This window comes from Apus apus, chromosome Z, assembly GCF_020740795.1.
Source record: "Apus apus isolate bApuApu2 chromosome Z, bApuApu2.pri.cur, whole genome shotgun sequence".
NCBI lineage: Eukaryota > Metazoa > Chordata > Aves > Apodiformes > Apodidae > Apus > Apus apus.
Genome location: NC_067312.1, coordinates 48,562,681 through 48,634,769, shown reverse-complemented (window position 1 = coordinate 48,634,769; position 72,089 = coordinate 48,562,681). Strand labels below are relative to the sequence as shown.

Genomic DNA, 72,089 nt, shown 5'->3' with positions numbered 1-72,089 from the left:
ATTTTGACGTTTCCATTATTTCAAAAGGATATCATTTTTAGTTGATACCTTGTGAGAAGAGCTCATCAGATTTATGTCTCTGAATATGAACCCTAGCATGATCTGGTCTTGTGCCCAGACACTAAGCTTCATCTTAAAATGTGATTCAGATCTGACTCTGAACACCTTGTCAGCTCCTAGTGGATAATCCAATATAGAAAGTGAATTATTTTGTAGCCTGGACAGGTGGTTCATCAATACAAAAATGATATTTGTTGTGGAGTATTATGGGAATGTGTGATATAGAAAAGAGAGTAATTGGTCCTTGGGATTTCCATACATCTGTCACTGCCACTACATTTCTTCTAGCATTTTGTATTTCTGTTTTAAGGGTCAGCATTGTCATTGTGACATGTGCCCCAAAAGATTTAAAACTATCAGTAAAATTCTGATTCTAGTATCTACTTGTAGCTGAAGTTTCTAGTGAGCTATTCAGGTTAGTGCTAATATATACAACTTCTTAAAGGCTGCAACAGCATTTGCATTTTGCTTTCAAATACATTTCTTCAAGCCATTTTTTCCAGGTTACTTAGGCATGCACATGTGTACAACACAGCAGACAGAAAAGCAATGGCAAAGTAAGCTACAACCACATCTGCTCCTTGACACAGAGAGGCAGTGGATTGTACACAATAGATCTTCAAGTTCTCTGCTGTAGTGACTTAGCATGATGAATCTCACTGGCATAACTAATTTGGAAATTTTAATTAGTTCATATACAGGCGTTGCGTTCCAGAGGAGAGTATTTGTGCTAATATACCAGAAAAGGAGGTACTTAATATAGCCAAAAGAGTCTTCTGGTACAGGGAGCATCACAAGCACATTGAACATAAATCAAGGCTTCTGCTACTTGAGCTAATATGAGATAGCACCATAGAAGACTTAAGGTCCTTTTCGTAGAAAGGTCAGGTTCTGTGTTTTAAAGACAGAGTCAATATTTTTGTTCGTGAACTATAAAATACTATATACAAGTTTTGAACGTGCGACTGTGAGTGAATTAAAGACCCATGTGTCTTACTTTAGAAGCAGAACAGAGATTAGCTGGGTTCCATAATTGCTGTCAAATCTTTAAGAATGTGTTGAGTACCAATTTAATAATCTGGCCTTTTTTGGAATTTTACTTGTGTCACAGTTTGATGCAATTAAATGAATGCTCTCTATGCTATCCCCCTCCCACCAAGATAGAGAAAGGAGAGAGAAAAGAAGGGAGAAAGTAAGTAAAACTGAGCAAAGTATTCCATTTCATATATCTACATAAGCTCAGTATAAGGTCAGGGATCATGAAAGTCAAGCCCCTTTCTGCTGCCTCTTCTTCCCTTCTCTTCCGTCCATGGCTGGCATCCAGGCAGGACTCCATCCATCCGTCACCACTTATGCCCAGGCTCGTGCATCCCTGACCCTCATCACTCTCCCCTCAGCTCCTGTCTGCTCTGCCGCTCTCTCCAGCAGCTCCAGGATTTCTTGGGACTGTTTGCAGCTCAGGAGATGCCAGGGGAATTGCTGGGGGTGGGGGGAGGCAAGAGGCTTTTGCACATTCCTGAACACATTTGTATATAATTGTACATATTTTCTTATTATTAGTATTTAATTAAATTAAAGCTGTCTAGTTTAGTTTTCAAACTGGAAAGTCTCTCCTTATCTGTCTCCTTTCCCTACCTGGGTGGGAGGTGGAGGGGATCGAGAGCATTATGGTCACTGGTTTAATTGCTGATCGTGAGTCAAGCCATGGCAATGAAATTTCAGGCATGACCCATATGAAAACAAGACTTTGTATTCATTAGCTGTTACACCTTTGATGAGTAGTCTAGAAAAGGAGCAGCAGGACTGATTTTTTGCTGAGGACACTATAAATTGTTCTGAATGACACAAATATTCTTCACCAAAAAAAGAATAAATGGTATTTAAATAAAAGTAGAAAATTGATGTAAAATTCATGGAATAAACTTGCTTTTTCTTGGCAAGAGCAGTGATGCCTAGGAATTGTACATTTTGCTCAGGAATGGCAGTATATGCTGGTCACTATACTAGCCATGGCCTTGAGGGCCCTGACTGTCCTGACCCCCCTACTCAGGGCTCTCCTCACTTGCTCATGGCCCAGAATCCCATCACAGCCCCCTAAGGCAGTCAGCCCATTACCCAGCAATGCCACATCAGGGACTACCTTAGTTGCAACAGTGTGGTGGTTAAGACACAGACTCCAGGGTGAGAAGCAATGGAATGGTATATTATGAGAAAATGCTCCCTTATATACTTTTACAGTGGGAACTGAGAATAAGCAGCTGGGGTACAGAGATTGCAAACAGCACTCACACCTGTTCCTTGGCAAATACACAGACCTTGTGTTCCTAGGATGTAGCCAACCACACACCGAGCACACGATAAACAGTGTTGTGATTTTTGGCAAAATACACAGTGCTGCTCACAGCAAGCCCTGGCCCTTAGCTGGTTTTGTATTGTTTTGTCTGCTTCTTTACAGATAGAGGAGGCCCCTTTTCTTTTTCCATGGCTATTCCCCACACAGCAGCCCTTCCCTAATGGTCCATGAGACACACCAAGCTGGGCCCACCCATGGGCCCACATCCTGGCTCAGCCTCAGCCTGTCCCTAGAGAGGTGCCTGATGGCCAGGGCTGGGTGGGCCCCATGTGCCCACATCTGCCCTGCTCCTGGCTAGGGTGGTGGGACAGGTCTGGCTCCCAGGGGAGCTCCTGGACCCCAGGAAGCCACCTGTCCATGCAGTGCTTTGACAAGTCAAAACAAATAAATTGGCAGGTTTTATACTTTAATGTATCTTCTATTTTAGTAAAATTGAGGAGGTAATTTGATAAGATTAAGTTGGAGTATTTTGTGTGGTCAATTTTGTCTATACAACAGGTTCGAGATTGTGGATAAAATGGGTCCTTATTTTCTATAGGATCTGCTTCTCAACAGTAAAAGAAGACAGCATTTCTGTCCTAGAGATGGGGCAGAGGGAATAGAACTTGTCTGCAGTTTCTGTGGAAGGAAGACAGTAGTCAAAAGAGGACAAACTGAACTGTTGTTCTCAGTGGAAAATGGGGCTTATTTTCATTGCTGTTCCTGGAGTAGTTTCTAGACCACAATCAGAGCAGCTCTTTCTTAGAAGGGATGATCTGCTTCTCATGTCCCCAGTGGTATGCTAAAAATCTTGACCTCACCTTCAGCAGGAATACTACATGACACCAGATATTTTCCTGCTATAGGCAATCTGCTGCCTTACTTTGTCCAGAGCTGGACTGTTTTGCTGGTGAAATGTTTCTGTTTTGTCATACTTTCAATGAATTCCCCAAATTTCACCACAAACACATAATGTTCCTCTGTGTGGGCAGATTTCTTCAAGTTCTGTTTGGTAAAATCCGAAAAGAGGTAGTCAGCTATTGGCTCATCCTTGCTGCATAGCTAGGGATGAATTATTAAAAAAACCCCAACCATATTGTACCAGCAGTAGCATGTCAAAATAACATATGGCTTTTCCTTGAAAACCTTGCTCACACTGTCCAGCAAAGATGTCCGTATGGTAAACAAAAGTTTGATTGACTTGTGAAAAAAGCCAGGAACCCCAAATCTACATAGCAAAGCACATTATTCTGGATTTGTCATTGCAGAGATGTGGTCTTACTGTGTTATTACTAGGCACAACACCTGGAGTACTTCATGGACATTGGGAAGACACCTCTGCTAAGCATATGCTGGCATGTACATGATTCAGCTGGTTAACCAAATCCAGTAACTGTGCAATATTTTCATTCATGCTTCATTTCTTCTTTGTGCTTCAACCAAATCCTAACTAAATAGTAGTGTTTTCTTCTTTAAGAAATGTAAGAAACTACTGCAGTAAATGCTCATATGAGCAGTTCAGTAAGAAGGGTATGAGGAAGAAATCGGGGTGGGGGGGTTGCTGTGAAGCTCTGGGGAGCCAGACACTGAGGGTGGGACTGACTGAGGTGGGCAGAGAAACAAGGCATGGCCCCAGAGTATGGGGAGAGCAGGAAGCAGTGACAGTAGCTGGGTACAACCAGCAGGACAGACATGCAGCTGGTGACAAGGCAGGTCCTAGGCAAAGCTGGGAAGTCAAGCCACTGGGTCAGGGTTGGGTGCAGGCATGTGCCTGGCCAGGCACAGGAGTGCAGGGATATCTGCAGTGTAGCACTAGCCAGGGCCAGGGGCTTGAGCCAGAGCTTGATGCAGGTCCCATGGGAAGCAGGGGCAGTCCTCCACGAGGTTTATCCCAGCCTGATTTTTCTGTTACAAACACAAATACAGCTGTGGTTTTTTTGTTGGTTTTGTTTGTTTGTTTGTTTGTTTGTTTGTTTGTTTGTTTTTTTTTTTTTTTTATTGTAAAGTTTGACTGGTAGATACTAAAATGCTTTACCCTCCATTTAGTTTATGACTTGAAACTTTCTGCTGAGGTGCAAAAAATTATTAGAATACATGAGCCTAGTTGATGCAAAAACTCTGCTGCTTGCAAGAAGAGCATATTCATTCTCAAATGCAGGAATTTCATAACTTGTTAAAGAACCTTCTCAGAAATAATTTTGCATCATCAGGCTCCCAAATATTCTCCATATAACAAATATGCAAAGCACAGATGACTATATATATAGGCTTAATTTTGTGTATGAAATGATATATATTGCAGAGACATTTTAATCAAATATGTACGATAGATAAAACAATTGCACAAAAAAAATCTTCAAGTCTTTATTAATTATCTACTTAATTATCTTAATTACTGGTCTTCAGGTCATTATTTAAATCTCAGACAAATTTAAACCGAAATAATATACTTCGTGTCTGAATATTTACATTCTTTATAAGCTGTAATCACGCTGTCTGCTTGAGACAAACAGGTTGCATGTAGATCTGTTTAATATTTCACTAGTATATAATTTTAATGCAGAATAGCTTCTTTGCAGGGAATTCAGCTTGTTGCTGAATGTTTAAATTTTCAGTGTCTGTTGTCACGGCAACAGGAATTGACTCTGGTACCCGCTGTGTTCAACATACATTAATTTAAAGTCATAGCATCTTAAAACATCTTATTGTCTTTAAAACATATTGCTTTTCCTTAGATTTACTGCAGTAAAATAGCTGTACTTGAAATACCATTAAAAATGCATTGATTCTCAGCTAATTATTAGTTTTACTTGTATAATTCAATAGATTGAACTTAATAAATAATGTATGTATGGAATATGTTCCTCCATTTCATATAACTTATACATTTTAACTATCCTTTTAAATCCTGTGCTTTCAAGTTACACTTTCAGTGCTTTCAAATTTTACTGACCAAGTAAGATGTTAATATTAATTATTTCCTCAAATTTCCTTGTTCTTTTGCAGTTTTGTCATGCTTCCTTGAAAACTCCTAAGTTCCTTGAAAATTCATAACATCTTATATCTAATTTTATCCCATTATCCTTTATTAAAAATATGTGAAACACAGCTGTGGTGTAGTTAGAGGAAACAGAGCGCGTCACATGGGAGATCCCTTGGGATTCGCACAGTTCTAAAGAAAATGAAATGCATGTGGTAAAAGAGGGAAAATGGCTTTAGGAGGCATAACAAAATTATTTTTTCTCTTGATATTTTCCAAGTCAGTAATTCACAGCCTAATCTATACTCTTACATGTCTAACAAAAAAGAATAGCTTCTGATGTACAACACTCTGTAGGCTTCCCCAGTTTAGAAGGTGGTCAATGGCTTCGTTTTGCATTACATTATTGACATTGAAAAAATACTCTGTGGTTTAATCTTCTGGATACAAGTGGGTGTTTAGATATTTCATTCCTTATAATTTCTACAGTACAGAATACTTCTGACAGGACTAATGCTAAAACACTTCTTTGAAGGTGCTATGTTTCAGTCTTATTTTATGTTGAAAAAATTATTTTATGATTTTACGAAGCATGTGAACAAAATGTAATCCTTTCTGAAATAGCAGGCATCCTAAATAAATAACACTTCAGAACTAATAAAGTGAGTGTTTTTCTAGGTGATCAGAGCCTTATTTTTATTATTTATTCTGGAAATCTTAAAAAAACCCCAGTTTTTCTTGCTATTCAGTCATATACATACACTTAACACTGCAATAAATCTTGTCATCCTGATTCTATTTAATTTCTGTGTGGAAAACACTGATTAATATTTATGGCTTTAAAAAATGCTGCTGAAATTCAGATGTGTCTGTTGGTATCTCTGTGTGCCTAGCAGTTGTAACCTTGTCATATTGACACATACTGTAATGAGACATTTAAGAAAACAGAAATCTGCTGCAGCTCTGCATGAGTCATTTGCACCAGCCACACACATTCACTAATAAGCCATCAGAGACAACAAATCTGAATGTAAGGTTCCTGTGGGGATTTATGTTGTAACCATTTCTACACAAATTTGGATCAAATCTTTCAAACACCTTTATTTCTTAATCAGTGTGCTGTCACTCATTATGTTAAATCTTCTGTAACAAGCTTAAAAGTAGAGAGACTAACACGGCTATTCTCATCTTTCACTGATGGAACAATTACAGTCTTACAAAGGATGTCATTTTGTAGACAGCTTGATTCAAACTAGAAGTGAAATAGAGTCTTCTCACTCCTGAATTACTGAGAGGGTTTTTCTTCCAAGTTCAGTAAGCAGGAAATATCACAGAGTTCACAGCAAAGTTGCAGTCTCATAAGGGCATGTTCTCACACAAATGTGGATTTGCGTATTACACCAAAACCAGAACTTTATTTTCAAGTTCACTGTGGACAGCTGATTGCTCAGTTGATTAACTCTGGTTTTTGGGTCCATCCTTTTCTTGATGAGAGAACTGGTTCTTTAGTATTAGCCAGGTCTTGCAGTAGGCACTGAGAGGTCCCTCAAAATGCCATACAATCCAGTATCTTTATTTGTATTGTTTTGTTTTAAAAAAACATCTTTCTGATCAGTGATCTTTTGTCTGATTATTCTGATATTTTTCTTTTCACTGTTTACTAATCTTAAATTTTCTTCCCCTGTTTCAAGTAAACATACAGGTGGTGCCTCCTTAGGATAGGCAGATTGTAATGCTCAAACATGCCTTTGATTTCAGCTCTGATTTTACTAAATCACTGTTTTCATTCTAAGTTCATTTTTGAGAGCATGAATGATTTATCTAACTCCTGGAAATGAGTGAGCAGCTTATTACATAGCTTAGCTTCACCAAGGAGATGGTAAAACTAAGTTAGTAATACAATCTGTTGCCTGTTTGAGAATGCACACCATATGCCTCCAAAAGGTCTCCTGCTATGATTTCTCTTCATAACCGTGGAGCAGAGCCTAAGACTTTCCCAGAAACATAATTCTATTGCTAGGAACATATAGTAGGCTTACTTTTTGGCAAAATCTCCTTAAATAAACCACCCTGAATATCTTTACTATTACTCTGGGTAAACCTCTCCCAACCCACACATATATATGAATGCATGCAGCTAAATCACATAGCAGAAATCAAAATTCCAATGATAATGCTCTAATTTTAGCATATTTGGAAATCTAAGATTTGCCAAAGTATAATTCAGTTCGGGTTTTGGTTTTGTTTTGTTTCTGTTGTTGTATTATTTTTTTAGTGTTTTCTTACTTTTCCTTTTTCCAGAGGCTTTGTAATGGTTTATGTTATATTTTTGTACTCACATAAAAGTAAGGGAAAAGAGATGTGCTATGGATCTTAATGGTTTTACTTCAGGTCAAGATTTATGAGTTTTGTAACATTCCTAGTTTCTCCCACAGTCACTAACAATATTTGAGCTTTAATTACTGTCTAAAATTGCTTCCTTCTTATATTTGAAACATATTGGCTTAAGTGAAAAGTGCAGACCAAGTTCACAAGTAGGACAGCCAATTTATTTGCAGCAAATGAAGTAGTTTGCCTACCATCCTATGTAACACATAAGAAATTTTTGAAAATTCTGTACATTTTTGCACTGATCTTCCCTGGACACCTGCTGATCAATATTTGGTCTGGTGGCAAAGTTCATAATAAATTCTTCTTAATCCTGAAGTGTATTTTTTCCCCAAGAGTTGGTGAATACTCAGGAAGCCTGTAACACTTGCCTCTTGCTCTGTGTTACGACTTTTCATGGACAGAAAAAAGAAGTCTCATCTTAAATTTAGTATTCTTTTCCTCTGTGTTATGGTTTAATGCTGGGCCAGAAATTAAATTAATACAGGACTCCTGTATTTTTCTCGAGAGGGCCCACATTTTCCCTAGTCTTTCTTTTAGCATATATCTATAGAAGCTTTTCTTGTTGCCCTTGAGATTTAATTCTCTTACAGCTTTAGCTTTCCTAACCTGACCCCTGGGTGCTTCAACAGTTTTATCTGTATCTCAGGCTATCTAACCTTCCTTCCATCCTCTGTAGGTTTCCCTTTTATGTCTGAGTTTGCCCAGGAGCTCCTTGTTCATCCACACAGCCTCCTCACACTTTTGCCTGACTTCCTCTTAGTTGGGATGCCTTCCGCCTGAGCTTGGAGGAGGCAATCCTTGAATGTTAACCAGCTTACTTGGGCTGCTTTTTGCTCCAGGGCTTTGTCCTGTGGTACTTCTACAAAATAGATTGCTGAAGAGGCCAAAGTCTGCTCTCTTGAAGTCCAGGGCGATGAGCTTGCTTTGCGCCTTTCTTGCTGCCCTGAGCATCCTGAATTCCACCATTTCATGCCTACTGCAGCTGAGGCTGCCCTTGAGCTTCACAATACCCACCGGCCCCTGAGGCAGGATTTTCCTTTTGTGAAGCCATATTGGCTGTCACCAATCACCCTTTGTTTTCCATGTGCCATAGCAGAGCCCTCAGGATGATCTGTTCCATGATCTTGCTGGGCACAGAGGTGAGGCTGACAGGACGGTAGTTCCCCAGGTCTTCCTTTTTTCCCTTTTTGAAAACGGGAGTGATGTTTCCCCTTTTCCAGTTGGTGGGAACTTTGCCAGACTGCCAAGACTTTTCAAACACGATGGCCAGTAGCTTTGCAGATTTATCAGCCAGTTCCTTCAGATGCTGTGGATGAATCCTGTACATTCCCTCATGGACCTGTTCACTTGCAGGTCTTTCAGGTGGTCTCAAACATGCTCTTTTCCTACAGGGGAGGGATAGTCTTTTCCCGGTCCCTGCCTTTGCCTTCTTTAACTGGGATGGTGTGGCCAGAGCTCTTTCCAGTAAAGACTGAGGCAAAATAGTCATTGAGTACCCCAGCCTTCTCTACATCCTGTATGACCACTTCTCCAGATTCCTTCTGCAGTGGGTCCACATTTTACCTGGACTTCTTCTTATCACTGACCTGTAGAAACTTTTCTTGCTGTCCTTAACATGTCTGACCAGATCCAATTCTGACTGTGCCTTGGTTTCCCTAACCTGATCCCTTGCTTCTCTGACAGCTTCTCTGTACTTCTCCCAGGATACTTGTCTCTGCTTCCAGTCTCTGCATATCTTGTTTTTACACATAACCATGTCCAGGACCTCCTTGCTCATCCACAAAGGCCTTCTAGCATTCCTGCCTGCCTTCCTCTTTGTTGGGACACATTGCTTCTGGGCATGGAGGAAATGATCCTTGAATATGGATCAGCTTTCCTGGACTCCCCTCCCCAACAGGCCTTTGTACCCTACCAGGTAGATCTTTGAAGAGACCAAAGGCTGCTCTTTTGAAATTGAGGGTAGTGAGCTTGCTTTGGTCCTTCCTCTGTGCCTTAAGGATCCTGAATTTAACCATGTCATGGTCGCTGCAGCCTAATCTCCCATTAAGTTTTACATCAGTGAGCAATCCATCTCTGTTGGTGAAAACATGTCCAGCACAGCACCTTGTCTTGCTGGTTCCTCTACAGTTCAGAAGACTGAGGATGTCTCATTTGAACTCTCTCCCCTATGTAATTAGCATTTATTTCAGGAGAATGCATTTAACTTTTTTAATTCCAGGGTTAATTTTCCTCAACTTTCTTTGAAATCAGTAAACCTGTTGTTTTTTTTTTACATCAAGAAACTTTGGAACCATTCTCTTAACTTAGTTACATTTTAAAGGGTTTGTATACTGTCAGTATGATGGAAAAGGTCATAGTGCAAGTGAAAAATCAGGGCTAGTGGGGTTTCTAGACATCTTGTTTGTATCTGTCAAAGAAATCATGAGAAGGGAAATACGTTCTCCCCAGTTATTTATTTTTTCTTTCAAAATATTGAATCTTTCATATTTTGTAAGATTTCTAGATGAAGGCTATAAAGATTTCAAAATGCAGCTTTCCACTTTACTCATGTTACACATTAATTTAGGGCATTAGGAACAGTTTATACAATGAAAGCGGGTACAATAAAGAAAGTAATATTTTTAGTTTATAACAATAACCTCTTATCCTTACAATTGTGGTTGGTAAGTCCACTATGCTAAAGATGCAAATCTAGGCCTACTGAAGACTGTACAAAACTCTCACTGAATTCATAACCAGATTACAAGCACCCCTTCCTAACAGAGCTTGTTTCACATAATCATATTTATCAGAGATCTGTTCAGTTTAACTGAAGGCAGCTAAAGTAAAATGATGCTACATCACTTTCATATGGATATTGTTCCACCATCTTGCAAATCTTCTGGCCAGGAAGTTTTTCCCAGTGAGACAGTCCATTTTTTTCTTACAGCCATGTTAAAATATCTAACCTTTAGTACTTCTAAGAGATTTTTTAGTGCCAGACTATTGTCACTGACATTTACAGAAAATACGAAGCCTCAGAGATTTTTGAAGAAAGCCTAAAAGAGCTAGTCACACACTTCTTACTCATATGCTTTGAAGCAATTATTTTCTTGGTAGGAACTTATCAGCAGGCCAAACTACTTCAGGCTTCTTTGTTCCAGTTCCCTGTTTTTGATGAAGCCTTTCAAGTGTCATATCTACGTAAATAATAAAGCAGATCCATGTGGTGGCATTTTGAATAGTTAAAGCAGATGGAAAGATGCTGCATTCAACTATGTTATGAGGATTTGGAGATCAGAGCTGCAAATAGCCCCAGAAAAGTGTCAAAACCTTTTGTTAAAGTAAAGCAGACTTCAGAACATCTTAAGGTCCAGGGGCAGAACCCATTACTTCTATTTGAAGAAGAAAAGCATCTGTCTGCAACAAATAATATGGAGGATTTTCCTTCTTGGCCTGGTTAGCACTAAACAATTGTCATGATTATGTGCCCATATTCACTGATCTATTTCATTTTTTAACTACCTGCTCTTAACTGAAACCATTTAAATTGAAATTGTATCTGTTGCCATTGAACTCAGGATCAGCAATTAAACCAGCAGCAATAATGCTGTTGATCCCCCCGCCTCCCACCAAATAGGGAAAGGAGAGAGAGAATGAGGAGAGAGACTTTCTGGATTAAAAACTGAACTAGACAGCTTTAACTGAACACTAATAATAAGAAAATATGTACAATTATATACAAATGTGGTAAAGAATGAGCAAAACCCTATTGTGTCTCCCACCCCCAGCAACTCCCATGACATCTCCTGAGCTGTGAGCAGTTCCAAAAAGTCCTGTACTGCTTCAGAGATACAGGCAGAGCAGACAGGAGCAGATGGGAGGGTTATGAGGATCAGGAATGCACAGGCCTAGGGATCAACAGTGATGGATAGACAGAGTCCTCCCTGGACTCCAGCCATGGACAGAAGAAAAAGGGAAAAAAAAGCAGGAAGGAAGGGGAGGTCAGGAAGATCACTTCCGTGATCCCTCCCTGACTTTATACTGAGTCTTACATGTATATATAGGTATGGAATATCTCTGATCAAATCTGCTGTCCATCTAGTTTGCTCCTCCCTATAGGAGGTTTGAAAATATGGCTCTTCTGCTCCTTTAGAATCTGAAACCAAAGCAGAGCAAAGTGTACTTGGTCTCTGGGCAGAAACATAAACATTCCAGTATTACCATTCCACTAGCTGGAGAAAAATCAGTAAAAAGAAAATTGGCTTCATCCTGGCTCAAACCAGGAAAATATCCCAAGGATAAAATGTCTACTCTTTGGAAACATTTGCATCTCAGTGTTTTGGTTTCTTGGCTTCCATCCAGAAACAGAAGTCTGCTATCCTGGGACAGAATTGTATGCCGATTACATTATCCCTCAATTAAAATATTACATGGACTCTTATGGTAAATGTTGTGTCTGTCCTATTTTCAAGCGGAACTGCACTAATGACCGTGTGATTCAGAGCAGCAGTCTCTTCATGTCAAAATGGCTGTCTGGTCCTCTCTTGACATGTCATTCACGATCACAGTGGATCTAGCTCTGGTTTTACCAACTTTACAAGGAAATCAACCAAATTGAACATACAGGTACTGAATTATCTGTTCAAATACAATTACTATGTTCTGCACTTGTTTTTCATTTTTATATTACTTTTGATAATACAGTGTATTTGCAAGAAGAATTGCAATCTATTGATCTCACTTATCTAGATAGAACAAAAGCATTGCATTCTGTTTCCATTGGGATTTCACCTGAGAGTTAATGCTTTTGTCATGTTAAACAAACTAGGTAACACAACACAACATTTGTTACAGATTCAGTGATATATGAGATCAGATGATCTAAGTAACTGCTTTATTTGCTTTGACCCACTAGTTAAAAATTGTTTTTATTTCTAATATAATTTTTCCTGGTTTTTAAATCTAATGCTAGTTATATAAGGTGTTACCATCAAAGATCAGGGGAAAATATTTTCAAAAAGAAAAAAACATTTACAGAATCATTAACACTGATTAACTTCAGAATATACCCACAGTTGAAGAGATGTTTTCTATGTAAAAGTTAGGTATAAATCTCACACATTAATTTCCCTCTCTTGTGCTGTCTCTATTTCCCACTTAGAATATCTTAGAATATCTTTTTTCTTGCTGAAAGAAATATAAATGCCAGTAGTGAAATGCTGTTCTTATACCTCTCTAAATATTTAAGCTATATTAAGAAATACATTTGCTGAATCATGCAGAGATACTTGTAAGTATACTAATAGTCTGCAAATAAACCTAATTCTGTGTTGTCCTTTATTTTATAGGACTGTTTAAATATAGAAGATATGTGTGTTAGTTCAACTGAAAATGACACAGTAATGTCAGTCACAGACACAAAAAGCCTCCTGAATCTTCCATCATTCTCTTGGCTTTTATTCTTTCCTCCTACTTCTCATGCTGAGCCTTTTGTTCCTCAGTAGGTATCCAAAGAATCAGCCACAAATATTCTCTTTTTGCAGTGTGAGCTATTTAGTCCTTTCATCCAGGATACCAGTTTTCAGGGCTTGTGCTGAGATGCTGTGCAGCAGATAGATGTACCATGCAAAGCCTCTCCTGTGCTTAACCTGTAATATCCCAGAAGTGGTGGTGGATTTCAGAACTATTGTCTTCTCAAAATGCTGCCATTTTGCAGCAACCAATAGTGTCCAAAGGCTTAATCTGAGATTAAACAAAGCTGTCTTATTCCAATCACAATAATAATAATAATAATAATAATAATAATAATAATAACAACAACAACAACAACAACAGCAGCAACTATAACACCAGCACCACTAATAATAATAATGCTAATGATAAATAATACTAAATAGTAATAAACAACTTCATAAAATTTATACTTTTAAACAATGACAGCAACTGAAAAAGGTGTGGGACAATTCTTGGTAATTCCTGGTTTTGACTAAGATGATGTACATCACTGAAGAGCTCTCAGATAGTGGCTGTAAACAGTCCAGATTTCACTTCCATATCTCTAAACCGATATTGACTTCAAGTGAGATATTATCATTTTTCATTAATGCAGTTGACAGGACAAAGAGACTAGAATCATTGTCCCACATAGCTAGGGGAAGAGTAGCAGAGTACCACAATTTGCATAATTGAAATAGCTCTAGTAGCTGTAAATTATATTAAAAGAGATGAGGCAGCCTATTCTGAAAAGAGCTAACACAGCTTGCAGTGTCCAGATACCTGCTTTCAGATGCCTGATGTATTAACAACAACCCTTCTCCTCCAAAACCCCCTTGTTCTTTAAAGTTTATATAGATATTTCTAGAGGAGTTCTCTTATTTTTACCTTTTGAGATGGGGGTAATGATTCCACATATTACTTCTGTGTTACAGATTAGACTTTCTCCATTTCTATTATATCTTTGTAGGCTGAGTAAATATGAAGCCTGTCATGGATGGTCAGTTCCTGCTAATATTTTGCAGCAGTTTGGACAATACAACTTGAGTGTTATATGGGGGCAATCACAAGTCTTGAGGTTTGGATAAACTCTGAAATATTAGTATAGTTATTTAAGCCAACTGAAACAATTTCTGCTGCTCAGAGACTCCTTTAACTTGTCCTTTCTTTGTTGGCATTTTCTTCCTTTTCCTTGGCTTCCAACAGTTTCCTTGCTAGTCTTTCTTTCATGGTTGCATCAAGATTTCTGCTTTTCTAATATACCCCTCAAAGAAATGATGTAACTCTCAAAAACTATATTAATTGCTCCTGGACTGTAAGAGTTTAATAGGTTACAGCTGTGTACCTGTAGCCCCCAAAGGTCTGTGGAAATAAGTTTAAACTTCTAAAAGAAAACCATAGTGAAGATAAGCCACAGAATTATTTTCTTTTAATTTAAAATTCAAAGTCTATGGATCTATGCAGCCTCAGAGAATCTGGAGCTGAATTCAAATTCCCTAGTTGAAACCACTTTATGAAAATTTTGGTGAATTTTGTTGAGGAGCCAGATGATATAAAACTGCCTTCTGGTCCTGAGTTTAATTTGAATGTTTAGCCATATCCTGTAATGTATCCCTTAGAGCAGTACTGTTAACTGAAGCAGTATAAACCCGGTAACTTTTAACATCATGGTTCTTGTGCTCACATTTTTTGAAGCAGTTTACATAGAGAGCACTCCAAGCGGTTTTTTTAACTAACAATTTTCTTTGAGACCTTTTGTTTATTTTCAGAAAAACACACACAAGTTCCGCTTTTTAACGCACTTCCCCAAAACTGTGGACCACAAAAGTAATTGTTTAGTTGAGAGACTCTAGACAGTAAAAACTAATTGATGCCATCTTGTGGTAAGTAACGAAAACACAAAAACCATCCGAGTTCTTTGTCACATCCTACATAATTGTGCACCAAACAGTCCCTTTTTCTTCTCTTGTCTATTCTCTACATCTCCATGCATGCTGTTTTGTTACAGTTTGAAGTCTACCTCAGCTCTGAAGAGATACTGGTACAGCTTAAAAACGTTATATTAAAACAATAATTTAAACAATCTTCAGAAAAAGAAAAATCTGATCAAATTAAAATCAGAAGTACAGATCAAATAGTTGAGTTTATGAAACTAGGGTAAGCTGCAGCTTGCTTCTGTGGACCACTCCATCTCTGTGATAACCACTGTTTCTCTCAGTTTATATTCTCTGCAAAGACAGACAAGAGGTACCGGGTGAATCTATGATCTGAAATTGCATTTAACACACAACAGTTAACTGGAAGAATATTTCAGACCTTTCTATGACCTTAACTGGTTATTGTAAATGCCTTCTAAATAGCTGATTAGATGCCTGAGAATAAAAATACAAATTTTCTAAACGGGTTCCTGCATTTGAAAAAAAATACTGTACTCTTGCATCTTGCTTTCAAGAATTTTAAAACAGATTCTGACAGATCCTTAGGCTTCTGAAAGAAGTCTGAACACCCAGTGTTGCTTTTGTTCCTAGCATATGAAATTCCTGCTCCAAATTTACCCATTAGTCTCAATATCTTAATCATGCAGATGGGAACTGAATTTAAAAACATTAATGTTTGGAGTAACTGCTAGTATGTGCTACTCTCTGTATGTAGTGTTAGTACAATTATCATGGAGAAGGAAAGACAAAAAATATTTGTCAGTTGTTTTTTTCAAATTGAAGATTAAAAAAATGCAGCCATGCTAAATAGTTTTGCATTCCTTTCTGTATGCGGAAAAGAAAAATCCTACATCTAAGATTGCTGAAAATAATAATGAAATGAGATTCAGTGTATCAAATAGTTGGATGACAAAAATATGGATGATTATTGATGGATAATTATGAAAATGCAAGCATTATTTGTTGTGAAAGTTTCTTAGTAAAACTCCTCATTTTTTAATTTAAACCAGCATGTGTAATCAAAAATTAATCAACATTTCACAGAACCATAGAAACCTTGGACACAAAGTACCTTGAATGTCACCTGATCTAACTCAGTGCCCTAAGTCATGTTAAACTGTACCTTTAACATTTCTAACTAAAGTTTGTTTAACGGACCTAAGGAACTCCAGTGATAGAAACACTACAGTAACATCAAGACATCAGTTCCAGTTCTTTACTGTTGTAATTGTTGACCCATTTATCCCACTGTTTAATATTCCCTGCAGCAAATAGGCTATTCAGCTTGACCATCTAAAACAGCTTTCCCCCTGCTTTTTAGCAAAAGACTTAACAAATGTGGGGATTTATATTTCTCTTAATTTTTCCTTTCCTGCAGCTGTTCAAATTTGTCATGTGGATCATGCTGTCTGGTACTTTGAACATCTCTGTATCTCTCATCCATATTTAATCCACATGTCCCTGAAGCGTGGTCCCAAAATGCCTATCAATGCCCAAGTAACTTAGTATTGTGCTATAGCAAGAAAAGATCATTTCATAATCTCAAAGCTTCTGCTTCTTTATATTGAACTTGTATTCTTTCATTTTTTTCAACAATATGGCACTACTCACAAGGTCAGCTTTGCAAACCACTATGAAGTCACATAGTGTTCTGGGAAACTCTTGCCCAAGCAGTTGGCTCACATTCTGTAGTTGTGCAGCCACCAATTTCAGCCTACATACAGTCTTGTAAATTTGAAGTTACAGGTTTTGTAGCTGGCTTTGGACTGTCACCTTTTTCAAATCAGTTCTCCAATAAATCAAGATTATTTTGCATTATCACACATTTCTCCTTTATACGACAAGATCTAGATTCTAGCTCAGTCACATGTAATTATGATGATCATAAAATCTGCAAATAGAAGAGGGCATGAAGTAATTTTAAAAAGTTTATGAAACCTGAAATACTAAGTTTTCTTAGAAAATGACCAATTTTCGCCCAATTTTTCACGTGACGAAAAAGGAACCCTCGACTTAGAGGAGTATCTGTATAGAAATTTACAAAACTTCCTTCCTGAGAGTTATTTCTACTTTTAATCTGAACCTTCTTTTTAGCAAGAGCAACCAGGAACTCTTTACCATTTCTTTACCTTCCCCAAACTGAATCTTCTTTGCATTGTAGGATTTCACTTTAATGGTTCTGAGAAACTGTATTTGTTCCCTAGGAACTGAAAACAGGATACTGTACTGTCAAAAGGGTAGATTGTGCAGCAAGTTTCTGGTGTATGTTTGAAAGAGACCTTTTTCATTATTTCCTTATATTTGCTAATCTCACACACCATTACTGACTTTCAGCTGTAATTCGTAGGGCTGGAGTTAGTTTTTTTCAATATGTGATATGTTTTTTCAACACATGACATACCCAGCCTTAGCTACAGAGACTGCTCTTTAATTTGACTTTTAATTCAAAAATATAGACTAAGTTAAACTCCCTTGCTCTTTTTCAGTAGGGTAGATTGAATTTGTACTGTTTTGTTTTCTCTCTTTTGTGCGTAAATTTAAATGGAAATTATTTCTTTGATATCTTTTAAGCCTGTAAGCAAGAGATGTACCTTTAAATTTTCCTAAAGGAAACTGATGAGCTTGTGTCCATCCTGCTTTTGTGAAGCTCAAGTTTAGTCAAAGTTGTATAGAGGAAAAAAGAGATTTAAAATAGCAAATATCCTCTATGAAGAAAGACAATCTGAAGACACCCTGAGAACATTTTAGAGGTTTATTGATAATAATCAAAATGTCCTCCTAAGTGTGGTATACTTAAAAATTAAGCATTAAGTTACACACACCTAAAGGCATTATATTAATCAAGACCAAAACCAAAATGCTGGAATAATGCAGTGAATTGCTGACATCATCCAAGAAACGAAGAATTTTACACAATGTCAAAACAATGGCATTGTATCCTGAGAGACATAAGATAACCCTCAGCAGAAGAGAGAATCACATTTGTTCTGCTACTGCAGACAATGAACTTTACATAGAAGAGTAAATTACTTCATCTCCTGGTTGGGATAATCTGTAATAGTATTTCAATGGGAAACCATCCTAGAAATTTTACAACTGTGCCCCTTTTTGTTGCTCTAACTTCACAAACATAGTCTGTACTTAATAAAAACAGTAGGTAAAATTAATGACTGATCTCTGTCTTCATCCACACAGTACCTTGTGTGAAAAATCAGGCAGCTGGAAAGTAGAAGGATGGCTGACATAAGCTTTCTTGCTAGTTTAGGAAGGATTTTATTATTATCAAATACTAAGATAGTGTTCTTGTAAGTATTATGAACTCACATACACTCTAGTCCACAGGGAAAAAAAAAACAAAAAACAAAAAACCAATACCAATACATTAAAATGACGTGGATTTTGCGCTATATTTGATAATTTCCATATAATGAAAAGGTTTTGCTATTTACATTACCATTTTATATAATGTTTTCATTTTTCCATTTTGAAGCATAAAGACAGACTCCACATTAATAGTATCAAAAGGAAAAAAACCAAACAATTCAGAAGAGCAAAAAATTCCGATTAAAGTCAGGAGCGAACTGAGGACTAGCTAGGTTTCACTGCAAAAACTCTTCTAGCAGAAATATGAAACAGTGGTTAAATAATTTTTTGTTGTAATAAATACTCATTTTTGCTTGGATAGCTCTAAATCAACTTTGGCCTAAAAAGCTAATTTCCATTAGGGATTTTTTCCATTTTCTTGTGTAAAATGTGGGAAAAAAAAAAAAAAGACTTGCCTAATTATTTTAGATACATAGAAATATGGTATAAAGAAAATTTCACCACAGGCAAAGCAAAGAGGAAGGTTTGAATGCTAAAATAATTCCAGAAATGTAGTGTGACCTGTTCCTTTTAATATATGTGCACATGCACAAAAACAGACACAAAGTTTTGAAGATATTTTGCTTCTTGACAGACTTATCCCTGTTCTCTAAATGGCATCAAGTAATTACTCCAGCTTATCGTGAATCTTTTGTCTGGGAAAAAAATAAATAACTTCATAAATTACATCAGACAGAAATGTACCATTTTGCCCAAAAGATTGATTCTCCTCTTAAAAAAAGTTGTGTTTTTTTTCCTTCCTGCTGCTGCTCTTGCTATAGAGTTACTGTAATCAAAATACATTCCATATCTGAATAATAAGAAAGTATCTTCACAGAGAAAAGTAGCATGGCAAGATGTGGGCAATCCAGGAGACTCCTGAAGTGCCTCGATTATAACTTCTTACAACAAGAAATGGACAGCCCTCCCCAGGGGGATGCATTATTGGACCTGATCATCACAAATGCAAGTAAACTCATCAGGGATGTCAAAGCTGAAGGCAGACTGGACTGCAGTGGTCATGCACTAGTGCAGTTCATTATCCTAAGGGGTATAAGGCAGATGAGAAGAGTAGTCAGGACCCTAAACTTTAGGAAAGCAAACTTGCAGCTCTTCAAGGAGATAGTAAATAGGACTCCCTTTCCAACAGGAAAATGGCCCTCAGGTACAAGGGAGCAGAACAGAGTTGGCAGATCTTTAAGCATCCTTTGCATAGAGCGCAAGAGATCTCCATCCCCAGGTGTAAGAAATTGGGCAAGGAAGACAAGAGACCAGCATGGCTGAGCCAGGACTAACTACACAGGCAGTGGAAGTGGGGACAGGTATCCTGGGAAGACTACAGGGATATTGCCTGGTTGTGTAGGGATGAGGTCAGGAAGGCCAAGGCGCAGCTGGAGCTGAACTTGGCAAGGGATATAAAGAAAAAGCAAAAAGGTCTTTGACAGTTGTGTAAACCAGAAAAGGAGGTTAAAGAAAGTGTACCCCCCGATGAGCAACAGTGGTGAACTAGTAACAACGCATGAGGACAAGGCTGAGATTCTTAATGACTTTTTTGCCTCAGTATTCACTGGCAACCTCTCTCCTCACAGCTCTCAAGTTAATTACTCACAAGATGAAGTCCAGGGAGACAAAGTCCCTCCCACCATAAGCAAAGACAAGGTTTCTGACCATCTGAGGAACCTGAACATGAAGAAGTCCATGGGACCTGATGAGATGCATCCCAGAGTCCTGAAGGAACTGGCTAATGTAGTTGCCAAGCCACCCTCTGTGATATTTGAAAAGTTATGGCAGTCAGGTGAAGTTCCTAGTGACTGGAAGAAAGGAAGCATCACACCCATTTTTACACTCATTTTTTAAAAAGGTAGAAAGGAGGACCCTGTGCACTTCCAACCTCTCAGCCTCACCTTAGAGCCTGGGAAGATCATGGAACAGATCCTCCTAGAAGACATGCTAAAGTACAGGGAGGTGGAAGACAAGGAAGTGACTCAGGACAGCCACAAGGCTTTATTAGGGGCAAATCCTGCCTCACCCACCTAGTGGCTTTCTACAGTGGAGTGTCCACTGATGGCATCAATGCACAAAGGAAAACTTACAGATGCCATCGATCTGGACCTCTGCAAGGCCTTTGACATGGTCCCTCACAACATCCTTCTCTCTAAATTGGAGAGATATGGGTTTGATGGGTGACTGGCGAGTAGATAAAGAATTGGTGGGATGGTTGCATCCAGAGAGTAGTGGTCAATGGCTTGATGTGCAGATGGAAAGCAGTGACAAGGGGTGTGCCTCAGGGGTCCGTACTGGCACCAGTGCTGTTTACTATCTCCATTAGTGATATTGACAGTCACATTGAGAGGACCCTCAGCAAGTTTGCTGATGACACCAAGCTGGATGGTGCAGTCGATATGCCAGAGGGATGTGATGCCATCCAGAGGGACCTGGACAAGGTGGAGAAGTTGGCCCAGTTGGCCCCTCATGAGGCTCAACAACTCCAAGTGGAGGGTCCTGCACTTGGGCTGGGGCAACCAGAGACATCAATACAGGCTGGAGGACGACATGCTAGAGAGCAGCCCTGTGGAAAAAGACCTGGGGTACTTGTGGATGAAAAGCTGGACATGGGCCACCAGTGTGCAATTGCAGCCTGGAAGGCCAACTGTATCCTGAGCTTCATCAGGAAAAGTGTGGCCAGCAGATTGAGAGAGGTGGTTCTGCCTCTCTACTCTGCCCTGGTGAGACTGCACCTGGAGTGTACTGCATCCATCTCTGGAGCCGCCAGCAGAAGAAGTAGGTGGACCTACTGGAGTGTGTCCAGAGAAAGGCCATGAAAATGATCAGATAGCTGAAGAACCTCTCCTCTGAAGACAGGCTGAGGGAGTTGGAGTTGTCCAGTCTGAAGAAGAGAGGACTGCAGGGGGATGTTATAGTGACCTTCCAGCACCTGAAAGAAGGCTGAGAAAGGCCTGTTCACAAGCGCATGTAACGACAGGATGAAGGGTAATGGTTTTAAGCTAGAGAAGGATAAATTTAGGTTGGACATTAGGAAAAAGTTTTTTAATATGAGGGTGGTGGATCACTGGAACAGGTTGCCCAGAGACGTGGTGGAGGCCCCATCCCTGGAGACATTCAAGGTCTGGCTTGATGGAGCTCTGAGCAATCTGGTCTAGTTGGAGATGCCCCTGTTTATTGTAAGGGGTTTGGACTAGATGATTTTTCGAGGTCCCTTCCAACCCCTAAGATTCTGTGTGATTCTGTGTGACAGAACTCAGAGGGTTGTGATCCATAGAGCAGGGTTGAGCTGGAGGCCAGTAGCCAGCAGTGTTCCCCAGAGAACAGTAGTCAGCCTGCTCTTGTTGAATATATTAATCAACTACATGGATGAGGGGACAGAGTGTATCCTCAGCAAGTTTGCTGATGATACCAAACTGGGAGGGGTAGCTGACATTCCAGAGGTCTGTGCTGCCATCCCTCATGTCCTGGACAGGCTGGGCAGAGAGGAACCTAATGAGGTCCAACAAGGGTAAGTGTAAGGTCCTACACCTGGGAAGGAAGAATGCCATGCACCAATATAGATTTAAGGGTGGACCTGCTGGAAAACAGTTCTGAAGAGAAGGATCTGGGAGTTCTGTAAATTATCCATGAGACAGCAATGTGCCCTTGCCACCAAGGAAGCCAATGGAATCCTGAGTTGCATAAGGATGAGTATGGCCAGTAGGTCAAGAGAGGTCATTCTCCTTCTACTGTGCCCTTGTGCAGACACAGCTGGAATACTGCATCCGGTTCTGGGCTCCCCAGTTCAAGAGGGACAGAGAACTACTAGAGAGAGTCCAGCAGAGAGCAAGAAAGATGACTGGGGGATTGGAGCATCTCTCTTATGAGGAAAGGCTGAGAGAGCTGGGACTCTTTAGCCTGGAGAAGAGAAGGCTGAGGGGAGACCTTATGAATGCCTGTACGTATCTAAAGGGTGGGTGCAAGGAGGATGGAGCCAGACTCTTTTCTGTAGTTCCCAGTGACAGGAAAAGGGGCAATGGGCACAAGCTGGCACATAAGAAGTTCCATTTAAATATGGGAAATTATTTCTTTACCATGAGGTGGCAAAGCACTGGAACAGGCTGCCCAGGGCAGCTGTGGAGTTTCCATCTCTGGAGATATTATATTCCGCCTGGATACAGTCCTGTGTAATGTGCTCTAGTCAATCCTGATTTAGTGGGGCAGTTGGACTAGGTTACATTCCTTCATGCATCCAACAATTATTATTCCTAACAAGTAAATTTTTATTGTTTTTTAAGAATGAGAAATAATATGTTAAATATAAGCCTGGTATTTATAATACATTTTCATTGGCTTTTCTTTTTATATTGGTTCCCCAATATCTAAACTATGATATTTACAAACTTCTGAGATCCCAAACACAGAGTTAGGAGACACAAGCACAATTCTCTATATCTCTTTAAAAAGACCATTTCAAAACTGAACAGGAAACTTCCCCAAAGGTGGTATTTCAGGGAATCATAGAAAGGTTTAGGTTGGAAGGGACATAAAAGATCATCTAGTTCCACACCCTTCCACTAGACCAGGTTGCTTAAAGCTCCATTGAACCTGGCCTTGAACACTTCCAGAGATGAGGCATCCACAACCTCCCTGGGCAACCTATTCCAGTGTCTCACCACCCTCACACTAAGTAATTTCTTCCTAATGTCTAACCTAAATCTACTCTCTTCCAATTTAAATAAACCATTACCTCTTGTCCGCTCTCTACATACCCTTGTAAAAAGTCCCTCCCTGGCTTTCCTGCAGGCCCCCTTCAGGTACTGGAAGGCCGTTACAAGGTCTCCCTGGAGCCTTCTCTTCCCCAGGCTGAAAAACACAATCTGTCTTAGCCTTTCTTCATAGGATGAGTGCTCCAGCCCTCCAGCTCTCTTTGTGACCCTCCCTTGGACTTGCTCCAATGGTTTCATGTCTGTCTTATCTTTGGGGCTCCAGGACTGGACAAAATACTCCAGGTGGGGTCTCATGAGAGCAGAATAGTGGGGGAGAATCACCTCTCTTGACCTGCTGGCCATGCTTCTTTTCGTTTTCTGTTAGTTAGAATCTGTTATGTAAATGTAATGCCTAAAGCACACTGGGAAACTAGCACATGAGCTCTAATTGCTGTGCTTTAGAATCTGAAGAGAAATTATTCAGAAACTTAGCCAAACACAGGCTTCCACCTATCTTTAGAACCTTATCTTTTGTAACTAATGAGCCTCACCTCTGCTTTCAAGCCAACTGAAGCCCAAAGAGATTTCTGGGAATAGGCATAGAATGTTGAAACATGAGAAAATCAGTTATTAGACTATTGGTCACATAAACTCGCCAACAAACAAATTAGCAGCACCATTTAATTCTAAAGTAATACATTAAAAATTAAAACTATACACGTATATGAAGTTTCCTCTGTCTTAAATTTGAGCCAGCTTATTGTTTGACTTGACAATGCCAGTGGCCAGAGTGTAAGAGGATACAAATGAAGATAGTGCTATTGAGATGCTGTATTACGCTAGCTTTACTATGGTTTACTGAGTTTAAATCTTCAGATAATTGTTTTAATTGGACAGACTAACTTTTCAGCTGTCCCTGACTGATTTGTTTGTTTAAGCTTCTCTTACAGGGGCATGCAATGACAGCTAAGCTGATCTCAGCTTTTCCACACCTGCTAGCGGAAACACAGCTTTAAAATATTTGTGCAGTGTGCACACAGTAAATTTTTTGTAGTAATAGCCCACGCTTAGGCAAACCAATGGGGTAGTTTGTATGTATGAATAATCGTAAAATGAACTGCAGCAGGGGTGACTCAGAGTCTCATAGCTTTCTTTGTGTTTCCAGTAGAAATGGAAAACTATCATAGGAAGCGAATGCCTCTTTTTTCTACCAGCATGAGTTCTGTTACAGAAGCACAGTTAGCACTAAGAATTAAATGTTGCCAGAAAGAGGTAATGCTAGAAACTCATAGCTGGAAGAAAAAAATTCTTTCTCTCCAATGAAATCCTTTGTGTTTCTTGCTAATGAGCTCCTCTGTGTTGACCCAAAATGCAGCTGAGGACTAGGCATGACTATAAGATTTTTCAGGGATTCTATTATGCAAGAGGTTTCAGTCCCACTGATGATTCCACAGTGCAAGATAATTCCATAAATAATATTTTTTAAAGTGGCATTCTTACTGTCAGTTGATATAACTCTTCTCCACTTGTTCCCAAAATAACCAATTGCCCAGCTTCTAGCATTAAGGTAAGGGGAGCAAAATATATGACTGATTTCTTTGTAGGCACAAAGTATGAAGCATAGTAATAAAGGAATTACCATAATACTGACTATCACAGTGGCAAGCAGGCCCTGATGTTCCAAAGAGGAGCTGCAACACTTGCTGAAGCTGGAGCCACAAACATTGCTGGAACTTCTAGCCATTGTGCAGGTCATTTTAAATGTTTGCCATTTTGGCAGTTCACCTGATTCTCAATAATACTTTGTCATGAGCCGATTCCGGGGGGCTACCAGCTGTCAGGTGCTTCCGCGACTTCCCCCAGTCTGGAGGGGCTGCTGGATGAGCCCGAGGGTCACACGTGGCGCTGCCTCCCACAGAGGAGCGGCCGCTGCGGGACCGTGTCTTAGGGGGGAGGTTAGAATGCAGCCCCACCGCGCCCACACATTGCTGCTGAGACCAGCGTTAGTTTGCGAATTAACCGGTTCATTAAGGGTCAACACAAACTGAGGAATGAGGTTTAGGGAAAATGTACAAGTGGGAAATGGCTACCAGGGATGTATCTGGGCAGTAATGTGTCCTTTAGGGAGGTAACGCAGAAAGTTCTGTGCTCTTAAGGTGTTCTCTCCCGGAGAGGGTTGTGGATCAAAGGAGGGGGAGGGAGGAGTGGAGCCCGGCAGGACTGTTAGTGCGTGTGTGTGTGTGTGTGTGTTGACCCTTCTGGAGCGCGTGGCTCCTGGGATGCGGTTCTTTTCCAGCTGGCGGGGCTCGGCAGCAGGTCCGTAGGGGGGCGGCTTCCCGGTGACAGGGGTGACCCCCCGGCAGCAGCAGCAGGCGGACCGGGCAGGCTCCGGTCCCGGGGCAGCGCAGGAGGCAGCCCGGGCAGGCAGCTACGGCAGGATCTCCAAATCCGGGGTTTCGGGGAGCAGCCCCTCGTGGCTGCGGGAAGGCCCCGGTGCTCCAGGGGTCAGAACTCGGCACGCAGGGGTCAGAATCCCGGCACACTCACCGCTCAGGCTCAGGCTGGATCCCCGGGCAGGCAGGGCAGGGCAGGGCAGGCAGGCAGGGCAGGGCAGGGCAGGGCAGGGCAGGGCAGGCAGGGCAGGGCAGGCAGGGCAGGGCAGGCAGGCAGGGCAGGCAGGGCAGGCAGTCCCAGCGCCAGGCTCCGCAGCAGGGGGGTGTCCCACGCAGGAATGTCCGAGCAGGCCTCGATCCCACCTGCTGAATTCGCCACCTTTTATACCCCCATGACCCCCGTATCCAGCCAGTGTCACTGTCCAGAGCCAATTGGCATCCATGAGCCGCAAGTTAGGGCAGTAACTAGCAGGGCAATGCATAACTTGTTGCCCATCCTTCCTGCCTTGTACCACATCTGTTGTTCTGCTTTCATTTGTCCTCGAGCAGCAGGCTGGTTTTGGTCCATTAGCTGGGAATAATCAGCAGAAGCCCTTTGCTGACTTAAAAGGCATTTTGTTTAGACTTATATGGGGAAGAAGAAGAAGAACTGTTTCCCTCATATTTACTTATTCCAAAAAATTAACGGTGTCAAGGCAGAGAAACAATAGATTTCATCCCTTTATGTTCAAACCAAACCAATTTGTTACTTGGATGAGAATACAATACATAGTTCCCTCTTCGCTTATGTTGCCACAGTTATATGAAGTTGCTAACATCTGTTGCTTGTTACGTTTGTTTTCTTTATTGAGGACTAAAGTTATATTCTAATACCACTAACAGCAATTTTTTTAGTTTTATTGTTCCAATACCAGACTCCTGACTGACCAACAAGCAAACAACCACATTTCTTTGTCTCCCTCAGTGACTTGATACAGCAACATGCTAAGGCTCTTCGTGTTGTCTGTGTCCTGTGTGTGTTTGATTAGTGTGAAATTAAATCACTGTTTTTTCCCCAAGCTGAGTCTGTTTTGCCTGGGACCTTAATCAGTGAAGAACCCTCCTTGTCCTTCATCTCAGCCCATGAGCTTTGTCCTCCTCATCCCAAAGAGAGTGTGTAGGGGGGAAGTTGAGTGAGCGCCCATGGGGCTGTTCCTTTGTTATCGTGTTGGGCCCAAACCACAACACAGTGATATATCACTACACACCCTTATAAAAAGTCCCTCCCCATCTGTTTTGGAGGCCCCTTTCAGGTTCTGAAGGCCACTGTAAGATCTCCCCAGAGCCTTATCTTATCTAGGCTGAACTTAGAGACAAGGATGTTGAGTGGGACAGTGTAAAATGCTTTGCACAAGTCCAGGTAGATGATGTCAGTTGCTGTCATAAGCTGATTCCAGGGGGGGCTACTGGCTGTCAGGTGCTTCTGTGACTCCCTCCCCCCCAGTGTGGAGGGCTTTGTGAATGAGCCCGAGGGTCAGACGTGGCGCTGCCTCTCCCAGAGGAACGGCCGCTGCTGGGCTGCATCTTAGAGTATTTTAAAATACCCTTCCTCACCATGCTCACAAATTGTGACTGAGACCAGTATTTACTTTACGAATCAGCCAGTTTGTTAAGGGTTAATACAAACTAAGGTGACCAAGGATCAGGAGAGGTAGTCTAGGTATGTATCTGAAAGGTAATTCAAAGGTACTATGGTCTTATTAAATGTACACTCCGAGGGAGAGGTGTGGAATCAATGGAGTAAAAGGGTAGGAGTTGAGCCCAGCAGGAAAGTTAGAGAGCATGTGGCTCCCAGGATGCAGTTGGAGGGGCCTGGCAGCAGGTCTGTAGGGGCAGCTTCCCGGTACCAGGGGCGATCCCCCAGCAGCAGCAGCAGACCCCGCTCCTCTGTCAGTCGCGGCGAGCTCCAACTCTGGGGCAGAGCAGCCAGGGGACCGGGCAGGCAGCTGCGGGCTCCTTCCCTCTGTCACCTTACTACGATCATAAAATCAAAACCATCAGTTGGCAGGTTGACAATTAAATTAAGGTAACAACAAACTTAGTTGACCTGGCAGATCAAAGGGTGGGTTTTATATCATATTTAATAATTTAGCATGTCACATAATAATTTAGCAACTTTGTGGATTATTCTTACTCCTCTAGCATGTAGACACTCTAGCAGAGATCAGAATAGTACTTCATACGACATGACCTACTTTATTTTGAGAAAAAAAAGAACCAGTAAAATGCAAGCAAACAGGCAAAAGACGACTTTACTAATACGCTACTCCTGAAACAGGCTAGTGTGCCCATTGATTTAGCCACATCCTGAGACCTTTCAAGAGACTATTAACCAGGATATACCTTGATATATACTTGAGGAAAAACATTTCAGATTATAGCCTGAAATAATAAGTTAATGTCAAAGTTTGAGGACTGTGAGTGACCAGCAGAGTCATGCTTCACTGGGGAGCAGCTATCTGAGTTCCTGTGGACTCAGGAAGGTCACTGCTAGCTGTGACACCGGGGAAGCCTGGGAGGGATGCCAAGGTGGCCAAGGTGTAGTGGCTAAGGCCCAACTGCACATGGAAGCCCATTGGCATGGAAGCCCACGGCCCTCCAGCTCCATCCATCACCTGCTGCCCCTGCCAGCTGCAACAGCAGCAAGACCAGCTGTTTTCTCATTTGCAATTTATCTATATAAATACACAGATCCATATTCTCTAACCTACTGTTTGTTTAATTTGGGGTTTTTATTTTGTTTGTGCTTTGGTTTTGGTTGGGTTTTTTTGGTGTTTTGTGGGCTTTTTTGGGGTTTTTTTGTGTTTTGTTTGATTGATTGGTCATTGTTTTGGTTTTTTTTCATAAGGTCATCTCCATGTAGTTTTTGTGCTGCTAATGAATACTTGAAAATGTCTGCTCCTCTCTCAACAGCTCTGACACCAGGGGAAGAGAGGATGGTTTCAAATTCAAGAGTGACTTTCACTGTCAAACCATGAAACAAAGCTAGTGCTGATGCCTCCAATTTCAGTCTTATTTCACTCGTCTCTAACGTTTTTTGTCTCCTGAAAGGGGAAGGACTCTTTAGGACAAACCAGTACTGCCTGGAGATTAGTAACAGTGGTGACGGTCAATTGATCCCTAGACTCCTTCCCAGTTGCTCTTGTACTGATGAGCAAAATAATCGCCACTATATCCAATGAAACTTGGTACTTCCACGTACACTTGTCAGATTCCCATGGTTGGTGTCTGCAGCTGAGTAACTTGTTCAGTGGCTGGAAGCTCCTGCAGGTGGCAACTTTCTGTAACACGGCAATTGAGTAACATTTCCAAAGGAAGACACCTGCCAGTGTCTGGGGGTGGTGGGCAGTTGTTGTTGTTGAAGATGGCTTTCTACACCCAAGTGGATCATGTGCCAATCACTTGCCTGAAGTGAAGATCGGATCTGGGATAACATCCCTTGCACTTGCACAGAACATGCTGAAGTTGTTGTTGTTTCCCAGAAGAAACATTCATGCCGACTTTTTCTCAGGGTTTTGTGGGGAGTTTATTTTTGTTCCATTTCTTCCTGTTTACTTCCCTTCAGAGCACGTTCGCGGGTACGACGGCTGTGCCGTCTGCTGCCGCTGCGGGCACCCCGCGGCCTCGCACCCTGTGCCCGCCAGACCAAGCTGGGCATGCCACGAGGCCGCACGCAGCCCCAGCCGCCGCCGCCCCGGCCGATGGGCCGGGCGAGCGCTCCTGTCGTCCCGGGACGTCCCTGCGGGGGGGGCCGGCCGGCCGGGAGAGGCGCGCGGCGCGGCCGGGCTGGGGGCCGTTCCAACGAGGCCCGAGGGGCCGCTCCGGTCACCGCGGCTCGTTCCCGGCGCAGGCCCGGGGCGGACACCGAGGCACGAGCCTTCCCGCGGGCTGGGACGCGCGCCCCGGCACCCCCCGGGCCGGGCGGGCAGCGGCGGAGCGGGGCGGCGCGGAGCCGGGCCGGGCCGGGCCGGGCCGCCCCTGCGGGAGGAGGGGATCAGCGGCGGCACCTGTGCCTGCCGGGGCGGGCCCGGCCCCGCCCTTGCGGCTTTAGGGGAGCGTTGCGGGCTGTGCCGCTCGGCAGCCGGGGCAGGGCGGCGGCCGTTTGGCGCGATGAAGGGTGGCGGCATCGAGAACTCGGCGTTTGAGCCACCGAGCCCCGACCTGGGCCGTCAGCGCCGGGCGAGCCCTGCCGGGGCAGGTGCCGGCGACCCTGCGCGGGAGGAGGGTCCCTGCGGGTGGGGCCGCTGCGCCCCGAAGGCTCTGCAGCTCTGCAACAACCCCGAAGGCTACCTAGCTGCCTATAGCCTCCTGGCTATCTTTCAAGGTAACCCCTCGCTGCCCTGAGCAGCAGGCCCTGCCCCCTGCCCTCCATGTGGAGCCCGGCCCCAGAGCCTGGTCTGGGAAGGGCAGGGGAAGGCTGATGGTGGTGCTGGGTGGTGGGGGAGCCTGGCAGGGTCCCTGCAGCTGCCCGCGTCTGGTGCTTGTTGCTGAGAGCGATGGTAATGGCTTCACTAGGGGAGGAAGCTGCCCTGGGTGGGGAAGTTGCTCCTGCAGTGTTGCTCTCTGTTCTTCAGTTTTTTCTTCCTTCTTTTTCTGCCTACCTTTGTGACCACTGCTGACTCCGTGGTCTCAAACTGTGCCCTTCATACTCTTGCCTACACTGCATCCCCATGGCAAACAGGGACGCAGTGCTTCATCAGTGAGACACATGAGCTAGGGAATAAACCACAATATAAACCAATCGACATAGCTGTAGTGCCCTAGAATGTACTTGGTTAAATACCTATAAACTAGAAAGTGCCTGGGTGTGGTTGGGTGGTACTTTGTGTATGAATGTAAAAAAAATCTGGTTTTGTTCTGTGGATCTTCCTACAGCCATCTTTTAAGCAACTAATAGCTTAATTTAACCATGGGGGAAACCTGAATTTTAGCTTGCTCTTAATCTGTGTTGCTTAGCTTCAGATATTCTAGTCTATATTTTGTGTTTTCCATAGCAAGATTTGTTAGGGTGTTGGCAATCCTTAAGCTTAGAAAGTAGTAAAAATGGCTGATGGGGAAGAGAAGCATTAGTGTACCAAATGTATGAACTTCAGTTTTGTAAAGCTTAGATGTTTGTCTGTCAAATGGAGCTATTGGATTCATGTTCAGAGCCCTTCAACTTTTATTAGACTAGCTAGGAAAGAAAACTGTTTCCTGAAAAACTGGAGCTTTAGAGCTCATCTGAGTTGCTTGTAAAGAATGAGACTGCTGTAGAGGGGTGGTGGGAGGTTCAGAAGTACTTCAGTGCTAGGAGAGCAAGCAGCCTGTTCCAAAGGTATGCAGGATATAAATGGTGGTGTTCCTGCCTGGAACCACACTGAGGTAGCTGGGATGGTCTGAGGACAACTTGAGGAGAAAGTTTTGCTTAAAACCTAGAAGGATCTGACAGCTACTTGGGTTGCTTGGTGCCTCTCAGTGTGTGTTCCTATGACTCTTTCTGATTTCAGCCTGTTAAGAATCTGGTATTTTCTTGCCATACATGGGTTGTGTTAGAAAACAAGTATCTAGAGATTTTTGGGCATAGCCCTTACATGTATTTGAAATGTCATGCTACAGGTGGTAGGACCAGGTGATTGCTGTTGCTGTTGTCCTGCTGTTAGCTCCAATTTATTTTTTATAACATAATAAAAAGAAAGGGAGAGGTGGAAGAACAGAATAGCAGATTTCAATGCTAACTGAGTAGTAGACCACCGCTATTGTAGCTTAAGAATATGGATAGGCAACCAAAAATGCCCTGAATGTGATCCTGGGAAGTTTCATATTATGTTACACTAGTCAAAGTGTTTTGAATATTTCCACCACTACTAAATTTGCTATAGCACTGTTTCTTAAAATCCAGCATGGTGTGCTAATATGATCATTTGCTCAGATGAATAATTATATTGTGTCACTTAAATTTTATTTTTTATTAGTACTGTGGATAGGTTCCCAATCATAAAATAATAATAATAATAAAAAGCATAATAAAAAACTCTGTCCCTTTAGGATGCTGTGGGTGTTGGTTATGACATGTATCCAGGTCTTTGTCCTGTTATCTAACCCTAGGTGTATACCAGACCTCAGAGAGGTACCAGTCTACTCTAGTTCAGATTTAGGTCCTTAATGTTATGAGGTTTCTGATGCTTGTTTTGAAAGCTGACATAGGCAGGGCTATTATAGACCTTGTGGCATTCTTAATGATGTTATCTGAATTTTCTGAACAAGTACCTTGCCTTTGGCTAGATTGTAGAAAGGAAATTAAGTACTGAAGACTTTGATTGCAACTCTTTGAGAAGCAGAGAAACGGAATATTTTCAGACAAAAAATTCAGTGCTGCATGTGAAATCTTATAAAAATACTCACATCTTGCAGCTAAAAGCTTCAGATAAAAGCATGCAGAACACAACTGAGATTTTTGAAGCTGTGTGAGCTGTGTGTACTGTGCTCTAGCTTTGGATCTCACTTTTAATTTACACTCCAAATGACAGAAACCGTTACTGATGAAGGTAAAATATGTCTGTAAAACTTGCTAATGCACTTCTAGGGCAGTTTATTTGCTAATGCACTGAAGAGTAATGAATTAATGCTTAACACTTAGACAATGAGTGAACATAGTAGGTAGTTACCTGCAGTAACCTGCTGCATGTCTGTAGGTTTTTGAATGTGTGTGTCTAAGTGAAGGCATGTATTTATTAGGTTATTTTCTAGAGACTCTAGAAAAGAATTTGTTATCATTAGCACCTGATTTGCTGTATTTCGGTTTCTTGGAAGATTCCAGGTGTAACTTAACACTTCATTTCTGGCTGTTTTGTTTAAAATACTGTTATGGCTTCAGGGGGGCCAGGCTAATTTTATGGTAGCAGTATGAGGACCATACTGGTCTGGAGAGGGTCTTTGGGAGGGACAGAACAGAGAGGGATCGGTATTCCCTTCCATTTCTTGCTGAACTCTATAAAAGCTAGGAGGACAAGAAGTCTCCCCCATTCCTTCTCCCTTGTTCCTTGCTGCTCTCCTGGCCTTGGAGGGAGGCTCCTGTTTTTTCATGAGCTCGGCACATGCTCTGCAGCATCCAAATCTATTAGGTGCTGGGAAGAGCTGTGAACCCCTTTCTGAAGTTGGCTCTGCCACAAGGGACTTTGAGACTCTTTAATTCTTCAGAATCAGGTTTTATATGTATTTGTAGATACCTTTTCTTGTCCCATATGTTACTGTCCCTTCCAGTACACTTCTTCCAGTTTTAATTTCCAACCTTTAGGTCTCTCTTCCTTATTCACATTTTATCATCTTTTGGGAGGATGAAGGGGGGGTAACACAGGGCGATTCTGTTACCTGTTTTTTTGGTTCACCCTGACCACTAGACAAGTACAAGTATATGTGAAACCTGTATTTCCAGAATAGAAACCACTTATTTGTGTAGAATGTGGTTACATAACTAATACATGTATGGCACTTAGAGTTACATAAGTGCATGATTGCATCTTGCAATACAAAAACCGGACGTACTGCTGTTCATAGCTGTTGTAGCAAACAAGGTAGAAGTTACCTTGGTAATTTGTGTGCAAGAAGGACTGTTTATTCCTCATGTCAGTAGTATTTTTATAAAACAAAACAACAGAACTACTGTTTGAGACTGGGCCAGTCTAATTTGTATGAAAAAAAACTTCAGGTAACACTACTATTTTATAACCTAATTAGTTTTTTTAATTCTAAGGAGTTGTTAATTTTTCTAATGGAGTGTCTGCGTGCCAGTGCTTTAAAGCCACCATAGTTAGAAAAGCTCTAGAGCACTTTGTTGTTAAATGGAGGAACCAGAAATTCTTCCTGTCTTTCGTTAGAGAAATGAAGCTGTTCTATGATTAATCTGGATTTTGTGGGCCAGTGCACACTACCTAAATCTCTAAAAGAGGTAGCTGTAGAGTAAGGTTTTGTGTGAGAACTGTTAAAATATAATATCTATTCTAGTATTTAAGTGTGACGATGTCCTTGTAGAATTATTTTTTTTTTTTTTTATCAAATTAGTATCAGCCAGGTTCAATCTTTTCTGAAGGTACTGTAGTGATGAATGCCTAGGTGATGGCATTGCGGAAGCTGTACTGCCATTCATCACATCGACGTTTTCACGGATGAAATCTAGTTATCCATTAAAATTAACTGCAAAGTTTTATGGCTTTTGGGATGTAAATTCGAAGTGGCAACTTAAACAACAGGTAAAAGATAATGTCTTCTAGTTCTGTAATCAAATTGTCACACAGTGCACCTACTTATGTGGATATTTTAAGGCCTTAGTTAATGTTTGAAGTGTTGGCAAATGGGAAAAACTTGTTTGTGCATTCCTTCATGCTAGTATTGTTCTTTGCTAGTATTCCTTCATGCAAGTATTGGTCAGTGCTCCTTAAGAAGAAAAGAGGAAAGCTGCTGAATGTATAAATAACAGCAGTGGTGTAACACCTGAATAATTCTGTTAATCCCATAGGATTTTAAGTGCGGTGGTCAGACTGACAGGAGGAATTGTCATCCTTGGTAGTAAGGCCATAGCAGGGTATTAGAAAATTAAGGCTATTCCAGGAACTGCCTCCATAAAGAAAGCTGAAGTGTTCAGTTATGATAGGGATTACTCTGGTAAGAAAAGAGCTGGTTGATCACAAATTTGGAGTATTTTTTTACATGTGTAGAGCACTCTAGGCAGATCTGTTCAAGTTCAGCCTGCATTGTTGCACTTCTCGATGGTGCAGTGCTTGTTAAAAACTAACTTCCGTCGATTGCTGTCCCCAGCTATCTGTCCTCCTGTTCTTGGAATGACCTTAGAGAATTGTGCTTGATTTTAGAAATAGGAAGGATAACTGTAGGGTCTATGTAATGAGATGCTCATCAGTCATCTGAGAGATTACAGAGCTCTTAATCTTATTTGCAGCTGTGACTCTGAAGACTTCCTAAATTGCTATATGTTTTATTATGGGCATAGTTTCATTAGACTGTCATTATCTGACTCTGATAGAAAGTAAATGTGTTAATCTCGCTTGTAATAGAATCCTATTTTGGGACTGTTACAAGTAAACTCTTGTAAATTTAACTATTTCGTGTTTTGCATATGAACAGAATAAGAGGCAGAATCAGAGATTCAAGGTGTAGTATCTAAAACAAATCCTTTTGTAAAAATGAATGGTGTGTATAAGTGTAAATTGGCAAATGCAGCTTAGTTGCTTCTACTCCTGGATCAGTTTTTTCGAGTTTGCTTATGCCCAGGCACCTTATGCATGGCCGTGTCCTCAGGTTTTAGGATACTTCTGCTTCAGAGAACTTCAAGATTCACAGGATGAACTTTCTTATTAGTAAATCAACGCAGTTGCACTGAAAGAGTTGCAAACTATAATTAAATAGCTTTATACTTTTTTTTTATATTACAAAGGAGGATGTCAGTTCAAAAGCCTTCTTGTATCTCCCTTTCATGACGGCAGGGAGGGAAGTGATGTTTGTTTTAACAACCATGATTTGAAAGCTATGTCCTGAACTTGATTCAGTTGTAGCTTGACTAGTTTTCATTTCTCAATATCTTACAACACGGTAATTAGTTTTGTTAGAAATTTGTGCTCCAAGCTGAATCTGGAATCTTAATACATGAACAGAGTTTAAGGCATGGTATTTTGCTGGTTTCACACTTCAGTGTTGAATCTTTAATGCCCACAGGAAAAAGCAAAATTGAATGGGGCAGTCCTATGCAGTTTGGCTGTCTTTATGTGGCACTGTATCAATCCACTATATACCTGGATTTAAAAGCTAATAAATACCTTAAAATATAGCTTTGTACATGTATTCATTTTAGCTCTTCCATTATGTGATAAGCTTACCTTTGCAACTTATCAAATTAAAGTATCTTTCACTAATTATCTTTTTTTTTTTTTTAGGTATTGTGGTAAATGGCCTGATTAATGTTAGTATTTCAACAATTGAGAAGCGTTACGAGTTGAACAGTTCCCTCACTGGCTTAATCTCTGCAAGCTATGACATTGCTTTTTGTATATTGTCACTGTTTGTATCTTTCTTTGGAGAAAGAGGACACAAACCACGATGGCTTGCTTTCTCAGCCTTTATGATAGGATTGGGCTCACTTACTTTTTCCTTACCACACTTTGGCAGTGGAAAATACCACTATGGAACTAAAATTGAAGGTAAGCTTATCCTTATGTTTTGAAAGGGATTAAAAAAACCCGTATCTGTAGTGATGGTGCAACTCTTAATTTGGTACATGTTACAGTTCTGAAAATAGAGTATTAGCTCTGGTACTGAAAAGAAAACTACTCTGAGGCTCTTTAGTTCAAGAGCTGTCTCTGCACAGTGAGCTTTCTTTTTCAGAAGAGATCTTGGCATCAGTATCAGTTTTTTCTCATAAGCAACATTTGAATAAAATGCTTTTTTGACTTACATTGATAAATACAACTAAAATTCACTCTGAATAAATAAATTATCTGGCATTTCTTTGTGAGTAGGAGTTCAAGTTAGTTCAATGGCGTAGAAGAAATGTTAGACTTACTGTCGTCTTGTTGAAAGGTGACTACATGTTGCAGTTCTTTTGGGCTTTAGTAATTCATTATCAGGTTTCACTAAGTTCTTCTAAAATGATGATTAGAAATTGTGGGTTTCTTTGAGATAGAGTGAACAGGCAGTACTCAGCTATACTGAGAGAAGCAGTACTAAAATCATGTGCAAAGCCAGTTCTCAATCTCACCAATTTGTTTCTCATAAAACAAGACTAAGTGCAGTGTGCTCCAAATCAAGTCATTGCATGTCAACTTAGTGGCACGCATTGTAACTTATAATGGAACATCCAGATACCTTTAAAGCAGGATGACTTAAATCTTTGCCCAAATTGTTATTGCAGTGTCTAATTAGCTTTATTCCTTCAGTGAGAAAGCAGAGTGCTCACTAAAATCAGTAGCTGTTAAGCTATCTGATGGAAGGGTCTCAGTCTTCTGGTTGTTGATTCCCAAATTAGTTTATTTAAGTGTGAATCATGTCGTATACTTCATGAGCTGTCTAGACATCAATCATTAGTTAAATAACTTTGGTAAGCTATTGTTCCCTATATAATAAATAAGGATTTGAGGCAGATGTTAATCAAACTTTTTTTTTCTTTTGGCCTTGTTCAGTTAAAAATTGGTGATTGCAGGCTGTGAGCAGATTATTACCCCTTAGTAACTGGCAACAACTATTACAGTCCCATTTCTCTTCAATTTCAGTTTAGGTATTACTCTCTTGCTTCACTAGTATGGAAGCTGAATGTAATACAAAAAAAGTTCCAACCTGATTGTAAGGGTTTTTTTATTAAAGCAAGTTACTGACAGGGTGGGAGTGTGAAGGGAGATGGTAGACGATAGCAATTTATCTCTCCTGCTCCTATCAATTTTGGCTGGAATCTCAATCTGCTTAATCAAACATCTGCCACTTCATCTGCCATTAATGATGCTTTAGGTGTTGATAGCTTATTAGGGCTCATGTTCTACGTTGACTTTTGAAAGTTAAAAGCTGTAGGGAAATTTTAAAATGGAACATGTGCTTTATTCATGGCACTGTAAGCTGACTGAATTTATGCTGGTTTGACAGCTATATTGCAGGTATCTGTGCTGTGACTGTGGTGAACAGCTTTAAGGACTTAAGTTGACTTAAACAAAACACTAAGATAAATGACTACAAGAGTACAGGGAATGTCTGCACCATGACAGACATCATGTAAATCTGCAAGTGCCGTGCAATGGCATCCTTTAACAGCTAAGTTTACCATGGCACATGATCTTACAGGATATCTGGTTTAGGTAGTTTGTGTGTTGATGAAGCATCTTAAGTATAGCTGCAGAATTTAATAGCACCACACTCCAAGAAACCTTATTGCTTATTTGTTTGGCTGAATAGTGTGTAGAGATCTTAATGTATTGGGAGTAAACTCTGTCTGATGCTTTTCATTAAAATCTACCACCTAATTTATTTTTAACAATTTCTAGTTGGTTACTTGATTATTTATATTCGTGTATTCCATGTCAGCACAGTGAGTTTCACCTTCAGGACAACTTCAAAGTATAGTTCAGTGCAATATTTAGTATGGCTGCCAGTTAATTAATAGCTCTAGCCTGGAAAACAAAACACATCTAGCCTCCAGTATAAGGCTTACAGGCTTTCTGGAATTTACTGTTTTACGTGGAGATATTAATCTTTCTGAATATATACATATGAAATGCTACCAAACTATTCCACTGAAAATATTTAACATAACAGTCTTCAGAAATCCATTGAAAGAGTAGCTATGAGTAGTCTAGCTATTTACAAAAATGTTTAGTCACCTTATCTTGTCTAATCTCCAGAAAGGCTTCAAACTCAAATATGTAACCTAGATGTAACCGGCTGTTCTGATTTATTTTTTTATTACATAGGGTCGTCAGTGTCTCAGCTGGCTCGGATATCTGTAGTCAGGAGCTCCATCTAGTGGTTTTTTGTAATAAAACAGTTTTGCATTCAATTACCTGTATACAGTGGAAAGAACTGTAAAACCCGCAGATGCTATAAGCAATGTACTTCCAAACTTTAGTCTCGGATCTTTCTGAAATAAGTTTACATTCTAAAAAGGTGTTTGTTACAGCAAGTGTGAAATTACATTTGACACAAGGAAGATAAATTTGTTGTAAGAGCTGTCAAGTATCAAAACAGATTATCCAGAAAGACTGTGCAGTCTCTCTCTGGAAGCTTTCAAGACCCTGCTGAGTGAAGACCTGAGAAATTCGGTCTGCATTGAGTTTTGACACTGTTTGGATTAGGAGGTTAGACTGTATGATTTTCTGATGCATCTAGCAGCCTGAGTTAACCCATGAGTCTTTTCAGTAACAAGATGTGAATGAAGTCTTTGGAAAAAAGAAATATATTTGTTATTAACAAGTCTTTGCCATTTGAGTTGAAATGTTTGTGGTGTGATTTAAAAAGAGCAGGAGTAACTTGAACACATCTTCAGTTCTCTGTTATACTGGAAACTCAAGTTGTGGATATTATTTGGGGCTGAGAGTTACTGAATCTTCTCAGGAAGGTATTAGTTGATCTTCTTTCCTAGAACATGTTAAGGACAATTAAAGATCAAAAATTGTGGTGTTTGGGTACTAATGGCAACAGAATGTGTCAGCCTCTATTTTGACTGTTTTGTCTTGCAGCATCAGTATGTCTGTTTTTTTCTGTTGGTTTTGCTGTCTGGTGAGACTATCTGATTAGTCAAATAATGAATAGTGTTGCTGTCCTGTTCACTGTTTGGTCTATTTTGCTATACAACTTTTAGAAGTATAGAATATGTTGGAAGGGACCTTAAAGATAATCTAGTTCCAACAACCCTACCATGGACAGGGATGCAGGAATAAACAGATGGTCAGAGTGAGGATAGTGGAGAGGTAGAGGATTCCCTGCCCTCTTGTCACTGGGCAGAAGGAGCAGAACTAGGTGAGGATGGAGAGGAATGGAAGCTGGTCCCTGCTACAGGCTGCCGGAGAGTCCCCTCTGGACCTCCCCTGCCTTCCCAGATGCCCTCATAGAGCAGGTGGGGCTCTGGAAATAAAGGACGAAGAAAAATAAGTTGCTAATGAAGCCCCATCAAGGGAGTTGCTGAAGCAGCCAGCTGCATGCATTAAGACTGCTTCTGTGAACAGCAAGAGGACAATGACTTATAAGAGAATCTCTTCTGAGGAGAACTGAGGGTCCCATATTCTGGCTGGACCCTTCCCACAGGGAGGTCTGTGGTGTGGGTTAGGGATATAACCAGGAAACTTCCTGGTCTGATATGGCCCTCAGATTTGAACTTCTTGAAGATTTTTAACCCTCTTTTGAACTTTCAGGTAGGCAGTTATGAGGTAGAGAGAAGTCTGAGGGTAACAAAGAAAGATTTTTAGGACCTTAGGACAACTAATCAAGGGACTGGGAGCACAAGTTGTGTTCTCCTCTATCCCTCCACTTCCTGGGAACAATGAATGGGTAAACAAAAAGACCTGACATATCAGTGCCTGGCTCCAAAACTGGTGCTACCAGCAGGACTTTGGGTTCTTTGACAACTGTTTGGTTTACAGGACACTGGGTCTACTTGCAACAGGTAAAAATGCTATCTTGCAGGGTACTAGGGCAAGAGTTAGCAGGGCTCATAGGGAGGGCTTTAAACTAGAGTCAAAGGGGGAGGGGAATAAAATCAGGCCTGCCAGAGATAAGCCTAAGGGTCAAGAGCCAACGATGAGGGTGAAATTGGTAGCCCAACTCAAGTGCATCTACACTGATGCCCACAGCATGGGCAACAAACAGGATGAGCTAGAAGCCATCGTGCAGCAGGACAGCTATGTAGTTGCCATACTGGAAGTGTCATGGGATGACTGTCAAGACTGGAATGCTGCAATGAATGGATATAAGCTCTTCAGAAGGGATAGGTAAGGAAGAAGTGGTTGTGTGGTTCTGTACTTTAGGGAATGTTTTGGTTGTATAGAGCTTGATTACAGTGATGATTAAGTTGAGTGTTTAGGGGTAAGGATGAAGGGAAAGGCAAATGAGGCAGATACTGTGTTGGGAGACCACCCAACCAGGACAAGGAGACAGATGAAGTGTACTGTAAGTGGCTGGCTTAAATCTCACAATCACTAGTCCTTGTTCTGGTTGGGCATTTCAACCTACTAGACATCTGTTGGAAATATAACACAGCAGAGAGCAGACAGGGTAGGAGGTTCTCTGAGTGTGTGGAAGATAACTTCCTGACACAGCTGGTAAGTGAGCATAGCAGGGGAGATGCCTCACTGGACCTCCTGTTCACAAACAGAAGGACTAGTGGGAGATATGGTGGTCAGAGGCTGTCTTGGGCTTAGTGATGCTTAAGCTTTCGATTCTCAATGTAAGGAGGAGAGTAAGCAAAACTTCTACCTTGGACTTCTGGGGGGCAGACTTTGGCCTGTTCAGGACACTGGTTGAGAGAGTCCCTTGGTAGACAGTCCTGAAGGACGAAGAGGTCCAGGAAGGCTGGATGCTTTTCAAGAAGGAAATCTTAAAGACCCAAGAGCAGACTGTCCCCTTGTGTTGCAAGATTAAGGATGGGGAAGACAGCAGGCCTGGGTGAACAGGGAGCTTTTGATGGGGCTTACGGAAAAAAGGAGGGTTTCACACCTTTGGAAGAAGGGACAGGCAACTCAAGAGGAGTACAGAGATCTCATTAGGTCATACAGAGAGAAAATAAGGAAGGCAAAAGCCCAGCTGGAGCTCAACTTGGAAGAGGCTGAGCTACTTAATGCCTTCTTTGTCTCGGTCTTTAATAGTCAGGCCATCTACCCTCAGATGTTCAGCCTCCTGAGCTAGAAGATAAAGACAGAAAGCAGAAGAACACCCTCATAATCCTGGAGGAAGTAGTTAATGATCTCCTTTTGCACCTAGACATGGGCCCTGATGGGATTCACCCTAGAGTACTGAGGGAGCTGGCAGCGGAGCTTGCTAAGTGTCTTTCCATCACTTACCAACAATAATGGTCAACAGGGGAGGTCCTAGATGACTGGAGGGTGGCTAATGTGATGCCCATCTACAAGAAGGACAAGGAGGAGGATCTCGAGAGCTACAAGCCTGTCAGCCTGACCTCAGTACCAGAAAAGATCAAGGAGAGGCTCATCTTCAGTGAGCTCTCACAGCAAGTGAGAGGAGCCAGGGGATGAGGGCCAGCCAGCATGGGTTTATGAAAGGGAGGTCTTGCTTGACCAGCCTGATCTCATTCTATGACCATGTGACCAGCCCTTTGGATGAGGGAAAAGCTGTGGATGTTATCTACCTAGATGTTGGTAAGGCCTTTGACAACATCTCCCACAGCATTTTCCTGGAGAAGCTGGTGAATCATGGCATAGACAAGTGTACTTACTCTTCACTGGGTAGAAAACTGGCTGGATGGCCAAGCCCAGAGCGTGGTGGTAAATGGAGTCAAACTTGGGTGGTGGCTGGTCACCAGTGGTGTCCCTCACGGCTCAGTTTTGGGGCCAGTCTTGTTCAACATCTTTATCAATGATCTGGATGAGGGGATTGAGTGCACCCTCAGTAAGTTTGCAGGAGACACCGAACTGGGTGGGAGAGTCGATCTGCTAAGAGGGCAAGACGGCACTTCAAAGGCACCAGAGGAAATGGTCTGAAGTTGCAACAGGGGAGGTTTAGTTTGGATATTAGGAAGAATTTCTATACTGTAAGAGTGATCAGGCACTGGAACAGCCTGCTCAGCAAGGTGGTTGTGTAACCATCCTTGGAGGTATTTAAAGAATGTGTAGATGTGGAACTTCAGGGCATGCTTTAGTGGCTGAGATTGTAGGGGGGTGGAGGGGATTGTTGTGTTATTTGGTGGTGCTTGTGTTTGTTTGGAGTTTTGTTGTGTGTGTTTTGCTTTTTTTGTTGTTGTTGTTTCATTGGGTTGATGGCTGGACTCTGATATAAGAGGTCCTTTCCAACCATGACTGTTCTGTGATTCTGTTTAACTTGTGTCACTTTTCCAGTCTGCTTAAATCTTAGACTGGTACAAGAAGGGGATGACATCAGTGGCTGGTGTAGAGTAATTTGGTTTGATGGCAGTTCTGACCTATGCTGATTTAAGCTAATTTTGTAGTTTTGTGGTAAATTGTCTTTGCTTTAAAAATATTTTTTATTTGAAACATTAAATATGATTCATGGCTCCACTCAGTAAGTGTACTTGCTGACTTTTAAAAAAACCAGAAAAGTCTAATAGTTGATGCAAGTGAAAGGATTATAGCTGTATTGAAATGCATATTGACAGTTCTCTTAATTTTGTAGTTAGACTTGATTATGTGGTTCTGAAAACAAACTAGTGTGGTAAGCTTCTCTTATATCACTGTCAGGATAAATTTCCTAGGCCATATAAGCTAAAGAGCTAGAAAACTGAAGGAAAAAGGCTGTAGTCAGTTATATAAACAATAGTACAGGCTTTCAAATTTGTTAGATGTGTGGAGGGGGATGGAGATTCCTGAAGAACCTCAGTCTGTGAGCTTGATTACCATTACCATATGTAATATGCTTGTTTCATATTCCTAGATCTCAAATTAGGCTAAATTTGTCATTGAACATAATTCATGGCATTTTCTTGCTGTGCATTACTTGTTCTCTCATGTATATTTAACAAGATACTATTATTTTTGTACTACAATAAAATTAAGTAGCTAAATGATGTCTTAGACTTGCCCAGTAGGTATTAGATGTTAATTTATAACTGCAGATATATTCTATGTAAGTGTTGTACTTTAACAAGATACTGTATGGCATGGTGTCCTCCTATAGGCAGTTTTAGATTCTGTGCATGTAAATAGTACAAAGTTAACCTGATTTAAGACTTAATTTCCTGCAGAAAGATTGATAAAGAAGGCCTATTGGCAATACTCGTAAGACCCTTCATTTTCAAACTAGTGATTCATAATAAAATGTTCCCCATATAGTGTTATGCTAAAATATATATATTAAAATAAGGTTTTCTCCTAAGTGGAAAGGAGGAAAAATTTTAATGATTCCTTCTCTTAGTTTTCCTATTACTCTTCATTGACCAGTTTTTGTGCAAGAGCACTGAACTACCTGTTGTGTGCTACATGACTCCACTATGGTGCTGTTCCTTCTGGAGGAAGGCATGATAAAACCCATGTATGGATTTATGATAACATCAGTGTATATAGTTCCCTTTAAGTACCTGTGTGGCAAGCACTTCCTTGTGGTTTATGTCCTGTGAGCCCAAACTGTGGACAGTTTTACTTAAGTAAAAAGTGTTTACAAATATAAAACAACCTGAGACAAGTGATGTAATTTTGTAGCAAAGTATTGAGAATTCATCAGTCTACTTATCTGATCTGAAGGGTGTTTTCATATATTTGCTCAGTATGGCTTGTTTTTGTCATATAGAATCATAGAATCATGCTGGTTGGAAGGGATCTTGAAGATAATCATGTCCCACCATTACCTAAATCCCCCTGTCATAAACTAATTTACCTGTTAAGTGCTTAAATCATGTTGCTAAGCACTGTATCTGCATTTCTTTTAAATACCACCATCTCCCTGGTCAGCCAGTTCTGCTGTCCAACAACTGTGTTGGCAAAGAAATTCTTTCTAATACCCAATCTAAACCTCCCCTGGCGCAGCTTCAAGCCATTTCCTCTCATCCTCTCATTATTCACCTGAGAGAAGAGGCGAACTCCAATGTCCCTACGCCCTGCTTTCATGTAGTTGTAGAGAGCAATGAGGTCTCCCCTCAGCCTCCTCTTCTTCAAACTAAACAATCCCAGCTCCCTCAGCCTCTCCTCATAGGGCTTTTTCTCCAGACCTTTCACCTTGGTAGCTCTCGTCTGGACATGCTCCAGCAACTCTACATCCTTCTTGTAGTGAGGGGCCCAGAACTGCACACAGTACTTGAAGTACAGCCTAACCAGTTCTGAGGGCAGGATCACCTCTCTACTCCAGCTGGCCACACTATTCCTGATGCAGCCTAGGATGCCGTTGGCCTTTTTGGTCACCTGGGCACACTGCTGGCTCGTGTTAAGTCAGCTTGATCCTCTTCCTTAGGGTTGTGTACTCTTCTGTGGAAATACCTGGAAAGAATCATGCTCCTCTTTTTGATCTTGTCACTTGGGGCTGTCTGCTGCTAGAAGTGCAATGGTAGAAAGAGAAAGAAGAGGAGAAGGCATATACTCTGTCTTCCTCTTTCCTCTTCCTTCCTCATATTGCCAAACATCACTTGAGTAGGTGCAACCTTAGGCTCTTCTAGCTCTGCTTCTCTCTTTGTGTGTGGGGGCAAATACAGAGGCTTTATGTTAACTTCTCATTCTGGAGATTAACAATGTGCAGTCTATGAGCACACTGAATGGTGTGGGTTTTTTTCAGGGAAGCACTTCCCAAAACAGTGTATGAGAAAGGAAAATTTGTCTTTGCTTGTGACTCTGACTGCGGTTACCTCTCCAGCAGTCCAACTTTCCTCAGGTTTTTCAGGCTGCTCTGTCACTAAAGAATGGAATTTGTTACCTCTCATCAGAATTGTTGTAAGGTACAAGAACATGATGAAGTGTCTATTATGTAGGTTTGTTCACTAACCTTTTGAATTACCATTTGACAGTTTTTTGCATGCATCTGGTCAATAATGCTTTCAACAAGCCAAAATGTTTTAATAAGTGTGTCATCCATCTTTCCAGGTAAGGAAAAAAAACCAAGCCATGGTAGTATTTCTTTCGGGGAATATGATATCATAAAAACTTAGGGCACTGTCATATAGGGCCAGAAAATTAAAATAGCAGCCTGACACTATCAGTACTTAGTTTGTAGTTTAGTATAGGCTTTTCTGCAGTTGGACTGTGTGTTGGGTAACAGAATTTTAGCCTTATTCTCTCTGTCTTTCAGACACATGTCAAGTTTCAGGAACAACCTCTGCTAACTTCACTTGCAGTACCAGCACAAAGTCTTCACTTCCAAACTATCTGTATATCTTTATCCTGGGACAGCTGATGCTGGGAATTGGAGGAACTCCACTGTATACTTTGGGTACAGCTTTTATTGATGATTGTGTCCCAAAACACAAGTCTTCTCTTTATATAGGTAACTTTTAAAACTGTTTATAACACATTGTCTGGATAGATCAGACTGCAGTGCCTTAAAAATGCTTTTATTATTTCCTCTAATTAAATCAATCTTGTAATTGTTTACTTATGTGCATAAAATGTTTTTATATCAGTTACTGTGCAAATTAGGTATTAGTTTACTGCAAGTGTCAAGTCTTTTCAATAGTTATTTTGCAGAGCAAGGTTAGGCTATTTGGCTCACCACTCCTGCTGTTTTTTCATGTTGGTAGCTGAAAGTGATGAAACAGTTAATGTAGCCTGCCTATTAACAACAGGATAAGTTGTAGCAAATTTATTTTCCATTGTTATGGATCTTTACTGTATTCTTTAACAGTTTTATTTACCTTCTAGCAGTAGGCTGTCATCTCAGTGCAGGGACACTGCTATGCATTATATGATCAATGCAGTTCTCTAGCCACATCAACATTTGGCACTTGAGAAGAAAACACTGGAAGTATCTTTCTTTAATTGAAAGTAAATAAATTGTCTAGAAACATGGAGAATGAGCTTGTCTTACTGTTTGAAAGCTAAGGAATACTAATTGTTAGCAGTGTTTTTTTATCTTTCCAATCAACATTCTCTGGATTATGTGCATTTTCACTGCTAAGTTGGTTACAGTCTAAGTGTGTTTTCTATGGATATTAAGATATTTGCTATTTCCCCCAATTAGTTAGCTATACTGGTAACTCACAGTAGTATCTAAGCAAAGCATCTAAGATTCCTGGACTCTTCTCCAGATTAAATCAGTATTTAAGGATGCAAAATTGAAATAATAATGTGTGCATACAATTCTTAGTTAATTGTTCCAGACAAGCCACTTCATTTAATGTCAAGAAATAGAATACTTGAATGTGTTAAATCTTAAAGCTTTTATTTTTGCCTTTGCTTTGTACTGAGATGATATTACACTTCTTTTCTGAGGTCAGTGAAATAAATAGAGCAGAATCAGGGCTGCCTGCATGATTAGAGGATCAAGAAGTGGCCTGAAAACTCAGGAGAATGTGATCAGTGTTTGAACTTTAAACACAGCAGACCAATACAAAAAATTAATGCCTGTGCAATATTCAGTAACTGCTGTGTTCGGAAGAACAGCGTATTCTGCCCAGTACAACAAAACTAGAAGGCAAGTTAATGGACATGTAGCTACATTAAGCCTTATTTTTCTTGCTTTTATGCAGTGTGTTGAGGATTTAAAATATATTGTGTTGCTTTGCCTAATGCAAGAAGTGTTGTGAAAAGGCAGCAAAAAACCCCATAGAACTTTCTGCTGGTGTCTGTAAGTGGCTGCTAGCATCTACATCTAAAGGCAATGAAAAGTTAAGCTATTCCAGTTGATGTTTGAAACTAAATGATGTGTAGAAGGAAGTAGGCACCTTCTAAGCTAGGTTCAAAGTTCTATTGAATGAATGCAGACTGAGAAAGATCCTTATAGCTATGTCAGTATTTCTAAAATACAAGAAAACCTGGGATATTTCAGTTCAGTATTTATGTTGATTTACTGATGCTTGAGTGTCTCCTTTTGCACCCCTTCCCTCTCATCCCCTGTCATGCTTTCTTGCTGTTGAAAGAGTTAAATCATACTAAATACTTAAGATCCAGGCACTTTGGAAACGAGTAACAAATCCAGATTCTTCAACCTGGGGAAAAGCTTAGAAAACCAGCAGCAAGAATGCATGTATCCCCAATTATTTAGACAGATCTAGTTACTGTTGGTTGCAAGCCTTTATCTGTAGAGACAGTTCTCCTTCCATCAGTGCTCAAGTGCCACATGAATCTGACTGGTAGGTAAAGGAGACTATTGTGGCATCAAGAAGATCTTGTCCTAGGGCTGAAAAATTGGATAGACCTGAAAGTCATCTTTAGTAGGATATGGTTACACCTACAGCTTTGGAGGGCCTCTTAAGGATTTTTAACTAGCTTTTTGAAAAGCTCACTTGTGATTGTAGGCACAAGATGTGCAAAGGCAATCTAATAATGCATAAAGCTGTCAGGGAAGTGTCCTTTGTTGAACATCTAAGATGCAGCATTTACAAATTTTCTTGTTGAGGAACAAGTACAAATTTTGTCTTCTTTGTGTTCTGTTGAAGTAATGATAGTGAAAGATCAGGTGGAATTATAGAAACCGTTTGGTCTGAAGTTGATTTATGCTTTTTTTTTTTTTTTTTTAAAAGAAAGCTTTAAGAATGTGCTGTTAACTTGCTGTGTTTTCTCTTCTAGGAATTGGCTATGCCATGTCACTGTTGGGCCCTGCTATTGGCTATGTCTTAGGAGGCCAGCTACTTAATATCTATATAGATATCCAGATCCCAGGAAGGCAAGATACAGTTTAATCTTTTTCTTTCTATTTCCTTTTCCTAGTAACTCTTATTAAAATCTTCAACTTTTCTTCATATGGGGCAGAGGAATCGAGGAGTAATTTTGGTAACAAGTTGCATTCACAGGGGCTTCTAGCAAGTAGTTACTTCCACAGTGAGTAGTTGCTCCACTGTATGTGAAAGTTTTTCTGTAGTGCAAATACTTAGTTCTAACTTATTGAGGTATTAGCTATTTTAAAGCTGATTAACAAAAAAATGCTGTGTCTTTTAGTTGTGCATTTAGGGTTAGATTGCAGCTATTGACTTACTGTACAATAAGTTTCCCTAAGGTGGGATATGAGGAGTAGAATACTGCTACTTACCTTCAGGGGAAGAAGTTGAAGAGCCCACTGTTAAAAAAATAATGTTTTAAATTATACTACTGTTGCAACCAACAACTTCATTTACACTTATTTCCTGCATTTTAGGGACTTTGGATCAATGCAGTGGCGTTCTGAGCTTCTGTTTTGTTTATGACATAACTCATTGACTATGAAGATTCTTTCTAAAACCAGCTTTTTTAGTATCTTAATAATGCTACAGGATCTTAAAATCAGGAACCAAATAGTGGTCTTTAAATCAGAATTCATTTGACTAATCAGATGAACGCTCTATTCGATACAATGCAATATTGCTGTAATATAATTGATTCATGTGCTTTAAACAAGCAAACAAATTTAATACATTTAAAACCAAAGAAAATTACGTTATTCAAAGGCTTTCTGTTAAATCAGTATTAAATTTTAAAAAAGTTCCAGCTCACTGACATTTGAAATTGCTGATTTGAATTAATGAATGGTAAACTTGCTTTTTCCAAATTATTTTTACAGTGCAAAGATGAGTCAAGATGACCCACGCTGGCTTGGAGCATGGTGGATAGCGTTTCTTGCATGCTTTTTTGCAGTTTGGCTCCTTATAATACCTTTTTCTTGCTTTCCAAAACACCTACCAGGTGAATGTTTAACAATAATGGGGTACTTTGGAAGAGAGAACTGTTTATACTTGTGGATTGTAGACTGCTGTATTGAGTGATTGATTCATCTTTGATTCTGTTTCTCAGTTAATTGTCTCTGGCTCAAACTTCATTATAAGTATCTTGGTTTTGATATGCAGCTTTTAAAACAAGGCCAATGGGCTAGAGAGAGAATCTTGTATATGTAATGATCTACAGGTAGAGCATGGAAAACTGATCATGAAGGTTTGGGAGATGTTTGCAGCGAGGTCACCCAGGACTGTATTCAAAGCTGCTATATTATGTTTTATTGTTTTGGATGAAGTACTAAAGTGAGAATCAAAGTATCCCAGAGTGATTTCTATTCAGTGAAGTATTATCTAGGAGTTCCCTTGGAAGAGCATCTAAAAGAACTACTGTGCTTGCCTGGAAAGAGAAATGATGAAGGAAGAAAAACAATGAAGTAGGGAACTGGGGAGAATGAGGAAATTAAAAAAAAAAAAAAATGGGCTTCAGGATAGTATAGAATTATTATGATATCTCAGGTAATATCCATCTTACCTGCAATGCCTTCTAATGGAAGTATGATGCTTTCAGCCAGAATATTCTTTCTGCAGCAATACATTATTGATCCTTTGATGGAACTGTATCAATAAAATACTGAAGAACACTTAAAATGTATGAACTAGATTTTCTGAGGAAAGAGGACATTTGTTGCTTTTTGTGACATTATGTCTAAGAGCACAGATATTCAATGTTTTAATTATTAATAAATATGCCTGTTGTAGGAACAGCAAAAATACAGGCTGAAAAAATCTCTGAAACACATAATGATGGAAGTGAGGCACTTGTTGAGGCCAAGAATATTGGAAAAAGTTTTAAAGACTTTCCTGTGGCTCTACTGGTAAGAAAATTTTAAATTTACTGAGACTGATATATTCTGAGAAATGAAATTGTTTTTTAGATAATGCAGAATTTTTTAGAAAGGTAATTGCTGCTTTATTGTTTTTGATAATGAAGTCTCCAGTGCTACTGATAATTTAATGCTTATTAATTTTATTGAAGCTTAAGATTATTCAAGCAAGACGAGCATATTAGTGGAGTTACACATGAGAGTATCTGCTTTAAAATATAGTGACTTCTAGTTCACATGGTACTACAATGAAGTAATTTCCTGAGTGTTATGCTGATTTTCCCTCACAGATTCTGTTGAAGAATCCAGTCCTTATGACCCTAATACTAGCAAGTTCTTCAGAAGCTTTAGTTGCCACTGGCTTTACCACATTTCTACCAAAGTTTATAGAAAATCAGTTTGGAAAGACATCAAGTTTTTCAGCAACTCTTGGAGGTAATGTGGCTTTTCATTTTCAAATCTTAAATATATTGTGCTGAACATCACATTAACATTATAGGCATCTTATGTTTGAGATATTTGTGAATGTACTCACATTAAATGTAATTCTCACAGCAGAAACAGTATATTACATAACAGTATATTATTCTTGTGTGTCCTATGAGAAGCCTTGTATTCAGTTTATCAAATGTGCAAAGCTATGTATTGTCTGTAAATTCAGAAGGTCTGACACTTGTATTTGAAGTCAAATGAGAATTTTGTGTGCTGCTGAAACTAATTTATTCCTTTCTTATTTTTTGAGAAAACCATTGAATTTTCCTTATTTAAAAACAGCCTTAGCCCCTACTAAAGGAAGGCAGCTGGAAAAGCAGTGCTTACTGCAAGTAAATAGTGGACTTGGCCTTTCCTGTCTTCAATTCCACTACAATATTACAGTGAGATAGCTTACAGTAAAATGTCTAATCAGGATATATTATAAAACTACTGTGTAACTGTTCCTGTAGTTACTGTCACTTACCCCTATTATCTGACATGCAGAAGTAATAGGTGGAACAGGAGAAAGCTATGAAAAGCTGAGTATTGGAGAAACAAATGGAAAAATCTGATGGAAGAGCTGCACTAGGTAGGATCATGGGATTAACTCTGATCCAGTTACTTCTGCAGAACAGCAACCTAATCAGGGCCAAAAGATACTTGAAATGTGACAGACTTAGTATTTCTGGAACATGTCTTGATAAATTTGTGTCCTGTGCAGTTCTGCCACTGTACCTGAATTGTCTTTAAAATCAGCTGTCTCAGGTCAGTGCAAGTGACAGAGTTGTGTTGTATTCTAGATTAGCAATGTAAGAATATTCACAGAATCACAGAATGGTAAGGGTTGGAAGGGACCTCTGGAGATCAACCCTGCTGTTAGAGCAGGACCCCCTAGAGTAGATTACACAAGAACATGTCCAGGCAGGTTTTGAATGTCTCCAGGGTTGGAAACTCACCTTAGTGACCCTGTGTGGGCCTCTCTTCAGTAGTTCCTTGTCCTTCTTGAACTGGGGTGCACAGAATGGTACACAGTACTCCAGATGAGGTCTCACCAGAGCTGAGTAGAGGGGGAGGATAACATCCCTTGACCTGCTGGCCACACTCTAATGCACTTCAGGATGCCATTGGTCCTCTTGGCTGCAAGGGCACATTGTTGGTTCATGGTGAGCCTGTTGTCCTCCATGACTCCCAAGTCTCTTTCTCTAGTGCTATTTTCCAGCATATCAGCCCCTAACTTGTACTGGTACATGGCATTGTTCTTTCCTAGATGGAGTACTCTTCACTTGCCCTTGTTGAACTTCATTAGGTTTCTCCCTGCCCAGCTCTCCAGCCTGTCCAGATCACACTGGATGACAGCACAGACCTCTGGAGTGTCTGCCAATCCACCTAGTTTTGTATCGTCAAACTCTACTTAGTTATGTATTTGGAGTCCTAATAGTGCAAAGAGCATAAATAATTATGGACTATATGGACTATGACAGCAAAACTGACCGAGTGATCTAGACTTTTTGAAATCTTTCTTTAGATGCCTTACTGTGCTCTCCTGTGTAATAGTGATTATAGTCTCCTATTGAAAAGTTAATACAGATGCATAACAAAGAGCATGAACGTGAGACAAAAACACTGAAGCAATGAAGGAGCATTTTGTTTTAATGAAGCAGTCTATTGGTGTTCAGAGATTCCTGCCCAGTATGCAGTACTCTTTAGTAATCTAGTTTTGCTGTTTTGGGCAACTGTAAATTCTACTGTCAAGTTGAACTTCTGTAAAGGTTAAAGATACTGAAAGGTTAGAATAAATTAATTGTGCTGATGGATTCTGGTAGGATGCTTTGAAAATGACATCACATGGACTGCATTTAAGATACAGGTAACTTGTGATTTTTTTCTTAGCATGAAGTTGCACTAACTTCACTAGTTATATCTTGCATTTTTGTGTAATCACGGGTGTCTTGTTTTTCTCTAGGGCTCGTGTTAATTCCAGCAGCAGCACTAGGCCAAATCATAAGTGGCCTCTTGATTTCCAAGTGCAAAATGGATTGCAGAAGCATAATCAAGTTCATGATAGGCACTTATTCAGTGGCCCTACTATTAAACACAGTGTTCTTATTTGCTAAGTGTGGGAATGAACCTCTTGCAGGTGTCTCTGAAACATATAACGGGTAAATATATTTTAATGCACTGCTGGACTTGGTGTTTAATACATAAAGCTACATCACAGAATTAAAAAAAAAACACTTTAAAAATGTCTTGTTTTGTCTTGACGTATTAAAAGGAAATGGAGAGTAGTTGTAGTTAGCAAGTGTTTAAAATAGTCTGTTCTTCACTAGTAGTTATTCTCTAAACAGCCAAAGAAGATCTTTAGTGTCCCTTTGGGCATGATATGACTTAGTATGTCATGGCACTCAGCATTTAGTATGTGCAGTTGTCTTGGTGCTGAAACAATCTAGATGTCTGTATAAGAACATTAAAAAAGTAAAAATGCAGTGGGTTTGCAAATGGACTTGAATCCAAGACAGAAAAAAAGACCTCCAACCCTTAACATGATCAATAGAATAAACAACACCAAACACTGCTTATATTAATGTTGCATTTTTTCTTAAATTTAAATTGAACAAATTCGAGTGTATAAGAGTGTGTGAGAGAGGCAATGATATGAGAATTAGGTTAGAACAGAATTCTGTTACCTGTTTTGTGGAATGAAAATTGGACGAATAATCTATGGAAATAATAATAGCACAAAAATAACTAGGTATAGAGAAATGGGAGTTCTTTCTAGAGTTTTAACTACTAGGAACATGGCTTATTTTTAAGTAATTAGCCACATGAATCACTGGAGTTGAATATTTAGAGATTTATTTTCCTACAACTACTGCCTTACTTATTTACATATCCTCTGGTTTTAAATTACTTTATTTAAAGCCTCTTAACTTTTACCTTTCAGGACAGGTACACTACATAACTTGACTGCACCATGCAATGCTGACTGCAGATGTTTGCGATCTATGTACTACCCGGTTTGTGGAAGAGATGAAGTTGAATACTTTTCTCCCTGTTTTGCAGGATGTGCATCACATTTTTTTAACAACATGAAAAAGGTACATTATAGCATAAAAGCCAGTACTGGCTTGCGACATCTTGTCACATTGCAAATGTTGCTTGTGCTAAGCTTCCTAATGCTGAAAATGCAGGAAACACAAATACACTTAAATGTGCTTGAACTGACAATCAGGAAAGTAGAAATTAACAACTGTCTTGAGATTAAGCAGTTCTTATTCTAGATCTTTAAGCATAACTTAGTGTCAATTGTGTGTGTGGCATCCTGCTTCTGTGCATTTCCAAACCTTGAATGTCAGTTGCCCCCGTTGTCGGAATGGTATGCCATGAAAATGGCTGATTGTCATTGAGCCTTCCCAGAACTGAGTCTTTTTGTGCTTTTCTCTACCAGTACAATTAACTCTTCATTTGGGATGTGGGAAAGAGCGTAGAAAGAACTTAAAAGTAGGAAGGCTGAGCCAGGGGTTGGTTCTGGGGCTTTATAAATTGTTAAGGGACAATGGTAAATGAGGAGGCATTATCTAGGAAAAAAAAATCCATAAGAGGCTGACTACTTATGGCTGTGAAAACTTTGCACTTCACTAATTTTTTCTTTGAAAACAAACTTTAATTGATAGCATAGCTGTTGTAGTTGCTCACCTGCTTACAACAGCAGTCCAGCATTACTTCTGTTAAGTTTTATGAGTAGAGCTTACCTCTCTTCCTGTCAAGTACAGCCAGTGTGTAAATGAACCTTTTTATAGCTAAGACTGTCAAGGTAAGTGATCTGAGACTTGTCAGCATCTTGGAAGGATGTGAACCGTTGTTGTTTCCAGTTTATTCTGCTATGGTTATAACTGGATATGTATTACCTAAGCTTGAAGAACAAGGCTTGAGGAAACAGTGGTGCGAGTAGACGTGAATCTGAAGAATTAACCCCTTTCAAGTAACATTAGTCAAGGCAGTTAAAATTTTTTTGAGTGTTAACTATTGAATTGTACATAAATAATCAGTAATTGTGGTTAATAAACTAAGTAGTAGTTAACATTAGCTTATTTCAGTATGGAAAAATGACTTGAGAACCATGTGAATTATTTTCAGCTGGAAGGGAACTGAAACTTTTGCTATCCTTTGTTCATGTTGCACTTTGCAAATGGAACCAGTCTCTTGGGAACAGAGAAAAGGGATATTTTCTCCCTCCAACTCTTGACACCCCCTGTTGTGCTTAATGTTTTCAAATTGGTGATTTCTTTGAGAAGTATGTGTTCAACATTTTTTATTTATTTATATCTATAGAAAACCCCCTTGGTTTGAACACTGTAGCTTGCCCTTTCCTAGTTGTATATAATAACTGATGTTGTCTTCACTTATTTGTGATAAGATTTGTGTGTAAAAGTTAGCATTTCAAGGCTTACTCTGCTGTTTTTTTGTATGATTCTGGGTACTGCAAAGTGTGAAATTATTTGGGGTTTTTTTATGCCTGTGCCTAAAAACTTGCCCCACACAAAATGGAGATTACCACTGTCGTCTTAGACCACAAAAACAGAAATAATTTTTGCTCAGTTGAACTAGATCAGTCAAGTTCTGTTGAACCTGTTTTTAAAATGAGGGTTAGTGTCATATAATCATGGGAAAATTGACTGTTTCCTACACTGTAAAGTAATGATTTATAGTTTTTTTCAGTTTGGTGCAGACTCAATGAACATCTACCATGCTACTGTCACTTCGTGTCACTCTTAGAGCTAAATTCTGTTATAAATTATTTGCAGACGTACCACAACTGCTCCTGTATTGGGAAACCAAAAAGAGAAAGTGGTTCAGAGGATTTTCTTTATGAAGCTGTCCCTGGGAAATGCCCAACACAATGCAAATTATTACCTTTATTTCTGACCTTCTTCTTTTTTGCTGTCATTTTTACATATATGGCTGTTACTCCAACAACTGTGGCCATTCTCAGGTATGTTTTTTGGGCTGGGAAGTAAGCAGCATACTTCTGAAAAATCAGGTCTATGAAATATTCTAATTTGTTTTGCTTTGGAATGAGGACTTGAACCACTGTGCAAGGGATTTCCTGTTGTGTTACTAGGTGTAGTAAGCAGGCAGTACTTGAAGCAGAGGACAGTCATACCACTCTTTGTTATCTCTGTAATGGCATTTGGTTGGTAGATACTGTTTGAATCAATTAAAAAAACCCCAACTTCCCTATTTGTAGCAAGATCCCTCTTTTATGGGAGCACTTCTGATTGTTTTTGTCAAAGCAAGAAGCAATAAATGTGCCAGGTGCTTGGATGAAGAAAATATTCAACTAGCCTGTGCATCAGTAGTGCCAGGTTTCAAATTTTTTATTTATACTGTTTTGTTAAACTAAATGTAAAATTCCTTGGTGAGCTATAGAAGTTGCTTCTATCTTTTCTCCAAATACCTGTTGAAGTTATTCAGTTACTTGTTCTGCACACTGGATTTCTAAAACCCTTTGCAATGAGCAGGTTAAAGCAGTATATTATGGCTAAACATTCACTGAGGGACAAATTGGAGAAAAAGAACAGCTAAAACTTCTTTGCCAAGTCTTAAACTGTAAATCTTTTTTACAGATGTGTGTCAGATAAACAACGTGCATTTGCTCTTGGAGTACAGTCTTTGTTTCTACGACTATTGGGTATGACTTCCTTGTTGAAACACTGGCCTCTGTATAATTTATTTAATGGATGTTTTTCTATGTTTATATAGCAAGAAGCTTTCATATAAACTTGAAGCAGCCTGTCATTGGTTTACAGAGTACACTTGTTATAAGACAGAATTCAGATTCCTCTTTAAATAGGGCATGCATGCTAATTTTAGCCTTTCTTGTTCTTATTAGTATTAACAAAATGCAGGTAGCTGTCAGTCTTTCAGCAGAAGGTTCCTGCTCTCATGTCTCTTAGAAGGAGACCTGTTCTGAAAGCTGAAGAACAAACATTATGTATATAGAAAACAGGTTCTTGTAGTTAACACCTCAAGTTCCAAAAGTTAGTGACACTGTTGCATACAGTTGTATCTGTACGTGCCATGACAGCATATTTTAAAGTGCATAGGTGGAGTCATCCTTCTCCCTTCCCTTTCAATTTCTTTGACTATTTTTAGCCTCTATTGAAATTGTAGACACTTGTACACTCAGTTACTGACTTTTTATGGGAAATCTGCTATTTACATTCTAAATGTAAGTAACTCCAGGATTTCAGTGAGACAAGGAAATCACCTTAAGTAAAACACTAAGCTTAATGTAGGTCATCTCTGAACCACACATTTGAATTTTCTCAGGTATATTGTAAACTCTTGGTTTTGTCTTAGACACTTTTTAGGTGCCATGTATAATTCAAGACTAGGTCAAAGCTCATTTACTGAGAAGACTTTTGTTAGTATTTAGTGCTGCAGCTATTTCCTCCTGTTTGAGATCAGGTATCTACCAGTGTGAGTTCTGCTTTGCTGCGCTTGCTGAAACTCTGTTTAGTCAAGGTTATTCTGCCAATAAATCATAAGAATTGGCATCTGTACAGATAGAAATTAGCTGGTAGGTAGTGTTAAGTGTTGTATGAGGGCTTCTCTGATTTATTTTACTCAAGATATCCTGCTATTTAACAGGAGAGGTGAACTAGTCACCAAGAATACTGAAAAGGAAGAGGTCCTCAATACCTTCTTTGCCTCTGTCTTTACCAGTGCTTTCCATAATCTTTGAGAAGTTGTGGAGATCAGTAGATGTCCCTGAGGACTGGAGAAAGGCTAATACCGCCCCCATCTATAAGAAGGGTCCAGGAGAGGACCCAGGTAATTATAGACCCATTAGTCTCACTCTAGTCCCTGGGAATGTTGTAGAGCAAATCCTCCTGGGCGCAGTCACAAGTCAGTTGAAGCATGTGATAGGAAAAAGACAACATGGATTTACCAGTGGGAAATCATGCCTGACAAACCTGATTGCCTTTTATGACAAAGTAGTTTGCTTGGTTGATGCAGGGCGAGTGGTGGATGTTGTCTGCCTGGACTCTTCCAAGGCTTTTGAAATGGTCCCTTACAGCCTCCTGGAGAAACTGACTTGTTACAGCCTTGACAAATGGTCTGTGCAGTGAGTGGGTAACTGGCTGACAGACCATACCCAGAGGTTGATAGTAAATAGTTCCTCCTCAAACTGGCAACTGGTTACAACTGAGGTCCCCCAGGGGTTGATATTGGTCCCAATGCTATTTAACATCTTCATAAGTGACCTGGATGTTGGGATCAAGAGCACCCTGATGAAGCTTGCTTACAATACTGGGATGACTGGGGAGTTGACACTTCAGAAGGGACAGCCACCTCCCAGGAAGACATGGAAAGACTGGAGGAGTGGGCTAGCAGGAATCTTACGAAGTTCAGTGGGCAGAAATGTAAGGTCTTGCACCTGGGAACACATAAGCCAGGAGTGCAGTTTGGACTGGGATCCACTTGTCTGGATAGTAGTCCTGTGGGAAGGGACCTGGAGGTCTTGGTAGATAATGGGCTCAACATGAGTGAACAGTGTGCAAAGAAAGCCAACAGGATGCTGGGCTTTGACAAGGGCATCACCAGCAGAGATAAAGAATTAATCATCCTACTCTACTTGGCATTTGTCAGACCATACTTGAAGTATTGCATTTAGTTCTGGTCTCTGCTCTACAAAAAGAATGCAGGCAGTCTGGAGAGGGTCCAGAGAAGGGCCACAAGGATGACCAGAGGACTGGAAGACCTGTCATATGAAGAGAAGCTCAGAAAACTGGGTTTGTTCAATGTTGAGAAAAGGTTTCAGGGAGACCTTATTACCATGTTCCAGTACTTAACGGGTAGCTACAAAGAAGATGGAGACTCCTTGTTTACAAGAAGTCACATGGAAAACACAAAGGGTTATGGGCACAAGTTGCTCCAGGGGAGATTCTGATTGGACACAGGAGGTAAATTTTTCGCCATGAGGACAGTTAAACATTGGAATAGTCCCCCAGGGGAAGGGGTAGATTCCCCCACGTTGGACAGCTTTAATTACCAGCGGGAGAGGGTGCTGAGCATCTCATAAAAACTATCATAGAACCTAAAAAATGTTAGGCTAGATTGATCCTAGAGGTACCTTCCAACCTGGCATTCTCTGATTCTTTGATCTGTGGCAGCAGAGGATAGGAGAATTTTCCTGCATTGACAGAATCATCATGGTTGGAAAGGACCTCTAAGATCACCAAGTCCAGTCTTCAACACACACAAAAATCCACAACCTTGGCCACTAGAGCATGTCCAAAAGTGCCACATCTGCATGGCTTCTGAATACCTTCCCTGGGCAGGCAGTTCTAGTGCCTGACCACTCTTTCAGTATAGAAATTCTTCAGAATATCCAATCTAAACCTTCCCGGCCACAGCTTCAGGCTATTTTGTTTGGACCTATAAATTTTTACTTGGGGAGAGTATTGAACACCATACTTGAGGTGTGGCCTCACCAGTGCCAAGTACAGGGGCATGATCACTTATCTGTTCCTGCTGGCCATACTATTCCTGATGCAGGCCAGGATGCTGTTGGCCTTCTTGGCCACCTGGGCATGCTGCTGGCTCACGTTCATCTGGCTGTCCACCAGCAGCCACTCTGCCCCAAGCCTGTAGCATTGCTGGAAGTTGTTATGACTGAAATGCAGGACCTGGCACTGGGCCTTACTGAATATTGTACAATTGGGCTTTGCCCATTGATCCAGCCTGTCCAGGTCCCTCTGAAGTGCCTTCCTAACCTCAAGCAGATCAGCACTTCAGTCCAATTTGGCATTATCTGTAGACTTAGTGAGTGTGCATTCAGTGAAGTTCATTGATAAAGATACTGAATAAGACTGGCCCCAAAACTGAGCCCTGAGGGACACCACTGGTGACCAGCCACCAACTAAATTTGGCCCCATTTAGCACAACTGGCTGGGCTTGGCCATCTAGCCAGTTTTTTACCCAGTGAAGAGTACACTTGTCTATGCCATGATTTGCCAGCTTCTCTACGAGAATGCTGTGGGAAATGGTATCAAAGGCTTTACCAAAGTCTAGGGCGACAACATCCACAGCCTTATAGACTGTGACCAATAGGTGGGTCACATGGTCATAGAAAGCAATCAGGTTGGTCAAGCAAGACCTCTCTTTCATAAGCCCATGCTGGCTGGCTCTGATCCCCTGGCTGCCCTGCACTTGCAATGTAAGCTCCCTCAAGATTAGCTTCTCCAGGAACTTGTTCTGTGCCAAGGTGAGGCTGGCAGGCCTGTAGTTGCCCAGATTCTATTTCTGGCCTTTCTTGTAGATGGGTGTCACATTAGCCAGCCTCCAGTCATCAGGGAGCTCTCCTTTTTGTCAGAATTCTTGATAAATGACATTTTGCATCCCATAAGGGATGGAGATTCTCCCTGGTTATTTTTTTACTGTTGGTGTATTTATAAAAACATTTTCCATTGTCCTTTATGTCAGTGGCCTATGTGAGCTCTAGCTGGGCTTTTGCCAGTTAGTATCAGTGTTTGTGCCAGTGAGGTGTTTGTTCTGTAGACTTGAGATATAACACAGAGGTTCTAGACACAAAAGCTGTAGTGAGGACATAGCTGCTTGTTAGCTCAGGAATGGTTTAGAGCTTGTATAGGTTATGTAGACATGCAGTGATGTACCAAGACTGTTTATAATAAAATTGGTCATACCTGGATCCAGAATGATTGTTCTTTATAAAGCACTATTGTAACTAAAATCACACAAATCTGTTAAATTTCATGCAGGAATAATTTGAAGCACTACTCATTTTAGGAATTATTTTTTTTTCTAGAATCTTGTCTACATTTGAGGGATACAAAAAAGGTATAAGTGAACATGTTAAAATAATACAGAATGGTTTGGGTTGAAAAGGACCTTAAAGATCACCTTGGTCCAACACTGTTGCCATAGGCAGGGACATATTTTGGTGCTCTGCATTTGAAGCAGATTAGTGTATTATCTGAGAAAAAGGACTTACTTTCTTTCAGTTAAAATCCTCTTTCTTAATTAGTTGTTTTCTCTCCTAATTTTGGTTACACTTCTCCAATGAAAACTGAGGAAGTTATGAAAACTTCAAGTCTTTGAACAGGCCTCTAGCATGGTAAAGTGAGAGCTGTATAAAGAAATAACTGACGCTCTGCGTTCTACCTATTAGGTGAGAGAAATGGAAGGCACACACTTGATATGTAATAAAGTCCTATGACTTTTTACCCAAAGTTATCTTTAGTGTGTGGCTATCCCATTTTATCTTCCCTGCCAGCTTAGCATTTTACTGTATGCATTAAGACCAGGTAAGACTGTTGTAAGTAACTCAGGTATTCTAACATTACTGTGTTTTTTAGGTACTATTCCTGGTCCAATTTTGTTTGGTTTGGCTATAGACAACAGTTGTACTCTCTGGGATATTAATGAATGTCAGATTAAAGGAGCCTGTTGGGTTTATGACAATGAAAGAATGGCATATCTGCTGATGGGCATAAGTAAGTGACTTTTTCATACTAAATACATGTACCAGGTAATAAATATATTGACCTTGACTTCTAGGTGAGAGTTATTTTAAAACAGGAACTTCAACTTTTATTTTTGTAGCAGCAGGTTTTTTTTTAACTGTTTTTTAATAATAAAAAGCAAAACAGCAAGGAAAGAGCAAGACCACATGAAATGGCTCTTAAAAATTACCTAGAATTTTTTTTTAAAAAAAAACCCACAATAATAAAAAATAGTTTTATACTTTGGTCTTTCTTCAGTGTCATATTTTATTTACTGAATTTTAAGGGATTGTCACACATTTCAATCTTACTTGTCTCGGTATGTTGTCAGTTTAAGGTCTGAGGAGCTTGCCTCCTCTTGTTGTATTGCAGTTCTTTTCCCTAAATTAATACCAAGATCTTAAAAATACCTCTGAATATTAGTAAAAAATGTTCCCAAGTTATTAATCAATCTATTCCCTTAAAATATGTGAAGTATGTGTGTCTAGGAGGGGGAGGGCAGGCTAAGCTTGCATCTGTGATACCTGTCTTCTAACAACTGTGATAGCAGTTCAATTTGTGCACTGTAGGTAACATCTGAACTTGAAACGGAAGTCTTAACTTTGGTTTTCAGAATCTCTTGGGCATATTTGTGATAAGATACAATCCATCTTTTCCCTCTTATTGCCTCCTCCCACTCCATTAAGGTACAGAAATACAGTTATGTACCAGTGATGAGTAAAGGGAACAAGCATTTAGAGTAGTTAAGGAGAGAATACTTAATAATGAGGAGTTATAGTTTGTGGCAAAGAGAATGTTGATGCAATGAAGAACAGTACTGAAACAAGAAGTCAGGAAGACTTCCTCTTCATGCTGGAGTGAAGGGAACAAATACAGAATTGAAGTAATGGCAATAGGTGCTGCAAGCAAGAACTGATGGGCAAGTGAAGGATCTGAAGTCAGTTGGAAGACTGCGTTTACAAGCCCTTTGCAGTTAATGTAAAATATGTTGAAATTCAAAGCATCCATTTAAGTCTTGCAGTGTAACTCACCTTGTAAAATTCTATATATGACTGAAACACTCTTGTCTACTATTGAAGGTAACTGAAACAAGAACTTTTCTATTCTTTGCATTCAGGTGCTGTTTGCAAAATCATCACTGTTATTGCTGTGGTCATGGCAATATGGTTGTATAAGCCTCCACCAGCACGTTCAACCCCGTCAGGAGAGAATTCAGGAACGGTATCTGCTATACACACATAAATCATGGCGAACTGGGGGCTTTTGTAAGAAGCCAATAAGAATAAGCACTGCTCCAACACTTGTACCAAAGTTCTTGTGTGCCATTATGTAAATATAAAAGATCATATCCAGTTCTTGAACAATTGAAAATACTTATTAATGTTTAGCATTCTCTAACTTGCTTTTTTTTTGTATTCCACTGTGTATACAAAAAAGGGACACCTAAATTTGCAGTCTCATTTTAAATGCGTAATTTATAACTTAAGTGAAAAAAGATGGAATACTCTGATTAAAAAAACCAAAGAAGATAAATGAGCTCAGCTGGGCTGACTGTGATCCCCATTTGCCCCTGGTTATGCAGTAATACCTAAGTGAGACTGTAGTGAGAGAAAATATAACTTGGTATATTAAAGGGAACTGTGGATGTTTAAAATCAGTTTATTTTACTGTGAACATACTATGTGCTAGTGCCTTAGCTGGGGTTTTAGACTGTAGATACACCTGGGAATGTGCAAGTATAGACATATTTTAAAAATATTTTTACATGTTACCTTTACAGTGTAAGTTCACTTCTTATTTGTAGAAAAATATAAATAGTTGTTAAAGGTGGGTTTGTAACAGCAAAATGTTTGTTAATGTAAGTGCCTGAGTTTCTGTGTGGAATAAATACAGAAAGTTGTCTAACTGCTTTCTTTAAGCATTGTTAATGTTTTTCTATAAAATAAGAAAATAAAACTTTTTCTTACAACTTCTGTGTAGGCAGACATTTTGAAATGACAGTTTATAGGCTTCTCAGCTCCAAATAACACAATACTGAAAGCTAGAAAGAATATGTATGCAATCATCAAAAGTAGAAAAATACAGCTTTAGTTATTTCTTTTGACTTACACCCTGCATGCTATTAAAACTGTTTAAAATAGCCACTCTTACTGGATATTAGACTATATTGCCTGTGACTGAAACCATTCAATATTGACTGGAAATTTTTAATGAGGAGTTATCTTTGGCACTTGCTATATTTCTTTAATGTAAACTTTCTTTTTGTTGCTGTTAAACTAGGTAGAGGTTAAGTATACAACTCAAGATCCTGTATAACTATTTAGAATTAGATATTCAGGAAATAAGGCAAAATAGACTATACCTCTGACAGCATAAGACTTAATGGCTTTTGATAGAGGAGGAAAGGGGCAGAATATTACAACTGAATTAATACTTTATTTGAATGATTCCTGTTAAAGTTTCCAGATAAATGGGCTCATAGGAAGGAGAATAACTTCCTTTGAAAGAACTAAATACTGATATTGTGTAAACTTTGGGAATATGGCCTAAAACTCAGATGTCTATTTCCAGCTCTGATGTGGTTTGTATGTGGTATAGCAAATCACTTAATCATAGTACAGACATGCAGTATTAGCTCCAGCTCCCTTCTTCCGTTTCTTCAGCTTTGTTTGTGCAGCTCCTCGGCAGACTTCATGAGAAAAAGCAGGAAAAAGCTGATTCCCTCAGCCACAGAAGCCTCCCTTTTATCTGTTTTATTCCTCTTCTGTCGTCTTCTCTCTCTCCTTTGTTCCAGCAGCAGCAGATGACAACGATTGTCCTGGATAGTAACAGAAAATCCTTCAGACCAGGATTTTATACTGACACACTCACTAAGAGGAAAGATTCTACTGTAGAAACATTTCAAATAATTCTTTCCCTACATATTGTATGCATTGTTTATCTCTCTGTGTGCTTACACAGGCTCAGCACACAATGAATGCTAAGTATAATAAGCAGTAATTAGTGCTTTTTCTTTCTTCTGGGTACAGCTGTAATCATTCTGGTAACGATACACACCGTCAGCCCATGTCTGCCACATTATGATTATGGAGAAGGATAAGTAGTAGACTTTGAGGACAAGACATGAATCTGTGATAGCTGGGGAAAAGTAAAATTGAAAACTGCAAATATAGTTTACATTGTGAATACACTTGTTTAGCCACAACATGAGTTTGTTGCTAAATTTGTTATATAAGTCTAAAGCTGAGAGCAAATGGATTAATTTGATTCACTGTTTGTCAAAATTTACTCCAGTGGGAAAATTCTTTCTTGACAAACTGTCGGTCTTTGCTACCAGTTAAGGTGTAGTATTGGAATGTATTGCAAGTATGTACAAACTAGATTTAAAACAAATTTATCTGGGCACTACAGAAAGGATAACCGTGTGAAGTACAGACATTGACAAGTTCATCTCAGAAAAATACTTGAGTAACCAGACTTGTACAAGTTCCATGATATACGAAGGGAGACGAAACTCACTCCAGGGATTTGGTGATTTGTTTTAAGAAGAAGATATTCCTTTTAAAATAGAACCACACAATTCAGTAGCTCCACTGACACCTGAAAACACAGATCACTTATATAAAAGACAGTATATTTGCTGTACAGGAAAGTGTCTGATGAAAATTTCAGTCATAATGTCAGAAAATATGTCTAGGCCTCCTCAACTACTGTCTCCAATTCTCAAATGGCTTTTAAGATGAAGTACAAAGACTGAAAGTTGTGTTTTTAGGGAGCAAGAGCTGTCTGCATACTAAATAACAGCACACCAATTCCTAATGAAATAATTTGAAAGTTTTAATTCTGTCAGGACTGAGCTAACAATTTCTGCATAGCTTTAAAAAAAAACAACAGTGGATATGTTCCAAGTTTTTTAATACACCTGTATGAACCAGTGAAAATCATTAACTACTTCTCTTACTGTGATGGCCTGATAGTAAAGAGCTATAGATTAAAGGTCTTAAACTCCCAGGAGATAAGGTAACAGAAGAAAACGTTTACTCCTAGTATAGTCAGAATCCTGTTTTCTTCCAAGGCATTACAAGATTCAAATTTTAGTTCAAGTGTAATAAATCTAGTCCTCTGGTCCTTTGCTAAAAAATAAAATAAAGTAGCTTGTCAGTACTAAATAATAACAATGTATACGCAGACTGCCAAAAGGTGACACTTTAGCTGTATTCTGTTACATACAAACACACAGCTCTTTGATTGTTTTTTGACTGTTTATCAGCCTTGCATCACTGAGCTAGTTAAGAACCTCTAAATTTGCTATGCTGTGAATAGAACTCTTTAGGGACATAGCAATGACAAGGAATATCCCATATGTAAAACAAGGCCAATTACTCTAGGAAAGGTATATCCAACCTAGCAGTAATCTCATCTTCTATTGTTTTACCCCGTCAACAGACATCTGCAGGAGATTAATGCCTAACTACTTCAGATACAAATACTGTTCTACAAAGGACTGTTGTTTTTTCAATGTAGAAATATTTTTGGGGGGTGAATTAGATTTTGAAATGTGATGAGATTTTGGTAGCTTACCTAGCTGCTAAGGCCCCTAGCCTGATAAACTGTCAGGAAGGTGAAAATCCAGAGCCTTCAGCTTCTAGCATCCTAAATTCCCAGACCCCTTGGTCTGGAAATACTTGCAATTTGTCTGGTCAAGAGTGGAGGAAGAGTGTTTAAGGAGTTTCTAAGCACTGAATACCTACCAGAACATCTATTATATTGATAAGAATCTAAGTGCCTCTGACACTTCAGACTAAACCCTCCAAACTCCAGTGCTAGCCATGGTTCAAGTCTCACATTGTTACGCCAGGTAGCCCACTAACAATCTAAGAAATCTCAGATTAGGGTCTAGGAGTGCTAGTTTTCTGTTTCTGAGGTTGAATCTACCTAATGAACTGGGTAATGCTCCCAGGCCTAGACAGTGTCATAGCTCGATCCCCTGTGAGCATGAGCTTAAAATGTCACCACATAGCTCCTTTCTGCGTTCAGAAAAAATAATCCTTTTTCAAACCAAAACCTGACTGCACAGTTTTATACATCACTTTGCTGAATCTGTTGCACTGGAGAACTTCTACTTTGCCTCTGTGTGATCATGTTTTCTGACAATAGAGAGGTTTCTCTCATTTAGAAAGTATCCTGTCCTTTCTTTTGATGGCTGTTTATTCTCCAGATGCTTAAAGAAGATCCTGAGGTCATCTGAAGTGTATTAATTTTTTGACACTAGAAGATTTCTCACTTTGAAAATCAGACAAAAATTTTGTTTTCAGTTTCTCAGAGATAGATGGTGACAGCCATATAATAGTAAGGTCTTCGCCAGCCAACAGGATGTTCTATCTCTGATGATTTCCTGTAACATTTCCTTTGAGTTCACTGGTGTCTTGATGCTACTGATCATAGTCCAGATAGATACCATTAACAGCGTTTTCAAGGGACACCTGCGACTGATCAGGAGGAGAACACTGTTACTAGCTATATTGTTAAAGTCTTGAACAGGTTTGTAGGATGCACTGGGATAACCTGCAACTGTGAATGAAAGTGAAAACTCAAGCAGGATACAGCTGTATGTTATCAATAAAAAATAGTTGCTGCTGAAGATCTAAATACAACCTATAAATAGATACATATTATTGAATGTTTACTAACAATGTATTCAGGACCTGTAAGTCACATCTCCATGGAAGACCCTTCTCATTTTATTTATCTATCCATATTGATTAATGCCCTTGTCAATGTCATTCCATACCTTCAAAAAATTTAATAGTTTCTCTAAATACTACCCAGAAAGTGCTGCAGAATATCAATTCTCATTCTTATCCTTAGGAGAGTATCCACAGCAAAAGACAGTATTTGGTAGGGGGAAGTAAAGAGACAAGACAGCAAAATTTGAAAGTGGATTCAAATAGTTTTGACTGATGAATCTCAGAAAGTTTTACAAGGAGCGCTATAAGGATTTAACAATAGGTTGCGAAACATCATATTGCAAGATAAATAATACATAATGAATGCGAAGTGTTCCACAGAGGAGGAAGAGTGTGCCAGAGTTTGGAAGCCCTGGGAATGGCTACTTGTTCTTCTTGTCGCTGTGCCTGCATGCATTCTCGAGGTGGTTCATGGTTAAAAATTGGCGTGGGAAAACTGCCACGTTAAGCTGCCCCACGGCTGCCACCGTCAAGAGCTGCAATTACCTCCTGCCACAGTGGGAAACTGCAGCCCTTGGTGCTTGGAAACACAGCAGCAAATGGCACCGTCCCCCAGTCCAAACCAGCCCCTTTGTTGCTCTGGTAATAACCTGCATTATAGCATTTAAAGAAGCTGAACTGCCCGGTGAGGGATGCTGACATGGAGACAGGGGGAAGGGCAGATGCTAGTAAGAGAGTCACCCTGAGGCAGGAACAACACAAGATAGCGATTCGAACCCTGAGATAATTGTGAAATCCATGTCTATGAAAGAGTTGCAGGATATAAGAAAGGATTATGCTTGTGATGAGAACGAGTCACTGACTTCATGGCTACTGTGGTGTTGGTACCTGGGAGCTGATGGGATCTAGAGGGCAGGGATGCTTGGCAATTGGGCTTGTTAGCCAGAGCTGCAAGCATTGACAGGATAATTGGGAGGAAAACTGGTACTCGCTATCTCTGGAAACACCTTTTAAAAAGTTGATATCCCTACAGGGAGAACATCAGATGTCACCCTACTACATGGAACACCATAGAAAGAGGTGTTAAATATCTGAGAGAGCTGGCAGTCTGAGAGGTCATTTATGGTGATAGAGAAACACCTGAAAATCCTGATGAGCTGCCATGCATGTTAAAAAAATTCTCTCAGAGTGCCCCTCCTATGTACTCCATCATTTTGGGCAGAAGGGTCTTTGTGGGAAATGATGAAACACCACTGTGAATGAATTTGCTAACCAACTAAGGCAATATGAAGGCAGTATCTCTAACCCTCTACAGGCTTACATCTCAGCTGTGGAAAAAACAGCTGAGAAGTGCAGAACCTTGCTTGAGAGGCTGAATGATGAGGTATCCAGGATGGAGAGGGAGAGTTCCACCGTTCCTATTAAACAAAGCTGATTTTTTTTTTTAGAACATAAAAACTATTATTCTAAAATAAACCACTGTGTTTATTTTAGAACCTAAAAACTATCCTCGGCATTCTCAAGGATTTCTGTAACATTTTTTCACTTATAATGCACAAGAGGGAATACTTTCTCAGGAAATAAAAATCCATGCTTATCTCCAAACTTCTTTGCATCTTACTGTCAGATGTCTGTTACCAAACATTTCTGGACACAGCACATCAGACCAAATAGATCCAGGGAAGATTCCGTCATCCCATTTGCTCCTGCTGGTGATCAAGTTAAGAGGAGAGGAGTCACATTAGATTTGTCTGGATCCCCTGGGAGAAGAGTGATGTTGGTGTTGAAGCCTGCTCCTTAACTGCAAACTTCAGGACTGTGGGCAGATCCCTGTCACATTGAATAAAGGTAGTCTGGGTCTGCCCAGTTACTTTGAAGAGGGCAAAATAATACTGAGAAATGTGGATATAGTCATGGTCACATGACTGGAATGTGGCCATGGATGGTTATGTGCTTTTTAGGAAAGATAGGGTGGGGAAGCGAGGTGGTGGAGTTGCTCTTTATGTGAGAGAGCAGCTAGAATGTATTGAGTTTTGTGCAGGGGTTGATGAGGGGCAAGTCGAAAGTCTTGTAAGAATTAAGGGGCAGGATGGTATGGGTGATACAGTTGTGGGGGTCTACTACAGACCTCCTGACCAAGGCGAGGAAGTTGATGAGGCTTTCTACAGGCAACTGAAAGCAGCCTCACAACTACAGTCCCTAGTCCTTATGGGAGATTTTAACTACCCTGATATCTGCTGGAAGACTCACACAGCCAGCCTTTCACAGTCTAGGAGGTTCCTCCAGTGCATTGATGATAACTTCTTAATGCAAATGGTGGACAAGCCAACTAGAAGAGGAGCACTGCTGGATCTTGTACTAACCAACAAGGAGGGCCTTGTTGAAGCAGTGGTGGTCAGTGGCAGCCTTGGCTGCAGTGATCACGAGATGGTGGAGTTCAGGATCCTTTGTGGAAGGAACAGAATACCCAGCAGGACCAGAACCCTGGACTTCCGAAGGGCAAACTTCGGCCTCCTCAATCAACTGGTAAGGGAAGTCCCATGGGACAAGGTGCTAGAAGGTAAAGGGGCTCAAGATAGCTGGTCAACATTCAGGGACCACTTCTTGCAAGCACAGGATCAGAGCATCCCAATGGTTAGGAAACCTAGTAAGAGAGCTAGGAGACCTGCATGGTTAAAAAAGGAACTGCTGGGCAAACTCAAATGGAAAAGGAAAATCTATAGATCATGGAATGAGGGGCTGGTTACTTGGGAGGAATATAGGACTGTTGTCAGAGAATGTAGGGAGGCAACTAGGAAAGCTAAGGCCTCCTTGGAACTTAACCTTGCAAGTCGGGTTAAGGACAATAGAAAGGGCTTTTTCAAATACATAGCCAACAAAACTAATACCAGAGGCAATATTGGCCCACTGCTGAATGAGGCGGGTGCTCTGGTGACAGAGGATTTAAAGAAGGCAGAGGTGCTGAATGCCTTCTTTGCCTCTGTCTTTACTCCTGCAGGCTTTCCCCATGAGCCCCAGTTTCATTTAGCCCCAGAAGAAGTCAGGATAGAGGAGGAGTTTGCCCAGGTAGATGAGGATTGGGTTAGGGATCAGCTGAGTAATCTGGACATCCATAAATCGATGGGTCCGGATGAAATGCATCCAAGGGTGCTGAGGGAGCTGGCGGAGGTCATTGCTAGTCCACTCTCCATCATCTTTGGTAAGTCATGGGTAACAGGAGAGGTGCCTGAGGACTGGAGGATAGCAAATGTCACTCCAGTCTACAAGAAGGGCAAGAAGGTGAACCCGGGTAACTATAGACTGGTCAGCCTCACCTCCATCCCTGGAAAGGTGATGGAACAACTTGTCCTTGGCACTATCTCTAGGCATATCAAGGACATGGGGGTCATCAGGAGCAGTCAGCATGGTTTTATTAAGGATAAATCATGTTTGACTAACCTCATAGCCTTCTATGAGGAAATTACTAGGCGGATGGATGATAGTAGAGCGGTAGATGTGGTCTATCTTGATTTCAGTAAAGCATTTGACACCATCTCCCACAGCATCCTTGTAGATAAGTTGATCAAGAATGGGTTTGATGATCAGGCAGTGAGGTGGATCAAGAACTGGTTGAAAGGAAGAAGTCAGAGAGTTGTAGTCAATGGGGCGGAATCTGGTTGGAGGTGTGTGACTAGTGGAGTCCCTCAGGGGTCGGTACTGGGACCGGTGTTGTTCAGCATCTTCATCAACGACCTGGATGAGGGTACAGAATGTACCCTCAGCAAGTTTGCTGATGACACAAAGCTGGGAGGAGTGGCTGACACACTGGAAGGCTGTGCTGCCATTCAGAGAGACTTGGACAGGCTGGAGAGTTGGGCGGGGAGAAATCTGATGAAGTTCAACAAGGGCAAGTGTAGGGTTTTGCATTTGGGGAAGAGAAACCCCATGTACCAGTACAGGTTGGGGGCTGACCTGCTGGAGAGCAGTGTAGGTGAAAGAGACCTGGGGGTCCTGGTGGACAGGAGGATGGCCATGAGCCAGCAATGGGCCCTTGTGGCTAAGAAGGCCAGTGGCATCCTGGGGTGCATTAGAAAGGGTGTGGTTAGTAGGTCAAGAGAGGTTCTCCTCCCCCTCTATTCTGCATTGGTGAGGCCGCATCTGGAGTATTGTGTCCAGTTCTGGGCCCCTCAGTTCAGGAAGGACAGGGAAGTGCTTGAAAGAGTCCAGCGCAGAGCCACAAAGATGATTAAGGGAGTGGAACATCTCCCTTATGAGGAAAGGCTGAGGGAGCTGGGTCTCTTTAGTTTGGAGAAAAGGAGACTGAGGGGTGACCTCATCAATGTTTACAAATATGTAAGGGTTGAGTGTCAGGGAGATGGAGTTAGGCTCTTCTCAGTGTTGACCAGTGATAGGACAAGGGGTAATGGGTGTAAATTGGAGCATAGGAGGTTCAAGGTGAATATTCAAAAAAAAATTTTTACTGTGAGAGTGACAGAGCACTGGAACAGGCTGCCCAGAGAGGTTGTGGAGTCTCCTTCACTGGAGACATTCAAAACCTGCCTGGATGCGTTCCTGTGTGATGTGCTCTAGGTGACCCTGCTCTGGCAGGGGGGGTTGGACTACATGATCTTTTAAGGTCCCTTCCAACCCCTAGGATTCTATGATTCTATGATTCTATGATTTCTTTTTCATGTTGTGTCATGCTTTTAGACTTTTTTTTTTTTTTGGGGGGGTGGGAGGTCGGGGTTTTTTTGTTGCTGTTGTGGTTTTTGTTTGTTTGTTTGTTGGTGTTTTGTTTGTTTCTTTGGTTGGTTTGTTTTTTGTTTGTTTGTTGGGTTTTTTTGTGCATTTCACTTTCCCCAACACTCTCCAGCAGAAGAAGGAAGTAACGGTTATGTCAATACCATGTAGATGAAAGAGAACACTAGAGAGTGGGGGACTGGGCAGTGGATTTGGCCAGGCCCCAGAGATGGCCTCATGGCTTAGGTGTGGAGGGGCCCTGCTGTTTCCATTCCTCCACCCGCTCGCGTTCCCCCTTTGGTGCCAAGGTAGAGGGAGCTATTGAGGTGATGCTCCGAGGCTGGGAAAAACTCTTTTGCCCATCAGGGTGTTGGAAAATAACTCAGAAATTCAGAATGATGTTGTTATTTTGTGTAAGGTGTACTCTGTGTATGTATATATACAAGCTAAAATTACAGTCAGAGAGGCACACAATTAGTACCACAGCTAGTACTGAGCAAGAACATCCTGCAATAACGAGGCCTTGAAGAAGACAATTAATCAAGAGGTTTAAAGAGTGTCTCATGTAAATGACCAACTTGGCAGAGAAGGCTTGAGATCATCTATATGGGTAGTTGGACCTAAGGAATGCAGGAAGTGATAAAGAAGAACTAAAATCAGTAAGTTTGATGGCTAAACCAGCCTTGGGCAGTTGAAGCCATAGAAGTTGCGATATTCTGTCCTTTAGGTGAACGTAGCTCATTATAATGTCATTATAATGCTAAAAATCACACCCCCAGATCAAAAAGATGCTTGCCTAGGTGAAGACCGTTCCCCTGAGCATGCCTGGTAGCAGAAAAAGTGATGTAACCATATGTAACCAATCACTATAGGAGGATTTGACTTGGAAATATACTGACTCTATAGTTTTGCATATAAATATGTCATGAAAAATTTAATTCGGTGTGCTCGATTTGTGGGAAGGCACCAAGCACGCAGCTCTGCGCAAACCTGCTATAAATAACAATGTCTCCTTCCTAAACACAGTCTCTTTGTCTGCCTTTTAGGAGCTACCTTAAAATGGTAGGAGGAGAGAGGGAAAAAAATTAAAAATAACAAAACCCTTATCCTTCTCAGAAAAAAGAAGCATGTCGTTTCTTTACATGTCACTGCGCAGGCGA

The 72,089-nt window shown here is 40.4% G+C and overlaps 1 protein-coding gene across 1 annotated transcript; it reads left to right on the top strand.

Moving 5' to 3' along the window:
* Nucleotides 1-29,774: 29,774 nt before the first annotated feature.
* On the top strand, nt 29,775-62,349 carry SLCO4C1 (solute carrier organic anion transporter family member 4C1). Its single transcript, XM_051643657.1, has 13 exons — nt 29,775-29,988; nt 35,585-35,848; nt 45,084-45,278; nt 47,519-47,615; nt 48,486-48,607; nt 49,396-49,511; nt 49,811-49,955; nt 51,958-52,153; nt 52,936-53,089; nt 54,797-54,984; nt 55,619-55,683; nt 60,377-60,514; nt 61,641-62,349. Exons 1-13 carry the CDS (start codon nt 29,775-29,777, stop codon nt 61,763-61,765), a joined length of 2,019 nt encoding a protein of 672 aa, XP_051499617.1. The 3' UTR covers nt 61,766-62,349.
* Nucleotides 62,350-72,089: the final 9,740 nt, after the last annotated feature.

Coding starts and splice junctions, on each gene's coding strand:
- SLCO4C1 (XM_051643657.1), top strand. CDS start 29,775: ATGAAGGGTGGCGGCATCGAGAACTCGGCGTTTGAGCCACCGAGCCCC. Junction 47,616..48,485: donor GATATCCAGATCCCAGGAAG/GCAAGATACAGT, acceptor TTATTTTTACAG/TGCAAAGATGAGTCAAGATG. Junction 55,684..60,376: donor TTTGTTTCTACGACTATTGG/GTATGACTTCCT, acceptor TGTGTTTTTTAG/GTACTATTCCTGGTCCAATT.